General features: G+C 38.9%; 1 protein-coding gene and 2 long non-coding RNA genes across 4 annotated transcripts; 1 reads left to right on the top strand and 2 right to left on the bottom strand.

Moving 5' to 3' along the window:
• Positions 1-38994: 38994 nt before the first annotated feature.
• LOC127131682 (uncharacterized) lies at positions 38995-39648 on the top strand. Its single transcript, XM_051060597.1, has one exon. The coding sequence runs from the start codon at positions 38995-38997 to the stop codon at positions 39646-39648; it is 654 nt and encodes a 217-aa protein (XP_050916554.1).
• A 2991-nt stretch (positions 39649-42639) lies between these two features.
• LOC127129391 (uncharacterized) lies at positions 42640-44640 on the bottom strand. Of its 2 annotated transcripts, XR_007806331.1 has the most exons (4): positions 44198-44640; positions 43519-44101; positions 43173-43434; positions 42640-43069 (listed from the first exon to the last, which is right to left on the bottom strand). It is a non-coding gene; the product is annotated as an uncharacterized LOC127129391 (long non-coding RNA). The 2 variants fall into 2 exon arrangements; XR_007806330.1 differs by having other exon boundaries at positions 43173-44101.
• Positions 44641-49618: 4978 nt separating this feature from the next.
• Positions 49619-50667, bottom strand: LOC127128207 (uncharacterized). Its single transcript, XR_007805769.1, has 2 exons — positions 50257-50667; positions 49619-49805 (listed from the first exon to the last, which is right to left on the bottom strand). It is a non-coding gene; the product is annotated as an uncharacterized LOC127128207 (long non-coding RNA).
• Between the last annotated feature and the right edge of the window lie 21422 nt (positions 50668-72089).

Here is a 72089-nt window from a genome sequence, read left to right as displayed (position 1 = left end):
CCTTCTTCAAGCAATGGTTCATCACAGTCTTTCATTTTCAAGTACATGATCTCTTCATCGGGAAAGTCATAATGACTGGTAATCTTCAATCAGTTGGTGAGCCAAATGGTCAGCCAAGATACTACCTTTAATAGCTTTCTGAGCTCGATACTCAATATCATACTCAGACAACAGCATCTGCCAACGGGAAATCCTCCCAGTTAAAGCAGGCTTCTCAAATATAAACTTGATTGGATCCATTTTGGATATCAACCAAGTGGTATGCTTCAACATATACTGACGCAGACGCTTAGCAACCCAAGCCAATGCACAACAAGTTCTCTCTAGCATAGAATACCGAGTCTCACAGTCGGTGAACTTCTTACTGAGGTAGTAAATTGCAAATTCTTTCTTTCCATTCTCATCTTGCTGACCCAAAACACAACCCATACTATCTTCCAGCACAGTCAAATACATGATCAACGGTCTTCCTTCAATAGGCGGAGACAAAATCGGAGGTTCAAGCAGATATTCTTTGATAATGTCAAAAGCTTTCTGGAAATCTTCGGTCCAATCGCTAGATTGATCTTTCCTAAGAAGCTTGAATATAGGAGCACATGTGGCAGTCATGTGTGAAATGAATCTTGAGATATAATTCAAGCGGCCGAGAAAACCTATGACTTGCTTCTCAGTTTTGGGCGCAAGCATCTCTTGTATTGCTTTGACCTTGGCAGGATCAACTTCAATACCTTTCTCGCTGACAATAAAGCCCAACAACTTACCGGAACGAACACCAAAAGTACACTTATTGGGATTCAAGCGGAGTTTATACTTCCTAAAACGCTGGAATAGCTTCAACAAATGTTCACCATGTTCCTCTTCATCAATTGATTTAGCAATCATGTCACCAACATAAATTTCGATCTCTTTATGCATCATATCATGAAAAAGAGTAGTCATTGCTCTTTGGTAAGTTGCACCAGCATTCTTCAAACCAAAAGGCATCACTCTATAACAAAATGTTCCCCAAGGTGTAATGAATATGGTTTTTTCCATATCTTCGGGTGCCATCTTCATCTGATTATATCCGGAAAATCCATCCACAAACGAAAAGACTTTGAATTTAGCAGTATTGTCTACCAACATATCAATGTGCGGAAGAGGGAAATCATCTTTCGGACTAGCTTTATTCAAATCTCTATAATCGACACACATGCGGACTTTTCATCTTTCTTTGGCACATGCACAATATTGGCCACCCATTGCGGATACTCAACGGTCACAAGGAACCCAACATCAATCTACTTCAGCACTTCTTCTTTGATCTTCATTGCCATATCAGGATGCGTTCTTCTCAACTTTTGCTTAACTGGTGGGCATTCTGGCTTCAATGGAAATCTATGCTCCACACTCTCAGAATCCAAACCAGGCATGTCTTGATAGGACCAAGCAAACACATCTGAATACTCTCGAAGAAGATCAACCAACCTCTTCTTCGCATCTGGACACAGTAGAGACCCAATCTTGACTTCCTTCACATCATCTTCGGAACCCAAGTTGACTAACTCAATCTGGTCTTCAAATGGCTGAATGGTTTTTCCTTCATGCTCAAGAAGACGAGACAATTCATCACTCACTTCTTCATCACTTTCCTCCTCGGCCTCAAACACGGGGAATTCAAAATTTGGAGAAGGAGAAGGATCATTGTATTCAATGGGGTTAGAAACCAACCTGCATAATGATTTGATATTTTGATTTTAGAGAAGTGAATTTGTGACCAAATATTATGCAGATGGATAGTTATATTATTTATTTATGTTTTTTGTGATTACCATTTTCAGAATAAAGCAAAAAGTAAAAACAAAACATCATAGATGTGGATGAATAGAATTAATTTTATTGATGATCAAATTTGAAAATGCCCAACAATGTTCACTTATCCCTTAGGCATAGGAGAAGGATTTTTAAAACAAATAAAAGCAATTACTTAGATTGATGCAAAATAACAGGAATGTCAATAACAGTCCAATTGTTGCAAGCCTTTCCATGCGTCACAAAATTGGTGCAGTCTTCCTCTTCGTCATCCTCTAGCACAACAGCTAAGTGTTGTTCATTGCCATGAATGAACCCTCCGCTACGGAATCTAAGTTGCATATCCTTTGATCTAGCAGTTGATAAACCTTGTTGAAAACCCAGACCGGTTCTACCTTTGTTGTCGGAGACCTCTACCATGCGCCCCCACTGATCAACAATTCGTTCTTCAATAGTCTTCCTTGCATCTTTCAATGAGGACATAGGTGCCCCAACTCTCTTTTTAGCAGCAATAGATAAGGCTTAGAATGGAGTTCCAACCTCATCCTCAACTTCAACATAAGATAAAGATGACAAGTGGCTAACTAACAATGCCTTTTCCATAAAAACAATGACTAATTTTCCATTCTTCACAAATTTGAGTCTCTGATGTAATGTGGAGGTAACAACTCCTGCCTCATGGATCCATGGACTTCCCAATAGATAACTATAGGCCGGATGGATATCCATTACTTGGAAAGTAATCTGAAAATCCCTCGGACCTATCTTCACTGGAAGGTCCACTTCTCCTATCATTGTTTTGCATGAACCGTCAAAATCTTTGACGATTACACCACTATACCTCATAGGCTCTCCTTGATATGATAATTTTGAAAGAGTTGACTTCGGAAACACATTCAATGATGATCCGGTGTCAACAAGCACATTGGACAAAGCATCATCTTTGCAATTCATGGAGATATGCAGAGCCAAACTATGATTCCTACCCTCCTTAGGGAGTTCTTCATCACAAAAGCTGAGATTGTTGCAGGAAGTGATGTTAGCTACTATATGATCAAACTGATCCACCGTAACATCATGTTCCATAAATGCTTGTTCTAGAACTCTTTGCAGTGCTTCTCTGTGCGCTTCTGAATTTATAAGCAGAGACAATACTAAAATCTTTGAGGGGGTTTGGAGAAACTTCTCCACCATATTAAATTCGCTTTTCTTGATTAAACGGAGTACCTCATCATCATCATTAGCCTTCAAATTATTGGATTCACCAAACTGACACTTTGAAGCACTAGTCGGATCTACAACAGGCACTTCCACCTTCTTACTGACAGTTGATTCTTCCTTATCTTTTGGGAACACTGGCCCAACGGGTCACCTTAGTAACATCAGTAATGCTCATGACAGAACTGGTCGTAGGTAATGGAACCTCTTGACCATCCTTCACCATAGTTGCATTATACTGATACGGAACAACCGTATCGGATGAATACGGGACTGGACCCGTTAACCGTTATCCAACGGCGATACCGATCTTTGACTGATGCTGTTACTATTAATGCTATCGTACTGAATGACTACTCTTTCTAGATTCTTGAAAAAAGGCACTATGACATTCACATCGTCATCTACGTGACGGGATTAAACAATTTGAATCATACCTTCATCCATCAACCGTTGGATGTCTCTTTTCACTACCATACAAACCCTTGGGTTAACACTGCAGATAGCACAACACACATGGTCATGCTCACAATCGCTCACCAAGCAAATGTCCTTATGCATCGTCACCAAAGACCTTCTGATGAAACGGACATCAAACACTTTGAACTCCCCAAGACAGACGTTTACCATGTTGACTGATGAATTCCCATGAACGGGTAGTGGGTTTGCTTTCACATTAGGTGCGCGGTCTTCGAAAGACACCATTCCACTTTTCACTAGCTTCTGAACTTCGTATTTGAGTGGATATCAGTTCTCAATATCATGTTCGGGTGCTCCTTAATGAAAAACATAACGGAGGTCAGGCTTGTACCACCATGGAAGTGGTTCAGGAATTTGTGGTGGGTTTCTCGGTTGGAGTAGGTTCTTGAGAACCAAAGACGGATACAGTTCTGCATATGTCATAGGAATTGGGTCAAAAGAGACCTTCTTCCTCTCGAAAGTTTGTTGTTGATGATTGTTGGTATTGTTGTTGTTGTAGGTGTTTGCTCGTTGCGGTGGTTGTTGTTGTTGACATTGTTGTTGTTGAATTGGTGTTGATTGACTTGCGGAAAACACAGGAATTACTGAAGATACTTGATGATGGTGTTGATGGGGTGGTTGATTCCTTTTGATCCGGTGCCTCCTCTGCCTCCCATTGGAAATTGCGTTGGCTTCGCTGTCTTTCTTCTTCCCAAAGCTGCTGCCATATCTCTTACTTGATGATGCCTCCTCTATTAACAATCGTCCTTCTCTGACACCTTCTTCAAGCCTCATCCCCATATTTACCATTTCGGTAAAGTCGTTGGGGGCACTGGCGATCATACGTTCATAGTAAAATGAACCCAGGGTCTTCAAAAAGATCTTTGTCATCTCCTTCTCTTTCAAAGGAGGAGTGATCTGAGCGGCTAACTCTCTCCATCTCTATGCATATTCTTTGAATGTCTCCTTATCTTTTTGAGACATGGACCTTAACTAGTCTCTATCAGGCGCCATATCCATATTATATTTATACTGTTTGATAAAAGCTTCTCCCAAATCGTTGAACATGCGGATGCTTGCACTGTCCAACCCCATATACCATCTGAGCGCAGCACCGGTCAGACTGTCTTGGAAGTAGTGGATTAACAACTGATCATTGTTAGTTTGGGTAGACATTTTGAGGGCATACATCACCAAATGATTGAGAGGACATGTGTTCCCTCTGTATTTTTCAAAGTCAGGCACTTTGAACTTCACCGGAATCTTCACATTTGGCACCAGACATAATTCAGCAGTACTCTTCCCAAAAAGATTCTTTCCTCTTAATGTCTTCAATTCCTTGCGCAACTCAAGAAATTGATCCTTCATCTCATCCATTTTCTCATAAACATTCGGGCCCTCAGATGGCTCGGAATGATAAATGGTGTCTTCTACACGAGGTAAGGTGTGCACAAAGGGAGGTGGCACAGACATGCGGGCTAGATGCCGGCAAAGAAGCAAAGGTAGGAGCAAAGCCTTCAGGCATGAAGTTCGGCGGCATCCACCACGGGAATCCGACAGGCATGGCAGGCGCAAAATAAGCGGTAACAACAGGCATGGTAGAGGTATCCACCTCTGAAATAACAGTCCTTTGAGGAGGGGGATTTGCGGGTGTTGGAGAAGACTGGCTCTGAGCAGCTAGCACTGACTCCATCATGGCAGTTAGTCGAGCGATCTCGTCCTTCAACTCTCTATTCTCTTGCTCAAGATGTTCCATGATTCTAGAGTGATTGGCGTGAGTGTTGTACCGATGAGTCAGCTTGGCTGAAGCACAGAAGAAACACCAATGAGACATTTGGCGAAAGAGAAACCTGCTTATGCAAATGATGTATGAAATACAATGCTTATTTATTTATTTTTATTCTTTCAAGGAACTTACTATATTATTTGTGAATATATATATCTAACAACAATTGCAACAATTTGATATGACCAAAAATCTCTTTTTATTTATATAATTGGGAGGATTACACTGAGTACAATTTCAGAAACCAAATGAAGAAATACAAGAGAGAAGGAGACTAGTCATCCTAAGGATCCCTAACAACAATGTCAAAAGATCTGGCTGTAGGCGTGTACTTCCTTCGAATGTGTCGAATCTCTGTCTCAAAAGAAGCCTTCATCTGAGTCTTCTCGAGGACAAGCTAATCAACAATCTTCTTCCAAGCAACGGAAGGCTGAGGCGTACTAGAGGAAAATGAAACCTCTGGCTCTCTCTGTCTCTTCGTCACTCAGTCTTCAAGTAGCTCAATGAGTGCATCCTTGTCCTTAGACTCCAACTGCAACTCCTCATGCTTTTTTTCTCAAAGCACGGAAACACTCTTCGCACATATCCTTCTCTTGCTTCATCTTAACAAGCACGTCTTTCAAATCCTCTACATCTTTGTTAGGGAGAGTTAATGGCTCAACCACAACCATAGATATAGGTCTTTCACAAGGATAAGGCATCTTCAACTCCAAAGATCTTTTCTTCACCCAAAGAGTGTAAGCTTCCAAAGCTACACAATCGCACGGACCAAACTCAGATCTTCCCTTCCTATGCATATTATGCCAAGCATGCACAATCTTCTGCTTCAAATGTTGGGGATCTTTATCCTCTTGATATAAAAGACCTTCTAACAAAGTTTTATTAGGTTTGTCTCTCAAGGGGAACCCAAGTTGACGACGAGCCAAAGCATGGTTGTAGTTAATTCCTCCTTGTGTACCAATGAGAGGCACATTAGAGAATTCTCCACAACAATCAATAATCTCCAAACTGCTCAAAGAAGGATCATACCAAACTATATCATCATTAGTGAGAGACACAAGTCTCTAAGACCACCGTAGACATTGTTTTTTTCCCACAAAAGCATGTGAATGAGGCAAGTGCAAAATAAACCACTTGTACAAAAGAGAAATGCAACAGACAATAGTTCCATCACCCTTAGAGTTCCTTAGATGCAAAGAGAAATACATATCACCCAACAAAGTAGGCACAGGATTCCCAATCAAGAAAAGTCTAATGGCGTTAACATCAACAAAATCGTCAATGTTAGGGAATAAAGCTAATCCATAAATGAGCAACACAAAGATAGCTTCAAAAGCATCCACACTACCTGCTTGAGCAAAAGCAGTAGCTTCCTTGATGAGGAAATCAGATGGCAACCCAAACAATCCTCCTTTCTTCACCCAATGAGCCTTTATCTCAGATTTCTTCAAATGAAGAGCTTCGATAATAAGATGAGATCTGGGAATCTCTTCCAATCCACTAAAAGGCACTCTACTAGAAATGGGTATCCCCAAGAGATGAGAATACTCCTCCAATGTAGGCACAAGCTGATAATTCGGAAAAGTGAAGCAACGGTAAAGAGGATGATAGAATTTCACTAACACACTCAAAAGTCCTTAAACCACATCAGCAGATAAGATAGATATAAGCTTCCCATGACGTTGTTTGAATTCTAAGGGATCTAATACAAAAGATGTTAGCTTCCTTAACTCTTTCAAGTCAGGACTTCTGAAACTGTACTTCTTAGTGTTCCTTCGTCCACAATCCATGGTATGAAAATATTTGCAAATAATACCTCAGTTCCTTGAAATTTTCGTGTAACGAATGTTATGATGCGTATGAATGCATGAATACAACAATCACAAATAAAGGATCACACACAAGGCAAGCAAATAAACGTCAAGGGATGAATCAAGTCATTGTCAAGATCAATCATCCATTTTGGTGGATTATGGTTTACACCTTATCAACACCCAAGTTCCATTGATATTGACAAGACTTGATTGGATCAACTAAGAATCAAGGGTTTGTTGTGAGTCACGAGTATGGAGTCTAGGTAAGAACCATCCCAAAGGAGTGAACTAAGGATAAAAACCTATAGATCATGTTCTAAAAAGTTCCCAGAGTCTTAATTCCATCTATCAGACATTACAGGTTACGATGACTGACTCATCGATCCATAATATTCTCAAGAGAAACTCGTCTGAGTGTAGTATCGTGTAACAACTGTTATCCAGTCTACACTTAAACAGTCTTCGCACTACGTCCTAAATAGGCCAAGAGGGGGGTAAATGTTCTACGACCCTCAGCTTCTCGGACCCAAATTGGAGATACTAATGCCTAACCACAAATACTTGTGTCACATTTCCAAATCCAAAAGAGTCTCCACTGAGCAGATGGATCTCAAGCCAACTTGTTAAGGACTACTCCACATAAGTCAAACATGACTATACCATCCTCCTATCTTAATTGCACTCAAGTTCGAGTTAGAACTTATCTCACCACTCAGAGATCACCAAGAACAACAAGCAGATTAAATCACACAAATATCCATACATCACATATATACAATTATATACACAACACAAAGTAGGCTAAACCCATTGGAGACTACTCCCCAGCAGAGTCGCCGCTTAATTTTTGTAGCGGTAAATTCATGATCATCAAGCTATGGATAAGCAAGACATCAAATAACAAGAGTCGCCACCACACTTTTATTGTTTCCAAGGGAAAAAGAAAAAGTACAAACAAAACCCAAAAATAAGAAGTTTTCAAATCAAAACTAATAAAATGCCAGAGATTACAGGTAAGGGGGTTGGTTACACAGAGGGAAGGTGTTAGCACCCAAAGTGTCCTAGGTACTCCTAGGGAGCCCTTTCTTGTGTGCATATGTATTTTGTACAAAATTATGTTTACAAACAAATAGAATGGGGGGATGAGAAAAGAATTCATTAATTATATTTTTGTGTTTGACAAGACCTTCGGACTTGTGCCTACGTACCAACATAAAAATGAGGGATCAAAACCTCGTAGTTTGTGATACAAATTTCAAAGTGGATGCATTGCTTTTAATAAAAAATTAAGTTTGAAATGCACAAGGGCCTAAAAAATGGTTTGAATAAGTTAGTTCTTTTTGGCTTTTGAAAATTTTAAGTCAAGTATAGTTAAGTTTATTTACAAGTTTGGTTTTAAAAAATAAGTTTGAAAATGCAATGGTATAAGGCCAAAGTTTCTAATTTGCAAAGGGTCTAAGTTTAGAAAATAACAAGTTCAAACAAAGAAGTTTTTTTAAAGGATGGAGAGATTTTAAAATTAAAGAAATGAGGAGGAGATGAAGAGACTAATCCTAAGCATAAATTTAAAAGTTAAGAGTTAAAAAGATCTGACCAATGGACTGCAATCCAATAGGCAAGAATGCCATATAGAAACCCAAATTCTCTTGGACATTTGAATCAAGCAACAAAAAATGCATACAATATTAACTGGAAGAGCAAGGCATCAAATAAAGATAGCCACATCCAAGCTTTAACCACTCCATAATCTTCTTTAAATTGGCCTATGTAACATATGAATTCCACAGGTCACAGGTTCAAAGTAGCAGCTTCACAGAGATCATGTTGCAGATGAACTCAAAGGGATCTTCAATGATGTATCAGATGAAGTTTCAAATTGTAAGCACTTGATTACATGAAAGTTGGCATTGGCCAAGTCCTTTTGCATAGGGATGTTTCCTAAATTCTAAGTCCAATTGCCCAAGGTCAAACCAACAGTCCACACAATAGTTTTTAGGGTTTTTGTTTCTTATTATGTACATTAATGGTCAAAGACCACACAAATAAACAAAATATACACAAACAAGATATATCACACAATATGGTCCAAGTGGACAAAGTAAAAAGGCATTAATATAAACAATTAGATGGTATGAATAATGGCAAATGAATAGAGCTTAAAAATTAAAGTGCATTAAAAGTAAAAGGCTTGAAATTAAATGTTAGTGGTTAATGAATTAGAAGTTAGTATTGTTTTTTATTTTGCTTTTCATTTTAAGTCATTCTTTGGAAAACACTCAACCCACTTATCACAATCATGGATCCTTGAACCAAGACATCTTTCAAAGCAAGGAAAAAAGGCCAAGTTTCCATACAATACCATGAAAGAGGGGAGACTTATGTAGAAGTCACAACTATTTGAGGTCGGGCAATAGAATTTTGGTGTTAATGCATGTTAGAGACTTAGTATAATGGACTATACTCATGAAACATACCACACACAAAAAGAATATGCAAAAGAGGTGGCCTAATCTCATTCATACTTATGTTGATTTTTCAATCAACTAGCCTTAGGACTTTGAGATATCATAGGCCAAATGAAATGGATGCATAAAGAAGGGGAATTAGATGAAGAGGGAAGGTTATAGATCAAAACTCAAATTGGTCAAAGGAGGACTTTTATCAAATTAAGATCATTCATTCATTTTGGGAGATGGAATGCACATTCCATCAATCCCCTAAATCCAATGATCTTAACCTAGCAAAGTCAAATCAATCTTGACCAAGACCCAACAACACAAGTCAAACTTATACAAATCATGAAGATAGCTCAGCACAATTATTTGGCGTTTATTCAAGTTAAAAATACTAAAAATAATGCATTAAATTAAATATGGTTTGTCAAATTCCTAAAATCTCATCAAAACACCAAAGAAATGGCCATGAGATTTATCATAGGTCAAACAAGGTCAAAGGACATTGGAGAAAAAATTTCAGAATTTTTGGAGACTTAAAAGTATTTTTAAACAATTAAAAATATTCACAAAATCAATAAAAACATGAAAAATATTAATAATGATCCAAAAAATAATTTTAATTCAAAATATGAAAGAAGAATTTATTTAAATTTTTTTGGTGAAACTCTCATATTTTTTGGATCAATATTAATATTAATATGAATTAAAGAAAATCAAATGAGATAAAATGAAAATCAAAAAATAAAAAAAAAACGTGGATCACTTGATCTCCCTCATTAATTTAGGTGGCAGATCAAGTGGACATGAGTGTGCGTTCCATTATACACCTGGTCAACTGTTCCACACGCGTGGTAATTACTTTGGGGGCTCGGGATTAAAACATATTAAATGAGATCAACAACTCAGAACCTGTCCAACACACCACCGGCGCTGGAAAAAGAAGACATGATCTGAAAGAAAAAATGGCGTAGAGCACGAATCTGACCTCAATTTCAACTAAATCCAAATATATAGAAAGATATGAGAAGTTGAATTTTGAGGTATGTCAATTGAGTTGCTTTGATTTGACCTCAAAGCAACTCAATCTTCTTGCCTACATTGGTAGGACTTCCGACACCCAAAGATCTAAGAGAATTGAGTGAGAATCCAAGAGAAGAAGATTTCTGAAAATTACCTTCAATGCTGTGCAGAAATGGATCTTGCTTGCTTCAAACTTGATTTGATCACACTCGAGGAGCTTGTAGAAGTGGTTTGGAAATGGTACAAAGCTTTGGATCCTGGAGTTTTTTAAATCTCCAAATAGTGAGATTCAAACTCAATTTTTAAGTTGAAAATTCTCAGGTTTTCCTTTGAATGGTGAGGGTTTAAATTGGGGGGCAAAGTTGGCGTGCAAGGTGTGTTTGAAATGAGCTCAGAGGCCTTGTATTTATAGCATTTGGGATTGATAATTGCACACTTGAAAAATTGCTAAAAATCGCAATGTGATGCACAAGCTTGCATGGGCGTGTACAAGTCCATGGAGAAATCCATTATGATCCAATTGCAAATGTACTAAAGTTCAAATCATGCTTGAATGGCAAGGCAAAGTGAAATGGAGTTTTGGACATTTGATTTTCTCTAATGATGCAGGTTTGTTAAGACTATGCGCAGCCCTAGCAAACCTCATCCAAAATACATGAAATAGGGTTCTTTGGAAAGCTTAGATCAAGGGGAACACCTTTTGTGTTAGACACTTTTCCAATTGGGACTTGGATCATGGTGAATTTTGAGGTGGAAGTTTGGAAATTTCATCTTGTTGAAATTTTTTCTAAGTGTTAAGTCATATATCTCAACATTCCACCTTGCTTAACTTTTTATGTGAGATCCAAATGAGGAAAGTGTATTTATAAATGTTGTATCTATTTCAAAGACCTTCAAAATGGTCACCAATTTCATGTCATTTAGATTTATAATGATAGAGTTATGCATTTTTGAAGTTGAGGAAAATCACTTGTTCAATGGTATAGGTAAAAAATGACCTATAATATATCCTCATATCATATGCTCATAAAAGTTGATTTAGCTATCACTCCAAACATCAAAGTTTAATTAGACACCTTGAATTTGATTTTTCAACTTGTAAATATTTCATCTCATAAAAATTGAGCAAGCTATGGCCTTGGGAAGTTGACTTTCAAATTAGGGTTTAGACAAAATGACCTATAATGTTTCATCATAGAAAATGATATTCCAAGCAAAACTAGATCTAGACTTTAACATGAAAGTTTTTTGGAATGTCATTTATAGTAACGTTGCTCTTGGAATAATTTTCATATGGTGAAAATTGTAGGAGATAGGGTCTAGGGAGACCCAGTTTTGATCAGATGAATTCATCTGGCCAACCATCATCAACTAACTTGCTAACCTTAAATTCTCTTGACTTTCTAGACTCATGGTAGATCATATATGCATAAGATGATGAATTTTGAAGTGTCCCTTGAGAAATTTGATCAATTGGTGAGATAGCTTGTTGGAGAAGTTACTCAAGATACCCGGTCAAACTAGGGTTTCCAAGGCAAATCACTTCCAAACTCTTGAAGAATACTTGATCAATATGACATGTAGAGATCAATGGGACTCAAATATGATGCTTTGAAACATTGTGGATCAATCCTTGACTGTACTTTTAGCCATGAGTGTCTTAAACCCTAGACATGAACTTGATAGATCAATGATGATCATGCCCTACCTACAAAAGAGTTAGGCAAATGCAAAGACATATTTTTGGTATTTTGATTAGTAAAATGATAATATACAAGTATGATATAATCACATAGTGCTTGGTAATATCTCCTAATACAAACCCGATGAAAGAGGGGTAAGGAGAATGCCAATGTGTGATCCCAATGCTAATGCATATGATGAAATTGCATGAGGGATCTTAGGGTCAAAATTGGGGTCTTACACCTGTCCCCGAATTCTCAGACTTATTACGAGGAGTTGTTGTCAAGATGTTTCTGATTACTACTCTTTAATCTTGATTTGTAATTCACTCTTGTTGATAGGGTTGATGTCGAGACTCTTGTAGCCAAGCGGGCAGCTCATTGATATGTACTTGTATTCCGTTTGCTTGATATATGAATAAAAGAGTTTCTTGGTTATTGGCTTCATAAATTGTCTCTCTTTATGCTTTGTATTTGCTTATGTTGATAAACAAACTCAAGGATTCCTTGGAAATGTCTTCCTTTACAAAAAAATGAATATAAATAAATATGCATATCAATCTTTTTTGCATACATGCATGCGTTCACACATTTATTTGTCATAAGCCTCCAGAAAACAAAATGCTTACTCTCTCCATCTTTCCATAGCAAAAACGACAACTCGTCATCACTATTTCACCCGCGCAAACAAAACCAAGATCATGGCTGACTTCGAAGCTAACAATGTTGTTGTCCGTGAATCACTCGCCCAAATCCAAGGACAAATGGACCTGTTCCAAGGCAACATGGAGGCCATCTTGCAGCTCCTCCAGACTCAGAGGGGCCCTGCCTCTGCCAACACTGCTGATGACAATGCCACCCGTGCTGCTGGGGTGGCCAATCTTGTTGCTACTGTTGGTACTGTTGTTGAAACCCTGGTGGAGACTGTATTGCCAATTGCTAAAAACCGCCAACTGGTTCCTATGCATATGAATAGGCTTGCTGCTGCTTATCCTTGGGGAATGCCCCAGAATTTCGCTGCTCACTTCATCAATGGGGGAGACTTCTTCCCTCATCCAACTCTCATTGCCACTACTACTGCTGCTGGAAACCTTACCTTCTCGTGGGGCATCCCAACTGTTCAGACTCCTCTGATTGATGCTGCCAACCCTAGGGACATTCAAGGTCAGGTTCCTCATGAAACTCCTGATGCTGAAGGTGAATACCGAGGCCCGCGCCTCCACTTTCATATTCCTGTCCAAGTCGCTCAACTTGTGAGCGCCCATCATGTTGCTCCCTTCAGTTATCCTAGGGAAACCTATGTGCCCATGATGACCTATGCACCTACCAATCCTTCACTCCAATATGTGCAGACATGGGCACCTCATGTCCCCAATGCTCAGGCTGGAGGACAGTATCCTCACTTGGTGCACGCCGCTCAAACAGTGCCTTCGGGTTTCTTATACCCGCCTCAGATGTTGTTTGCTCCGAACATGCCTACTCAGATAGCTCCCGAAACCTCTCAACCATCTAGTCAGGTCGCTTCTCCCGCTGTTGATCCGGCCAGACCTACAAATTATCAGCTCTTGGACGATAGAATAAGGGTCATCGAGGGTTTCTCAGCCTTTAGTATCGACACTTGAGACCTCTGCTTGGTTCCGAACGTGGTGCTCCCGCAAAAATTCAAGGTGCCCGATCTCTCGAAATACAAAGGCCTTAGTTGTCCTCGTAGTCACATCACCATGTACTGCAGGAAGATGGCGTCGTATATCGACAATGACAACCTGCTGATCTATTGCTTCCAAGATAGCCTATCTGGGGCTTCCCTGGATTGGTACATGGGTTTGGAGCATACAAAGATTCGATCATGGAGGGACCTATTTGAGGCATTTTTGAAACAATACAAGTACAACCTTGACATGGCTTCGACAAGGCTTCAATTACAGAATCAAGCGCAGAGATCTAATGAAACCTTCAAAGAGTATGCTCAATGTTGGCGCGAAATGGCATTTAGAGTCCGACCAGCACTATCTGATAACGAACTGGTAGATATCTTCATGGGTACACTCCAAGGGCTGTATTATGAGAAGATGATTGGCAGTTTGTTGACAAACTTTGCTGATATGGTAACTATTGGGGAGCGTGTAGAAAATGGGCTAAAATCAGGGAAGATCACAGAAACAACCGCTCCACAGACAACGAACAAGAGGTCACATGGGGGCTTCGCAAATAAGAAAGAGGGGGAAGCAAATTTTGTGACGGCGAGTGCCCGCCCCCAATATCAATTTCCGATGGCCCCTATGTCTTACTATCCGTATCCATATGTCGTTGTTGCTCAGTATCAACAACAGCCATTTCAGTATCAATCGTAGAAAGGCAATCAACAATCAACACCCGCTCAGAAAAGTCCGAACCGGCAATACAATCGTGACAACAAAGGACAAAGTCGAGGTCAGAACAACATAAACAGTTTTGGTAATCGTCCCCATATTGACAAGATTTCGGTACCATATGCAGAATTGGTGCCCTATCTGATTCATGTGGGGGTTATCGTACCAAAAGAAATACCTGCGGCCACTCCTCCATTCTGCCCTAAGCATGATCCTAACACTTCATGCGCTTATCACGTCGGATTCATAGGGCATTCTACAGAAGATTGTTGGGCACTCAAATACAAAATCCAATATTTGATCAATCAAGATATCCTGACCTTCTCTGAAGAAAAACCCAATGTGAAGACGAATCCTTTGCTGAATCACATTGGCGCAGCAGTCAATGTTGTGGTCGAAGAGGAGACTACTGAATCCATACTAAGGGCCGAAGAGGTGAAGACTCCGATGTCAGTTGTGTTACAGAGACTTGAGCAGTTTGGGTTTCTAGAGGGTATACATGATGATTGCGTAGTGTGTGAGTTTGATACAGACAATTGTAACAAGCTGAGGGGTTATGTACAAGAACTGATGGACCAGGGTTTGATACAATTCTCCAAGTCTAAGACAGCAGAAGAGGTGGCATTAATTGAACCAATAACAATTGTGTACAGAAAAAAGAAGGTCAAAGCTCCTCCCAAGAGGATTCAACCAATTCATTTCTGGGTTCCCAGTCCGTTTTCGTATTAGAACACCAAGGCAGTGCCTTTGAATTATGAGACAACAACGTATTTGGGAGGAAAAGAAATTCGTATTTCTGACACTGAAATCGTCAACATTGCTGAAGCGGGAGGCATGACTCGTAGTGGCCGTGTATTCGCTCCAAAATACACTCCTAGGGTGTCTCCATCACCCACAGTTATCCCGCCTAAAGAGAAGGTCATTCTTACTCCGACTACGCAGGCAGGGGCAACTGTACCTGCCACTCCGAACATGAAAACTACTCCAATGCCGACGAAGGTTATTGACAATAAAGCTGCAGAGTCTGAAATGTCTAAAGGTAAAGGGCCGATGGTTGAGAGCGGGCAAGTTGAAGATCACAAGAAGAGCATCACTTTTGAGGAAAGCCAAGAATTCCTCAAATTGATCAAGAAGAGTGATTTATATATTGTCGACCAGTTGAACCAGACTCCCTCCAAAATATCCATTTTGTCTTTGTTGTTGAATTCTGAGGCTCACCGTAAAGCGTTACTGAAAGTTCTGAATGTCGCTCATGTGATGCAAGATATCACAGTCGATCAGTTTGATGACATGGTTTCCAATATCACTGCTAGTAGGTATTTAGGATTTAATGAAGCAGAGCTACCTCCTGAGGGAAATGCCCATACTAAAGCATTACACATTTTGGTCACGTGCACATACTCTCTTCTATCTCGAGTCCTCGTTGACACTGGTTCTTCGCTTAATGTATTTCCAAAATCTACATTAAGCCAATTGCAATTTAAAGGGCCCGAGATGAGGACCGACGCACTGATTGTCCAAGATTTTGATGGTTCCCGAAGGCAAGTTATTGGGGAAGTCGATCTTCCTATCTGTGTTGGACCCCACTAGTTCAGCATTACCTTCCAAGTCATGGATATCAACCCAGCTTACAGTTGTTTGTTGGGTAGGCCGTGGATCCATGTCGTTGGGGCAGTCACCTCTACACTGCACCAAAGGCTAAAGTTCTTGATTGATGATAAACTGGTAATTGTGTGTGGTGAAGAGGATCTATTGGTTAGAGAACTCTCTTCATCCAGATACGTTGAAATAGATTAAGGGATTGTTGAGGTTCCGCTCCACTGTTTAGAATTTGAAGAAGTCATTTCCGCTACCTCCAATCATAACCAACCATCCGCTACCGCCTTATCCTCAATGAAAAGTGCCAAACAGACGTTGGAGAAAGGTACGCTTCCCGATTGGGGTAAAGTCGTCAACGTGGCAGAGAAACGCGACAGGTTTGGCATCGGTTCTCATCCAGCAACACGCAAGGCAAGTCCAAAGAAAACGCAGTTCAACCCGATCAAATTCAGCAATTCCGGCTTTCAAAATAAGCATACTGTGGCAGTTATTGGAGAGTCCAGTGGCAGCAAACCAGGGGCACCCAACCTCATGCACATATGTCCTCTAGGGTTCAAGCTTCCCAATTGGACGGCTACCGCGATTCCCATAGTGTACTTGGAAAAAACGTAATGCATTTTGCCTTCTCAATCCCACGTTCTTGTCTGAGACGAGAGGATAACTTGTAAGGGCCTCCATGTTTAAAAGTATTATGTGAATAAATAAAAATTACTTTTTTGTATGCAAAACTTGTGTTCCCTTTTCTTTCAGTTGGTTTTCTTTTCACTAAAAACAACGAAATGGCAAATGATTTCTTTCTTTTTTCACTTTTCTAAAAAAGAGCATACTAAAATAAGCTCATCATATGCAGAGCAAACAAAACTATTGATTACAGTGAGGAAGATTGTAAAGTACCAGCTGAACTGGCACGACTCCTTGAGCACGAAGAAAAAGAGATTCAGTCATACAAAGAACCAGTGGATGTCATTAACTTGGGTTCAGAAACTGGCATAAAAGAAGTAAAAGTTGGGTCATCTCTTGCCAAGCATGTGCACTCTGATTTGGTAGAATTATTACGCGAATATGTTGACGTCTTCGCTTGGTTGTATCAAGATATGTCAGGGTTAGACACCAGCATCGTTGAACATCACTTGCCACTCAAGCCTGAATGTCCTTTCGTCAAGCAAAAGCTCAGAAGGACTAGACCTGACATGGCACTCAAGATCAAATAAGAGGTTAAGAAGCAACTTGACAATGGCTTCTTAGCGATTTCTGAGTATCGCAGTGGGTTGGTAATTGTCGCACCTCAAAAAATGATAATGCGATCCCTCGCGATGGAACGCGGAAAAAATGTTGTTCGGAACAGAGTCGCCACCAAACTTTATTTATTCCAATGAAGGAATAGGAAAATATCGAGAAAACCTTTAAGAAAATGGAATAATGGTCGTCGCAACCATATTCGGGTTCGGGAGTCGATTACGCAAGGGGAAGGTATTAGCACCCCTCACGTCCGTTGTACTCAAAGGGAACCTTTTAGTCTGATTTTTCTATTTGACTGTTAGTTGACTGTTATTTGCTTGCTTTGAGTGATTAGAATTGATGATAGATATGGATGAAGACCTCAGGAAGGGGAAATGGGAGGTTTTTTATTAGTGTGCTCGCGAAGATACAACAATCTCCTGCCTACGTATCCTTATAGTGCAATAAGGAAATCAGAGCATTCGTAGTTCGGGCTACTACGAATATTTGGTGTGTTTTGTTTGATGAACGACTGTGTAGGTCGGCGTTCTAACGGCTAAATGATGGCTTGTCTACTCTCGGTGGAGGCTCTAGCACTAGTTTGTTGTACACATTAGAAAGGATTGACAGTGTTCTTTTGAAGAGGTTTTGGTCACGCGGGGGTGACGAGTTGAATTGATGTGTTGGATGTTTGATTGGTTTCGATCTCTCGGGGGCGAGAAGTTAGTTTGATTTGTTTTGAGATGTTTTGAAGAACGACGAAAGGTTGAGCAATGTGGTGTACACCAATCGTCCAATTCTTTCGAGGAATAATAAGGCGACCGCCTTCTATTCCTTTTTCGTTCGAATTATTTTGAAAGTTTGTTTGTGGATGTTGAATACGCACGGTAGTGAGGCGTGCGCCTCCTACTTGCTTATTCAAGGAATAATAAGGTGTATGCCACTTATTCCTTTATCCAAGTTTATTTAGCGTGTTTTAGTCGGAAGTCGATAATTTGTGCAATATGGCGAACGCCAATTATTCAAATAATCGAGAGAGGGTGAGGCGTACGTCTCCCCTCCTTTATCATCCGAAGTTTAAATTATAAAAAGAAATGCCCTTAGATGTCGTACTTGATTTGCGAAAATAGTTTGAGTTTTGGATCGGTAGGTTTTGATCGAAAGATGATTTGAGCAATGTGGCGTACGCCAATTATTCAAATAATCAAGGAATGGTGAGGCGTACGCCTCCCATTCTCTATTGAAGTTTAAGTTGTTTAATTTGCGAATTTGTGTTTGATATAAAAGATGATTTGAATTTATTCGATTGTGGTTTAATATTTGATGACGAAGATTCGAGCAATGTGGCGTACGCCAATTATTCGAATAATCGAAAGATAATGAGGCGTACGCCTCCTATCCTTTTATTATTGGAAATTTAGAATCAAATGGTTGTAGAATTTGTAGTTGATTTAGAAAATATGATTTGAATGTGTATGATTAAGGTTTAATCGGGTGACAAGAACTCGAGCAATATGGCGTACGCCAATTATTCAAGTGCTTGAGAAATAGTGAAGCGTACGCTCCTTATATCTTTTTCATCCCAAAATTTATGTTAAAAGAGAAAAATCTTTAGAAGTTAAATGGTTTGAATTCATGTTTATGAATGAAATGAATTTTGTTTTGTGTATTATTCATCTACTCGATTAATCAATAACCAAATAGGTCTCATTGTAAGAAAGCCCAAGAGTAAGCTATGTGAGGTTGATGGCGATGCTAAAAGCGATCGACTTACAAGGGTGTTTTTGAAAACGGGCTCGATGTTTGAATCGAGAATTCTGTGATGTGCTTTTTGAAATTGGTTTGGATTGATGGTGAATTGAAATGAAATAAAATTGGATATTTAATTAACCAAGTTAATTACTTAAGATTTGATTGAATCGATTAATTAACTTAATTAAAATCAATTATCAAAATTATTTATTTAAACTCAAATAATCATGTTAATTAAAATTAATTAATAGTAATTAATTAATTAAACAAAATTCGAATTAATTGACTAATTTAATTAAAGGAAATGAAATATGTGATAATGTGCTCATAGAACCAGTTAGGGCGAAATGACAATAAAATTGGTGTCATACGCGAAGTCATAACGCGGTGAAAAAATGTTCGATTAATGTATTGGAACGTTGGCGGAAGATCGGCATGAAATTGCTGAATCCGTGAATAAACCTTAAAAATGAAATGAGATATTGGTAACACAATTATTACTTACATTTTTTCAAATAATGCTCACACGTTATACCAACATCTCCGGCATCAAAATCCAGCATGAGTAATATATATCAATACTATGAAAGGAACCGAGTTTATTCTAACAACCATAATATGAACATATAATGACTCCATCCTAATAGTTAATAATGGAACAAACTGAAGATTACTTATTAAAAACAAACCAAATTATATTGTGATGTTTTACTATCAGTAATAATCAAAACTTAACCAAGATAATCCACAGCATACCCAATTGATAGCCTATGTACAGAGTTCAATATTTCAAGAACCATACCCAACAGAAATAAAACAACAACGACTCAAATCCACAAGTTCAACAAAATTACACTTTAAACATACACTCAAGCAGACATTCGATCCAGACCCGCAACTCAGCATATGCACAACCAAAATTGAAATAATCATAAACACACAACCATAATCAACGCACTAGTTTCAACCTACGATTTCATCAAAATTGTACATGAAATGAGAATGTGATTGTCACAACAGCACAAAAACAACAATAGGTTGGAAGAAACTTGAAGTTGTTACCAAAGCGTGAACCTTTGTTGCTACAAGTTGTTGGTGTGTTCGCCGGTATTGCCTTATCGATAGTGCTGTTTGAGTTTGTGTTGTTGTTTGGACGTGTTGGTGACGTCGATGCACCCTCGTTGTGGTTGTGTTGTGGGACTGCGTCACGGATACGAATCGCCGACGGCACGGTGCGGTGATGGCGATTTGTTGAGAGGATCGTGAGCAGTTTTCGCGAGGATGAAAGATACGACGGAATGAGTTGAAGTTACGTGTTTTCGGTGGATGCGGAAGATGTGGAGAATAGGATCGAAGTGAAGTGACGAGGTCGCCGGTTACTAGGGTGTTGGCTCACGATGAAAGGGGTTGATTTTTATCGGCGGATGTGGAACGGAGATTTAGCGGAGGCTCTCACGGTGACCACGGAGTAAGTGTGGAAGAGTAGATTTGGGGGTTGCATGTGGTTAACGGCTGAGGGTTTGAAGATGAGTTGTGGGGCGGAGGGTTTGTTGATGGTCGATGACGAAAAGGGTGTGAGGGTTTGTGAAGGTTGTGCGAGTTTGAAGAGGGTGGGTTTTCGGATAAGAAAACGGTGATTGAAGATGGAGGCGGAGGCGAAGGTGGTTGAGTTTGTGATGAAGCCGTTTTGGGTGTTGACGGCGGATTTAGGGGAAGAAGATGAAGGTGACGGTGGAGTGAGAGGATGAAGAGATTTTTGTGAGTGAGAATAGTGTGAGGTGAGTTTTGTGAGAGAATGGTCAGGAATTGTGTGTGTGGAGTGTGTGTTTGTACATAATGGAGAGAGGAGGATGATGAATTGAGTGGAGTGAGGAATCCGTTGGGAGAGAACGTGAGTGGATTTAATGATGGACGCGTGGTAGAGAGAGAATAGAAAGGGACGTGCAAGCTGGCCAATCCAAGGAGAATCAAATGCTAAAATATATTATTTATTTATTTTAATACACTTATTATTCTCTTAAGGACATAAAAACATTAATAAAAAAAACTAATTAACATTTGATTTAAATAAATTTTAACTACTTTAATTAACTAATTAAACCAACAAAATAGTGATCGATTAGAAACAAAGACCGAGTATAAATTTGCTTGGGAAATTAAATCGACCATACTAAAATTGTCCGGACAAAATATACTTATTAAAAAAAATACAGTCTTTCCTCAAATTCTGAAATAATTTTGCACCGGCTAAAATCTTGAGAAGCAATTTAACCGATTTGTCTGTATTTTCAATAAATTCATTCTGACTGACATTTTAGGTATTATTCATGATATAATGTATGTCATGCTATGCATATGATGCAAAAAATAAAAATGAAATCAGTGCTATGAAATTTAAATATGCCTGGACAAAATTGGGGTTTGACAGCTGCCCCTATTTAATTATCTTGAACTAGAAAGTAAGAATGACACCGGTCTTCATACATTCGTGGTAGAAGGTAATTAAATATAAAAGATCCAAATTTTTTCCTTTGAAATGCAATGGAATGGATGCAGAAAGAAAATGCAATGGATTCTAACAGCACCAAGGTATTAGGGGTAGAATGTCCGATCAATGCCAACCCTCGAGTCAACATTCAAATCTTGTAAAGGTCGTTTCTGATGTAAAGACAAAACTATACATGTTTTCTGGCACCAAAAGGATGACAGTAGGACTTGCTATCACCAAAAGGATGATAGTAATTCATCATGATTGTCAGGATTGTCATCACCAAAAGGATGATGGATAAGTCGAGCTTCAAAAGCAGTCATCACCAAAAGGATGATGGTTATAGTGGCTACAACAAAGATCGCCATCACCAAAAGGATGATGGTAAGATCAACAACAAATCTCGCTATCACCTAGAGGATGAAAGTTAGACACAATTCAAAGATTTCCATCACCAAAAGGATGATGTCCGTCATCAAAAGGATGATGGTTATTCTAATAAAGTTTCCTATTACCGGGAGTATAATATCAAGGCTATCACCAAAAGGATGATAGTTAAACTCATCAACTTCACAAATCAGCGTCATCAAAAGGATGAAGGTAAGATCCAACAACAAAACTTGTTATCACCAAAAGGATGATAATAAGTCAAATAACTTCAATGATCACCATCACCAAAAGGATGAAGGTATAGTCACACAACAAACTTGTTATCACCAAAAGGATGATAATAAGTCGAAACCCAATGATCACCATCACCAAAAGGATGAAGGTAAGATCAAAACAAAACCTTGTTATCACCAAAAGGATGATAATAAGGCGGAAGTCATCATCACCAAAAGGATGAAGATACTATAAACAACATAACTCGTTACCACCAAAAGGATGAATTTAAGTTACAACAATTTAAATGATCACCGTCACCAAAAGGATGAAGGTAAGGTTTAAACAGTAAAACTTGTTATCACCAAAAGGATGATAATAAGTCAACAATCACCATCACCAAAAGGATGAAGGTATAATTAAAAGACAAAACTTGTTATCGCCAAAAGGACGATAATAAGTCGACAATCACCATCACCAAAAGGATGAAGGTAAGGTCAAACGACAAAACTTGTTACCACCAAAAGGATGATAATAAGCACACAACGCAATTGATCACCATCACTAAAAGGATGAAGGTAAGATCAAGACAAAAACTTGTTATCACCAAAAGGATGATAATAAGTCAACAATCACCATCACCAAAAGGATGAAGGTACAATTAAAAGACAAAACTTGTTATCGCCAAAAGGACGATAATAAGTCAAAATAGACTCAAATGATCACCATCACCAAAAGGATGAAGGTAAGGTTAAACAACAAAACTTGTTATCACCAAAAGGATGATAATAAGTCGACAATCACCATCACCAAAAGGATGAAGGTATTATCAAACACCAAAACTTATTACCACCAAAAGGATGATAATAAGAACACAACGCAATTGATGACCATCACCAAAAGGATGAAGGTAAGATCAAGACAAAAACTTGTTATCACCAAAAGGATGATAATAAGTCAATAATCACCATCACCAAAAGGATGAAGGTATACTTAAAAGACAAAACTTGTTATCGCCAAAAGGACGATAATAAGTAGACAATCACCATCACCAAAAGGATGAAGGTAAGGTCAAACGACAAAACTTGTTACCACCAAAAGGATGATAACTTAAACCAAACTCCATAATCTCTATCACCGAAAGGATGATATTTAGATTGAACTGGACGTCATCACCAAAAGGATGATGATTGAACCAAAATGACAAGGATCCTTACCACCACAAGGATCGCCGACACCAAAAGGATGACGGTAAACTGTAATAATTGCAGAGGTCATCATTCACCAAAAGGATGAAGGTTGAACCAAAACTTCAAGGATCTTTGACACCAAAAGGATGACGGTAAGATCACAAATGTCAAGGATTTATCATTACCAAAAGGATAACGGTTATCGTAAACAGGACAATGATTAATATTATTCCTCAATGGACTTTCACCAAAAGGATGATAGTGAGAAAAATATTGGAAAAATAAGGCTACTGTCAAAGTTCAGTAAACCTGATTTGCTAGGTAGTGTTGGAGCATTACTGGGTAAGACTTGCTTGGGGTATCAACAACAAAAGGTTGCAGAACAAATATTCTCTGGGGAGATGCAGTTTATATCCACAAAAGGTTACAAAAAATGACTCATTGAGGGACGCTCAATACAAAACAAGGTAGGTGTTTGGAGAAACATTGTTTGACTAAGCTGAGGATAACATCTTGTCAACAAAAGGTTGAAGGATGTAGCTCTATAGGGAACGCCCAATGGCAGGGTAGGAACTCACTTAGAGAAAGTGACACTGACTCAACTGAGGGTTGACCTGAATGCCTATGACTAAACCTTGGATTTTGAATCGTGCTATATGCATAAATGTCATGTATGCGTTTATGTAATGAGGTGATGCATATGATGCATCATGCATGTTTGAATGCAAAGGTTGATTGGTTTGTTTGGGATTGGCCCCCCTTTTCAAAGGCAATGTGTTTTCTGGAAACCAATGTTGGTTGTATTTGTTTTTGTGAAGGTGCCAGCAAGGTGGGCTTTGGTTTTTTGGTAATTGTCACTGTGACTTGGACTGTTGGTGGGTGAAAGAATCTGACTTCCCGACACTCGGTAGTTGATGATGTGATGAACTCGCAATAGATGCGGATACTCTTGGTGCCCCAAGCTTGATCTCTTGCTGATACGTTGTGTATTTGTCTTTGAAAAGATCTCAACTTCTTCTTCTGAGATGTATGGCCAGCCTGTAACTGAGCATAGCGACGTGATCAACGCATGATGGTTATGCTTTTGACGTGCCCTAAGGATTCTTGTTGAGGTATGATGTTGCATTGGTATGAACTTTCGACATTTTGGTGGTGAATTCAAGCAGTCACTAGTGTCTGACGCAATCTGCTTGATTTTCTTGAAGATATGAAGGGAACTTGCCCCTTGCAACTTGTCTTGCCCCAGACTGTAGGGTACCAAATCGCATTCTCCCTGAAAGGCAACCTTGGGAGTGATTATCCGATGACATGGTATGAGTCTGTTTCCTTCAATGTCTGACTCTTGCAATGGTTTGCCCTCTGATTAGCCTTTGAGGGACTTGCCCCCGACGGACTGAGTATTGAAGTGTTTTTCCTCCTTGATCAACCGATGCTTGGAGATTTGTCTTATAATGACTACTTTTTATGTCAATATAATCAAAAGATGCCATGCCCCTGATTCCTAGGATGGTCTTGATTCGTGTCAGCACCAACGATCAAGTGCCCCTTGAATTGCCCCTTGTTGGAATTTTCTCGATGTCAAGTACTGATTGACAATTAAGAATTGTTATCCAAGAAATGGTGATTTTAATGCAACAGTTATACAAGTTTTGAAAAACAATCATTCATTTGGAGTGTTGTGGTAGTGTGTGGCGAGTGGATCATGAGTCCAATCGCGGTACTTGATTTAGCTAGCGTGTGAGTGATATAGTGAGAAGAGAATATTAGCAAATCTCTAGGAGTCAGTTTACTCAACCCTTGCTATATTATGCTTTCAGAATAAACCTTACTTCAATTAGGTCTTTTGAAGGTTGTAACATGGCTTGGTTCATGGTTATTGAAACAAAAGGATATAAGGCTCAAAGTTTATTTTCACCCACCCCTTCTTCATGATGATCTCCAATCCTACGTTCAGTTAATTCACACACATTCGTCTTCTGAAGGTGTAAGGATAAAAATGGTGATTCAAGGTCTCTTGGAATGGCAGCCACCTTATTTCATTTTTTGGATGTCGATGACCCTTTGATTTTGGTATGGTGGTCACTGAATCTTGTTTTGTTTTGTTGGAGACTTTCACTGTCTCTTTTGATTTTTGTTTTGATCCCTAACTTTTGCATGGACCGCTTTGTTTGAAGCTTTAATCCATCGGGATTGCCCCTGTTTTTTTGCCTAAGTCTCCTTTTAGGGTGTTGGACTTAGCGGGCTGTTTCTTTGACTTTTTTTTTGAAAATTGTGACTTCCAAGTCATTGGTCATTGAAAAACAATCGACATAAAATTTGGATTTGTATGGTTCCTTCGACACTTCAGGATGTGTGCGAAGACTGGTATGTAGTTGATCCACGTATGGGATATCTCATCTCGTAATTTGAATGCGTAGTTAGATTAACTGAACACTACCCTGCCCCAGGTTAAGCGTAAGGGTTTTTTAGATCTAAAAGAAACTCCTACTTCTAGGCTCGAAGTGGTCGACTAGGGATTAACTCCTTATCTCTCCAGTGTTTGGGGATTTGAGACAATACCTGTACATCATTAGCAGGATTTTATCCGAAAGCATACAGTCAGCAATTATGGGTATTATGTTTTCGTCATCCTCCTTCCAACATTTACTAACAAAAGTGCGATAAAGGAGGTGAAGTGGAAGAGTGTGTGTTTGTGCTTGTGATAATATGAGTGAATATGAAAGATTGATTCAAAGCATGCATAATCATCCCATTAATAAGACCAAATAAAAAACAACAATGTTTAAAGCATACAGTACTTAAACAAACAAGATCAAATTATAAGAATGTGAAATGGTAAAGAAGGGCATAGTGATCGCCTTCATTCAAATGAACAGGCCTTCATCTCTTGATTCTTTGTTGGGATTTTTCATGCTTGCTCAGGTCGATGGGGAGCTTACCTTCGAGCTTCACTCGACTCTGCATGCGCTGGCATGGGGTTTGTTGCAACGTTTGGCCTAACTGGCGTGAACGTAAGTGCTTTACTGTCAATCAAATCTTGAACCTTGTGCTTGAAAGCCTTACAGTTCTCTATTGTGTGCCCTGGTGCACCCATGTGATACTCGCAGTGAGCATTGGCGTCGTAGCCTGGAGGATATGGTGGAGTTGCAGGTGTTATCTCCTTCAAAACAATTGATCCATCCTTTAGTAGGTAGGGAAGGATCTTGTTGTATGATACTGGAAAAGGATCGAAATGTCTTTCTGGCCTCCTTGCCCTTTGATGGTTAGGCTGATGTTGTTGTGGAGCACGTTGCTGTTGATTCTGATGTTGTTGTTGGTAAGCCGGCTGTTGATAAGGCTGTTGAAATTGTTGTTGATCAGGTGGCTGATATGGTGTCGGGATGACCGCGGAAACCTGATGATAAGGCGTATGAGCATATGGAGGTTCCCTATATCCTCCTCCTCTCATTATGGCGTTAGTCTGACCTTCTGGCTTCTTTGGGAGATTAGGATAAGGATTCTTCATCCCACTTGAAGCATTAGCAGCACAAGGTAGTTTTCCCTTCTTGATTTGGCTCTCGATTCGTTCTCCCACGGAGACGACCTCAGCAAAAGTTGGGAAACTGGATCCTACCATTTTCCCCATGTATTGGGTATGCATAGTTCCCATAAACATGTCAATTAGTTCTTTGTCCAGGAGAGGAGGTTGGACACGAGCGGCAAGCTCTCTCCACCGTTGGGCATATTCTTTGAATGACTCATTGTTGCGTTGAGTCATGTCTTGCATCTGTGTGCGATTGGGCGCTAGATAAGTGTTGTACTTGATAATGCCTAAGGAATGCTTCAGCAAGGTCTCTCCATGACTGGACCTGACCTCTCTCTAGTTGCATGTGGCGAATCCACGAACGCGAAAAACAACCGGCAGGAAAAGACAAAACAAACAGAGCCGCCACCGTGCGTTATTTATCCCAAAGGAGGGAAAGGAAACGCTCGAAGTAAACCTGGAAAGGAAATGGTCTTACGACCGAAGATTGCAAGGATCGGGAGTCGGTTACGCAAGGGGAAGGTATTAGCACCCCTCACGTCCGTCGTACTCGACGGGATCCACGCTCAGAAAGATAGAATAAGGTTGCTAAAACCGCTCAAAGAATGCACACACACTGGATTAATAAACAGGATGAAAGAAGACGGAGGAAGGTGACTCGGCAGGATGTCGCGTCCTGGGCCTACGTAGTTTGTCAGAAACAAACATCAGAGTCGACGTAGTTCGGGGAAATGGGGAACAGGCTCGCTAGGATATCACATCATATGCCTACGTATCTCATCTGGAATAAGAATCAGAGCTGTCGTAGTTCGGCTAACGCACGCCAAACAAAACGCTAAACGGAGACGCTGAGACGTCAAACGAAACACACAACCGCAAACTAGAAACGGAATGCCAATCGCTGGGCTTACATCCGACTCCACAAAAGAAACGCAAACAGGAAACCGACTGCCAATCGCTGGACTTACGTCAGACTCCAAACAAGCAAACACACACAGGAAACCGACTGCCAATCGCTGGACTTACGTCAGACTCCAAACAAGCAAACACACACAGGAAACCGACTGCCAATCGCTGGACTTACGTCAGACTCCAAACAAGCAAACAGACACAGGAAACCGACTGCCAATCGCTGGACTTATGTCAGACTCCAAACACACAAGAGGGTTGAAAAAGAAAAAGGGCGCCCGGAGAGATCTGCTCATCTCCTGCCTACGTACCTCATCTGGTATGAGGATCAGGGCGACATAGTTCCCCTGAACAGGGAAGAAACTTCTATCTTAACCAGAGACTAGGGAGATAGCAACTAAAAGGGAGACTACGACTCGAGCCTAGAAGTTGTCATGCAAATGATCCCTATATTGAAGTCTCTAACAAGAGTTTGACTCACACAGGCAGTGAGTCAACTCAAGTCTATCTCTACGTACGTTCAACTTCCTCGAAAGTTGATCATACGATTCCTACAGAAAGGAGATGAGAAGCAAAGCAAATAAACATAAAAAGCAATTAGCACACACTATACACAACCAAGGGGGCTCAAGCAAGGTTGGGCTTTAGTCAAGGGGTCATATCGACCTTGACAAACAAGCCAACTGAAAAGGGTAGTCAGGCTCTTAACCTCTAACATTGAGAGTTAGGGTGAGCAGATGAAATGGAGATGAGGGTTATGCCTCATAGCTCTTAACCCAGGCCTGGGTGAGCTTGACTCAATGAAAGTGTGGGAGTCCAGAATGTGGGACTCTATTCCACATGACCGGCACAACAAGATTTTGGGCTTTTGTTCAAAGTGCATCAACACAGGGTGTGAGCAAGATGAATGACACAACTGAATAGCAAGGGATGGATTTCACATCTCTTTTATCTGCCAATGCCTCTTCACTTAGGAGGTCTTTATATGTACAAGGCACAAAGATAAACAAGCACAAACATTGCCTCTTAAGGAGGGCTTCAGACAGGTGCCTGCCAACATAACATGACAGGTCTTCCAGACTACATGAAGTTAAGGAAGTTACCTAAGTGGTATGCCAACCACAAGCAAAGCAAAGTTCAAAGTTCAAATGAACTTAAAGCAACTTAGGTACCTGTGTAAACAACTAAACAAATCAGTACAGTATTCAGACAAACTATTCACAGACAAACAACAAACAGACAATCCCAATGTACAACATATAAGCCATAAAGCAAACTCAAGTGAATTATCATCAACCTACAAAACAAACAAATGTTAGCAATCAATAGCAAATATCAACATTCAAATGATGAAGCAACATCAACCATGGAGATTAGGTGCTTGGTCCTGAAATTCAAAGCTCACATGTAAGTACAAACCATTAGGTCAAGGCCTAGGGTCAAAGGTGAAGAAAAAATTCAAAACAGGGGCTAATATTCAACACAATGCAACTTCAAACACATATTAACATGTCCTAAAAAGGACCAAAACAAAATCATCAAGCAAAGGCATTTCATGTGCAAGGGAAGTCAAAGACAATTTCAAAACATGCATTTGGACATTGAGAATGAAAAATCCAAATCAAAACAGAAATGATTTAAATAATTCTGGAAAAAATTATGAGCACTCAACACATCCGACATGATCATCATACCAAAAATCAGAATCAACAAAGGTCATTTGATATGGAAATGAAATTGTACAAGTTGATCATCCAATGGTGTGACACAAATTGTCACACCATGCTAACATGTACGTAAAACAGAAATGACACATGGAAAAAATGTCAAACCAAAAGCAAAACATCCATCAACATGTTAATAACAATCATGCAAAATTTTAATGCATTTGGTTCAATATCAAGCATTTCATGATAAGATGAATGGAGCAAGGTCACAAATGTACACATGTTCACATATTCTAACACCATTCAAAATCCAGCCATGCACAACTTCAGAATTTAACATCATCAAATAGAGGACATCTCAAGGATCAAGTAGCAAAAAACCAGGGATTATTTGGAGCATTTTTCAATTTATTATGATTTTCTAAAGTTAGCAAAAAAAATTGAAATAAAAATGGCATAGCATGTAATTATTGGAGGGAAATAGGAAAATTGGAATTGATTTGAAATTATGCTGCCAGCCAGAATCGAACTGAGAAATGCGCTAGCCAATCAGGTACAGCGCTTTGCATGAAACGACAACGTTCTGCAGGAAAACCCTAGCTTCATGCTAGCGACGGTCCAGACGGACACAAAACGGACGCTACATCGTCTTCCTCGTGAAGACGATGATGAACAGTATGAAGTTCATACGAATTTTCCAGAATTTTTCCAGATTTTCCAGAATTTCAAAAATCATACATCACTTGAAAGCTCATGTTATGGAGGTTACGAATCAAGCATCATTTCATCTTAAAACATCAAGACCAAAGAGAATCGAAGGAAAACTTTCTAGATCTACAAAATTTCAATCAACCATAACTTCATGAATATTGCATCATTTTACATGAAATTTTCACCAGAATCATCAGCATTCAATGTTCTATAAGATTATGCATACAAAATAGAGAATTAAAAGGATCGAAAATGTGACCTCTTGAAGAACAGTTCTTGAAAACGCACGATCCAAGGCCTTGTAATGATCCAAATCAACTCTAGAACACTTGTAATGATGATTGATGAAGAATTTGAAGCTTGGAAACGTGTAGATCTAGCTCAATTCTCACTTGCCATGGTTATGTTCTTGAACTTCAATTGCACAATTTCCACACGAATTCCACAATCCAAGGCTTGATCTGCACTTAATCAACACCAGAGAACAAGAATGTGGAAGAATATTACAATGTTCTTTGAAGATTTTTCAAGTTTTGGTTGAGAGAAAAAATGGAGGGAAAAACTTCTAGATCTAAAAAATGGTGAAAAATGATTAACCTCTTGAAATTCTGTTATGATTTAGTATATATACCATGTGCTAATCCTATATTAATTAAAATTAATCAAGGTTTAGTTGAAATTAATCAAGATAAGGTGTGGTGACAAAAATTGAAATTTTGCATGGTGCATGTAGTAAGTGGACGTGAACAGTGCCATGTGCTTGATCAAAGTCACTCAAAATCAATTTTTAAACACATTGGCAATGGCAAAAAGTTCTCATGATGCACCAATTTTAAATTTATGATTTTCCCTCCAAAATCTTCATGAATAAGCAAATGATCATATGTTCAAATTTCATGCAATGTGATGGATGTTTTGGAAACTACATGTCATGAGAAGCAAAGTGCAAAAAGAACCACCAAATTTGGAGTTATGAATCAAAAGTTATGGCCTTTTGAAGTTCCATGCATCCTTGGCAATGATTTGATCATATCTCCTCAACCATGCATCATAAATTCATGATCTTGGACTTTTTGGAAATGGGAGAGAGAGATCTTCAACTTTAATGTTGGACAAAAATTCATTTGAAGCTTCTTTTATGATGCAAGATCAAGTTGAATTTGAACCAAAAACTTTCCATTTTTGGAAACTTTCAATTATAGGTCACTTTCCATTTTTGGCAATTTTTGTTCTGACCTCAAATTCTTCAAGATATGCATTTGTAATGATGAATGAGCCTCTTTTGAACATGAATGAGATGTTGAAACTCATTTCTCCACTTCCAAGCCCTCAGTTCTTGCACAGTTGACTTTTATAGTTGACAGATGACTTGGAAATGCTCTGACCAGCTTGAGCCTCAACCACTTGAGGAATTGGCTCCAAAATGAAACCCTAGCTTGTACAAGCTCAAAAAAATGACCATATGATGGTCTCCTTCTCAATAAAGACCTCATCTCCTTGAGAAACCCTGACTGGTAGAATAGCACTGATTAGGGTTGACCAGAGGTCAAAACCCTAATCCCAAAGAATCTGAGCATGAATTCTGAAACCTTTGAGGATGACGTAGCCATAATGATGATAATGTACCCTTGGAATCAAGATAATGCTCAACCTCCTTGAAGAACCAAGAAAACCCTAATTGAAGTACAAACCCTCAGATGGCTGGTGATCGATTTATGAGACCCTCAAGCTTGAATCTCTTAACCTCTCTATCTTCTGAGAAAGACTTAGGAGGATGACTTGTTTATTCTCACATGATATGCAATATGCAAATGCCTAATGCCCTAAAAAATGAAATGCAATATGCTAAGCTAGTCCCAAGAGAGGAGGGCAAATTTTGAGGTGTTACAGCTGCCCCTATTCAATCCACTGTGAACCTGTCGATATGAATAGCCTCGGCTTTCAGATGATCAGGGTGAAGAGTGATTGAATACCAAGAACAGACGAACAATTTGCGCTCCGCTGAGGATTATTATATTTTTTGCTTTTCTTGAACCCCGAAACTTTCTGATGATTTCCTCTTTTTTCCGTTTTTCTTGAACCCCGGACAAACAGGCACATATCAACAGCGTCCAAACAGGGAGTAGTGTGAACCTCCAAGGACTTGAATTTTTCCTCCAAAGCATGGAGTCTATCAACAGCTGGGTCTGGGATACCTCCAACAGCAAGTTTGGCGGGTTGTGGCATGAAGAAGGCGTCATATGGATCCTCATCACCCATCATGGATCCATGTCGAGCAGATGTAGCAGAGTGCTTATGGGGATTCATGTTGACCATGGGAACAGGAATAGGGATGGGTCCTCCTCCAGGATGGGAAGGATTATCATCAAGGTTAGTTACTCCAGGGATACTGAGCGATGGTGATCCAAACTGGGCAGCAACTTTCCTGGCTTCGGTGTTAGTCTCATCATCCTTCTCCTTCTGGGCCAAGAGTAACATGGTTTCCAACAAGCGATCCATCTTTGCCTGCATGGAGTCAATGTCGGTCCTCATTGAAACTTGATTTGCTTCAAGCTGTTCGAGTGTCATCTTGTAATTGCGGCGTGTCTCGTACCGGTGTCGAGTAGTCAGTGTTACTGGACAAAGGGTAGAATATGGTGTAAGCTTTTGTTTCTGGAAGATGAAATGCAATGCATGTTTATGATATGCAAATGTATGAAATTCTGCCATGTTTTTCGTAGAGGAATACAACCTCAAAATTATCCACATGTCGAGTACATCAGTATAACAGGAAGAAGTACGGGTTTCTCTAATTACTAGAAATTCCCAAAGGTAGGTTCTAAAGTTATGTTTTCAAGGAAGGAACTTAGACTCACGGATCAAGTTCAAAACTTCCTCGCAATGGTGGGCTAGCCACATCGTGATGGGAGTTCTGAAATGATCTAATCTAAGTGGGATTCTCGTATTGTTCGAATAGGGTGTAGACCCTTCGGTTCAATACTACATAATCGCCAATCATGAAAATAAAACCTGGGTTTAAGGCGAGGTTTCCAGAGTCACGGATCGTATTTAGAGCCTCCCCACAATAATGGGCTAGCCATATTATGATGGAAACTCCAAACAGGTCTACTCTAGGTGGAGTCTTCGTATTGTCCCAATGAGGTGTACACCTCCCGGTTCAATACTACACAACTTCGGGTTCTAAGTTTTTTCTCGAAGCCCGGGTATGGAGCTTGTCTCACAGCAAACATTAAGCCCCATATCAAAGTATCAACATATTACATACAACACAATTAATCAGAATGAAATACAGAGAGATAAAATGGAAAGAAAGAATATCTTCCAACAGTCATAGCAAAATCAGACTAGGTTAGGCTAGACTCTCTCTTGCTTGGAGCAGGCTCCCCAGCAGAGTCGTCAGTCTGTCGCACCTCAAAAAATGATAATGCGATCCCTCGCGATGGAACGCGGAAAAAATGTTGTTCGGAACAGAGTCGCCACCGAACTTTGTTTATTCCAATGAAGGAATAGGAAAATATCGAGAAAACCTTTAAGAAAATGGAATAATGGTCGTCGCAACCATATTCGGGTTCGGGAGTCGATTACGCAAGGGGAAGGTATTAGCACCCCTCACGTCCGTTGTACTCAACGGGGACCTTTTAGTCTGATTTTGCTATTTGACTATTAGTTTACTGTTATTTGCTTGCTTTGAGTGATTAGAATTGATGATAGATATGGATGAAGACCTCAGGAAGGGGAAATGGGAGGTTTTTTATTAGTGTGCTCGCGAAGATACAACAATCTCCTGCCTCCGTATCCTTATAGTGCAATAAGGAAATCAGAGCATTCGTAGTTCGGGCTACTACGAATATTTGGTGTGTTTTGTTCGATGAACGACTGCGTAGGTCGGCGTTCTAACGGCTAAACGATGGCTTGTCTACTCTTGGTGGAGGCTCTAGCACTGGTTTGTTGTGCACATTAGAAAGAATTGACAGTGTTCTTTTGAAGAGGTTTTGGTCACGCGGGGGTGACGAGTTGAATTGATGTGTTGGATGTTTGATTGGTTTCGATCGCTCGGGGGCGAGAAGTTAGTTTGATTTCTTTTGAGATGTTTTGAAGAACGACGAAAGGTTGAGCAATGTGGTGTACACCAATCGTCCAATTCTTTCGAGGAATAATAAGGTGACCGCCTTCTATTCCTTTTTCGTTCGAATTATTTTGAAAGTTTGTTTGTGGATGTTGAATACCCACGGTAGTGAGGCGTGCGCCCCCTACTTGCTTATTCAAGGAATAATAAGGCGTACGCCACTTATTCCTTTATTCAAGTTTATTTAGCGTATTTTAGTCGGAAGTCGATAATTTGTGCAATATGGCGAACGCCAATTATTCAAATAATCGAGAGAGGGTGAGGCGTACGTCTCCCCTCCTTTATCATCCGAAGTTTAAATTGTAAAAAGAAATGCCCTTAGATGTCGTACTTGATTTGCGAAAATAGTTTGAGTTTTGGATCGGTAGGTTTTGATCGAAAGATGATTTGAGCAATGTGGCGTACGCCAATTATTCAAATAATCAAGGAATGGTGAGGCGTACGCCTCCCATTCTCTATTGAAGTTTAAGTTGTTTAATTTGCGAATTTGTGTTTGATTTAAAAGATGATTTGAATTTATTCGATTGTGGTTTAATATTTGATGACGAAGATTCGAGCAATGTGGCGTACGCCAATTATTCGAATAATCAAAAGATAATGAGGCGTACGCCTCCTATCCTTTTATTATCGGAAATTTAGAATCAAATGGTTGTAGAATTTGTAGTTGATTTAGAAAATGTGATTTGAATGTGTATGATTAAGGTTTAATCGGGTGACAAGAACTCGAGCAATATGGTGTACGCCAATTATTCAAGTGCTTGAGAAATAGTGAAGCGTACGCTCCCTATATCTTTTTCATCCCAAAATTTATGTTAAAAGAGAAAAATCTTTAGAAGTTAAATGGTTTGAATTCATGTTTATGAATGAAATGAATTTTGTTTTGTGTATTATTCATCTACTCGATTAATCAATAACCAAATAGGTCTCATTGTAAGAAAGCCCAAGAGTAAGCTATGTGAGGTTGATGGCGATGCTAAAAGCGATCGACTTACAAGGGTGTTTTTAAAAACGGGCTCGATGTTTGAATCGAGAATTCTGTGATGTGCTTTTTGAAATTGGTTTGGATTGATGGTGAATTGAAATGAAATAAAATTGAATATTTAATTAACCAAGTTAATTACTTAAGATTTGATTGAATCGATTAATTAACTTAATTAAAATTAATTATCAAAATTATTTATTTAAACTCAAATAATCATGTTAATTAAAATTAATTAATAGTAATTAATTAATTAAACAAAATTCGAATTAATTGACTAATTTAATTAAAGGAAATGAAATATGTGATAATGTGCTCATAGAATCGGTTAGGGCGAAATGACAATATAATTGGTGTCATATGCGAAGTCATAACGCGGTGAAAAAATGTTCGATTAATGTATTGGAACGTTGGCGGAAGATCGGCATGAAATTGCTGAATCCGTGAATAAAACTTAAAAATGAAATGAGATATTGGTAACACAATTATTACTTACATTTTTTCAAATAATGCTCACACGTTATACCAGCATCTCCGACATCAAAATCCAGCATGAGTAATATATATCAATACTATGAAAGGAACCGAGTTTATTCTAACAACTATAATATGAACATATAATGACTCCATCCTAATAATTAATAATGGAACAAACTGAAGATTACTTATTAAAAACAAACCAAATTATATTGTGATGTTTTACTATCAGTAATAATCAAAACTTAACCAAGATAATCCACAGCATACCCAATTGATAGCCTATGTACAGAGTTCAATATTTCAAGAACCATACCCAACAGCAATAAAACAACAACGACTCAAAACCACAAGTTCAACAAAATTACACTTTAAACATACACTCAAGCAGACATTCGATCCAGACCCGCAACTCAGCATATGCACAACCAAAATTGAAATAATCATAAACACACAACCATAATCAACACACTAGTTTTAACCTACGATTTCATCAAAATTGTACATGAAATGAGAATGTGATTGTCACAACAGCACAAAAACAACAATAGGTTGGAAGAAACTTGAAGTTGTTACCAAAGCGTGAACCTTTGTTGCTACAAGTTTTTGGTGCGTTCGCCGGTATTGCCTTATCGATAGTGCTGTTTGAGTTTGTTGTTGTTGTTTGGACGTGTTAGTGACGTCGCTGCACCCTCGTTGTGGTTGTGTTGTGGGACTGCGTCACGGATACGAATCGCCGACGGCACGGTGCGGCGATGGCGATTTGTTGAGAAGATCGTGAGCAGTTTTCGCGAGGATGAAAGATACGGCGGAATGAGTTGAAGTTACGTGTTTTCGGTGGATGCGGAAGATGTGGAGAATAGGATCGAAGTGAAGTGACGAGGTCGCCGGTTACTAGGGTGTTGGCTCACGATGAAAGGGGTTGATTTTTGTCGGCGGATGTGGATCGGAGATTTAGCGGCGGCTCTCACGGTGACCACGGAGTAAGTGTGGAAGAGTAGATTTGGGGGTTGCATGTGGTTAACGGCTGAGGGTTTGAAGATGAGTTGTGGGGCGGAGGGTTTGTTGATGGTCGATGAGGAAAAGCGTGTGAGGGTTTGTGAAGGTTGTACGAGTTTGAAGAGGGTGGGTTTTCGGATAAGAAAACGGTGATTGAAGATGGAAGCGGAGGCGAAGGTGGTTGAGTTTGTGATGAAGCCGCTTTGGGTGTTGACGGCGGATTTAGGGGAAGAAGATGAAGGTGACGGTGGAGTGAGAGGATGAAGAGATTTTTGTTAGTGAGAATAGTGTGAGGTGAGTTTTGTGAGAGAATGGTCAGGAATTGTGTGTGTGGAGTGTGTGTTTGTACAGAATGGAGAGAGGAGGATGATGAATTGAGTGGAGTGAGGAATCCGTTGGGAGAGAACGTGAGTGGATTTAATGATGGACACGTGGTAGAGAGATAATAGAAAGGGACGTGCAAGCTGGCCAATCCAAGGAGAATCAAATGCTAAAATATATTATTTATTTATTTTAATACACTTATTATTCTCTTAAGGACATAAAAACATTAATAAAAAAAACTAATTAACATTTGATTTAAATAAATTTTAACTACTTTAATTAACTAATTAAACCAACAAAATAGTGATCGATTAGAAACAAAGACCGAGTATAAATTTGCTTGGGAAATTAAATCGACCATACTAAAATTGTCAGGACAAAATATACTTATTAAAAAAAATACAGTCTTTCCTCAAATTCTGAAATAATTTTGCACCGGTTAAAATCTTGAGAAGCAATTTAACCGATTTGTCTGTATTTTCAATAAATTCATTCTGACTGACATTTTAGGTATTATTCATGATAGAATGTATGTCATGCTATGCATATGATGCAAAAAATAAAAATGAGATCAATGCTATGAAATTTAAATATGCCCGGACAAAATTGGGGTATGACAGTAATATCGTTCCAATTCCGAAGAAATATGGTAAAGTCAGAATGTGTGTAGATTATCGAGACCTCAATAGATAGAGTCCAAAGGATGACTTCCCTTTGCCTCATATTGACGTTTTGGTTGACAATACAGCTCAACTTTCCGTCTTTTTCCTTCATAAATGGGTTCTCCGGGTATAATCAGATAAAGATGTTGCCATAAGATATGGAGAAGACCGTTTTCATCACACCCTGGGGAACTTGCTGCTACAAAGTAATGTCGTTCGGCCTGAAAAATACAGGGGCAACATATCAGCACGCCATGGTAACCCTCTTTCACAACATGATTCATGAAGAGATTGAGGTTTATGTGGACGACATGATTGCCAAATCCAGAACTGAAGAAGATCACTTGGTGAACCTGAGGAAATTGTTTGTCAGACTCCGAATGTTTAAACTACGCCTGAATCCAGCTAAGTGTACTTTTGGGGTCCGATCCGGTAAACTCTTGGGTTTCATAGTCAGTCAGAAAGGTATTGAGGTTGATCCCGACAAAGTTCGAGCCATCCAAGAAATGCCAGCTTCCCGAACAGAAAAAGAAGTCTGAGGTTTCCTTGGGCGACTCAATTACATCTCCAGATTCATATCACACTTAATGGCTACCTGCGAACCAATATTCAAACTGCTAAGGAAAAATTAATCGATTATGTGGAACGACGATTGCCAAGCGGCATTCGATAAAATAAAAAAGTACTTGCAAGAATCACCAATCCTGATACCACTGGTTCCTGGTAGGTCTCTTATTATGTACCTCACAATGCTTGATGAATCTATGGGTTGCATTTTGGGTCAACATGACGAAACAGGCAAGAAAGAACATGTTATTTACTATCTCAACAAGAAATTCACTGAATGTGAGACCAGATACTCACTTTTAGAGAAAACTTGTTGTGCTTTGACTTGGGTTGCTCGACGCCTGAGACAATATATAATTTGCCATACCACTTTATTGATATCCAAAATGGATCTGATAAAGTATATCTTTGAAAAGCCTGTTGTTACTGGTAGAATTTCCCGTTGGCAAATGTTGTTAAACGAGTATGATATTCAGTATGTGACCCATAAAGCAATAAAAGGGAGTGTTCTGTCTGACTACCTTGCTCACCTACCTGTCGAAGGTTATCAACCGTTGAGGTTTGACTTTCCAGACGGAGACATTATGTTTATCAGATACATCACTATGCCAGGCTTTGAAGCAGGCCCCGAGGAAGGCCCCGAACCAGGATCACAATGGACGCTCGTGTTCGACGGTGCTTCCAATGCTCGAGGCCATGGCATATGTGTTGTTATCACTTCTCCAACCGGTTTCCACCTTCCATTTACCACTAGATTGTGTTTTGACTGCACCAACAATATGGCAAAATATGAAGCATGTATCTACGGTTTAGAGGCGGAAATCGACTTAAGGATCAAGATTCTTGAGGCATACGGTGATTCAGCTCTGGTAATCAGTCAAGTAAAAGGTGATTGGGAGACTCGGGATAACAAGTTGATACCTTACAAGGAGCATATCAGAAAACGGGTACCCTACTTTGATGAAATCTCTTTTCACCATATTTCTAGGGAAGAAAATCAGTTAGCAGTTGCTCTAGCCACATTGGCATCTATGTTCAAAGTCAAATGGAAGAATGAACCATCATCCATCCATATTGACCACTTAGATGAACCAGCACATTGTCTAGCAATTGAGGCCGATCCTGATGATAAGCCTTGGTTCTATGACATAAATACATTTATGGAGAAACGGCAATATCTCGATGGTATATCCATTACCGACAAGAAGGCTCTGAGAAGACTCTCTTCTAAGTTCTTCCTAAACGGTGATGTGTTATAAAAGCGAAATTATGATTTTGTACTGCTCAGATATATGGATAGACACAAAGCTAGTACGATCATAAAATCCATACATGAAGGCTGCGAGGGTGTACATGCGAAAGGTCCTGCTATGGCCAAGAAGATCCTCCGAGCTGGGTATTATTGGACAACGATGGAGGTTGACTATTACAACTTTGTTAAAAGATGTCACAAATGTCAGATATATGGTGACAAGATCTTTGTGCCACCAACTCCATTGAATGTTTTGACTTCTCCATGGCCTTTTTATACGTGGGGCATTAATATGATTGGGATGATAGAGCATAAAGCTTCCAATGGACATTGATTTATCCTAGTCGACATCGACTAGTTCTCGAAATGGGTTGAAGATGCTTCATATGCTAATGTCACACGACAAGTGGTTACCCGGTTTATCAAGAAAGAGATAATTTGTCGCTATGGGATGCCTATCAAGATCATCACTAACAACGCCAGTAACCTCAACAACAATATGATGAAGAAGTTGTGCAAAGAATTTAAGATCGAGCACCACAAATCTTCACCATACCGACCCAAGATGAACGACACCGTAGAAGCAGCTAATAAGAATATCAAGAGAATCGTCCAAAAAATGGTCAAGACATACAAGGACTGGCATGAGATGTTACCTTTTGCTCTGCACGGTTACAGAACCTCGGTCCACATATCCATTGGGGAAACCCCATACTTGTTGGTATATGGGATGTAGGTTGTCTTACTGATTGAAGTCGAGATCCCTTCACTCAGAGTCATCATGGAGGATGACCTCAATGAAGCTGAATGGGTTCAATCACGGTATGACCAACGGAATCTAATAGAAGAAAAGCATTTGACGACCGTCTGTCATGGTCAGCTGTACCAAAGATGTCTCAAACGAGCTTTTGATAAGAAAGCTCTTCCTCGTGAGTACCGCGCAGGGGAACTCGTGCTCAAAAGGTATTCTGCTATTCACTCAGACCCGCGAGGCAAATGGACTCCCAACTATGAGGGACCTTTCGTCATCAAGAAGGCCTTCTCAGGTGGGTCTCTAATCCTCACAACAATGGATGGGGAAGACTTTCCATCGCCAGTGAATGCAGACATAGTCAAAAAATATTATGCCTAAAAAGAAATGATAAAAGCCCGCTAGATTAATATCCACAAGGTTGATCTAGGCAAAAATGGCTATCCCGATGGACCAAAAAATGAATTGTCCGTGCAAAAGTTAGGGAACAAATATAAGGTTCGCTAAGTCAAAAATCCGAAAAGGCGGCTTAGGCAAAAAGGAGCATCCCGGTGGACGAAAAGAATAAGAAATGTCCAGGCAAAAGTTAGGGATAAAGGCATTGACTATGATCCTCGAGCCCATTATGCTACAAGCTAGATATCAGATGGTCAAGGACCAATCCAATCATCATCAGCCAAAACAGAGTCTCGGAATTCATATTCTACAGTAGACTAAGGTCAATGTTGTAATCAATGGAAGAAAATATATACGAAATATTTCCCATTGCCATTTCATTTATAACTTTCAATTTTTGCAACATCCTCATCAAGGGTGTCTACATCCTTGTACACGCCATATGTACAGTTTCACATCAATAAAATTCAGTTCATTCCATCAAATATCTTTCTTCTTATGTGTTTTGTGTACAAAATAACTGATTTATCTTATTCACATAATGCTTTGAAATTTCGGGGAACAATAAAAGCTACACTAAAGAGAAACATTATGCATTACTGTTAAATCCTGATAAACTTGAAAGATGACTGGTGGCTCAAAAATGATTTTCTTGAACACCTGTGGCAAACAAACAAGCATGCATACATCGTAAAAGAAAAGCATACATCATGCACTACATATATCATATTCCCCACCGTGATACCCCACATAAACATCAAAAGTCGATGACAACTCCAACTACCTCTTCAAGCAAAAATTTAGATACGTCGGTATTTAATCCTCTTCCACCTCGAATACCTGAAAAGCTTCCGCAATTCCTGTATTTAGGTTCAAGAAGATTAAATAGGGGCAGCTGTTGTCCCCAAAATTTTCGCTCCTTTTTTCCCAATTTTTTATCCAATCATCTGACTTAGGGATCACTTGCATACATTCATAATTAATTCATATGTATCATTCATTCCATTAGGGGTCATTATATATTCAAATTCTTGGCTTGTGCAGCTAGGGCTTGCAAAGTGTGATTTGGATTTTATTAAAGCATAGGGGAAGTAAGACCCTGATTTCTTGATGGTGGAGGTATGGATTCAATAAGGGGTTGCCCAAGCAATCCTCAAGGGTCTTCAAAACCCTAATTCTTGATGATATGACAAGGGGATCCTTTGAAGCTTCAATAGGCCTTGTCTTGGCCATCAAAACCCTAATGAAGGCTCATACATTGGAAGACTTGTTGTTGAAGCATATGGTTTTGTTCAAAGGACTTGCTTGAGGGGTAGGCCTCATGGAAACCCTAATCAATGAGAGAATGGTCTTGATGGACTATATGGCTTGACTTTCAATTTGGTGACATCCAAAACCCTAATTCCATCCACCTTTCACCCACTGACTGGTTGGTACCACCTTGATATTTGTCTTGGCTCAAGTCCCATGGATTCCATACCTTGCCCATTCCTTTGTCATCCCATTTGATCACCTCTAACACAAGGTCTACTCCTGGTTCATTCTCACCTGGTCACTAGTCTTAAACCCAATCCATCTTAGCCAATTCTTGGTTGTCTATTCCATGGATGGTTTTGTCTCCCCCAACTACCAAAGCCCATTTGTGTCATAATCCAAGAGATATTTGTCCTTTGATTCATAGTTAAGCCTTAACCTTGTTTCATTAGGTAGTAGCCTTGTTCATTTTACAAGTCATGACCAAGTTCATTATAATTCAAGCACATACAAATACAAAATCCATTGTACAATGAAAGCAACTTGAGAACCATTTAACATCCAAATGTCCATATATGAACCATCACATTGACCATTACATGAAAAATTACAAGCCTTGGCAACTTTTGACCAAATGTTGACTTTGGTCAACAATTGACTTTTTGGTCAACTTTGATCAAAGTCAACCCAAATCCCTAATGTCCTAAATTCACCCATAATCATCCATTAAATGTCCATTTACAAGAAGAAGAAAAAATAATTATAACCAATTGTTGACTTGGATGGATAGTTGACTTTTTGGTCAACTTTGACCGAAGTCAACTCACCCATTTTTTGACCATATAAAACCTACTCTAGCCTTTTGCCTTGATTCTTCATCCAATTTCCATGTTGGTTGTGTTTCCCTTTTGTTTCTTCATTTCCAAGTAAGATGTCTCATTTTCAACTTCATGTGTACCATGCCTTGCCTTGGTCTTTTGGCTTGTCAAACCTTGTTTTTGGCTTGCCAAACCAAGTCCTCATTTCCCTAATATAATGTAATTTGGAACCAATGAATCCATAATCCAAACATTTATCATTGCTTAATCGAAATGCAACATGCCAAGATACAAAGAAAAGCATAGACTCACCACATGGTAACCTGTTGTGCATCAGTTATTGCCCTGCCTTACTGCAGTAGACATGTTTAACAATCCTGCAGCATACCATGACTAGCTGCAAGCATATGCCTACATCATCTTAAACCTTGGACTAGCATGCATTGATCAACAATAACAAGTCCACTTTAGTCCATCAACAAACAGCAACAACACTTCAAATTCAACCACAATCCATAACAGCAAATGTTTCATCCACTTCTATTTGGCTATGATATGTCAACACGATCCATACCTACAATAGGCCATATCATCTATAAGCAACCCTTCACCATAGCCATTACAAACATTAAGAAGAAGCAGTACCCCAGCCCCTCACCTCAAGCTGCAACATCTACAACCATTCAACAATCCTGCAAGAAACCATAACAAGCAAGTATCAGTCCACTCAATGCAGTGCAAAACCAGAGTAGCAAACACAACAAACTACAGCAGAATCAATAGCAGACATGCATCACATTACATCATTAAACCAGCTAATGTGCAAGCTTCATATAGCAGGCCTGTTATGATCCTGCAGTAAACCATATTGCCATGCCAAACGGACCACATCCTGACCAAGCCACCACATGGGACTTCAACCTAGCAGCATTTCACAAGCCAATGTTGCACATAACAACATCCTGCAGCTCATATTCATTTTAACCAACTCAACAACCTTATCACAACCAGGAAGGAACCTTCAGAATCAGTTACAATATTGGCCTCATGTTCCAAATGAGTGCATAACTTAATCTAAAAAGATCTTATAACACCCAACAAAACTGAAAATTACAAATGAAGTAAAACTTACCCCAGGTTCAGTAGGTCATCAACCTAAGTCCACATGGTTTCAATTCAAACACCATCTGCAATGACCAGTCATGAGCATTCACTTGGCACTACCTGCTCCCATATTTTCCCTACAACAATGATACCATAACAACATAACAGATGAGCAAAACACACAACACACAAACATTCACATGCCAACCAATACAATGCTAACATACACCTACCTCACAAACCAATAAATGGCTAAAAGAACATGACTCACTTCAGTGCACATCAACTATTCCAAGCATTCATCAAATATCAGCTAGGGTGTCCAACCAAATTGGGGCAAGAATTGCAACAGAGGAATAAGACCAAGCAAGCATCAACTCGAAGCAAACTCAAACCTGCTGTAAGCTTCAGGCCAGACTTGCAGGATTCTTGTGCCTCACAAGCCAAACCATGACCAGACTGCACCATTAGAAGGTTGACCTCATATCTAACTTACCATGATGCACCTGAAACCTAGAAGTTGGCTCCATCACTTGGGCTCAGTGAATTTCCTGCTATGCTAATGCAGTAGGAGAGAAATTATAGTCAATACTTGGAACCTCCACTTCATAAGGTAGCAAGCCATTGCAACTAATACCAACGCATGGTTAGGACTATCCTGCAAAACCATGAACTGTCACCTGTAGCAGTAGGAATGCATCAACATAACATGTTACTAACTGGACAAACTAAGCTTGAGCTAACAATTGCATCTAAAAGAAGGGATCAAACTATTAATCAAACCTTTGCAAGTTGGTTCCCTTTAGCTAACTGCTATGGCTTTTCAGAATGAGAACATTGAGAATCCCAAACTCATTGCAATAGGGTCATGGTAGGGAATATCATAACAGAGACTATGCAAGACATCCACCATATGCCTACCTCATTTTGCAGCCTATGGATATGACCCTGATGCATAACACAAACCCATCACCATGCAGAGTTGATAACATACATGACAGGAAAGGCAAAATAACATCAAAGCATAACATGAGGACATCCACATAGTAATTAAATAATCCATGCACATGACATTGGCAACAGCTCTGTTTAGATCCCATGGCAAGTAAGAGCAATGATGAAATAATGCAAGGTTTCATAACATACTTTCATGAAGTGTTAAACTGAGTAGATCATTTCCATTGACAATAAAAAACCCTAATAGAATAAAATAACATCAAGTAATGTTAACCATTGGCAAAACGTAATACTTCCCAAACTAAGTCACAAAGTTCCAATTCACTAACCAAGCTAACAAAGAGAAAAATCTACACAGAAAGTCATCATTCATGATGGAGTTCTTTTCCATTTAAGTGATAACCTGCATTAGCCAATCAACATGAACAAAACTTGTTCACTCACTCATTCACCAACTAACATAACCAACTAACTGAGTCAAACATAACTAACTGATTTAATTGCTAACTCAGTGAGCCAATACTAACTAACTTCAAGCCTCCTCTAATAGAACCCAAACCTGATTCCAAGCCTAAAAAAAATCCAAACCTCATCCCTATTTAAACAGGTTCATCACCATTATATTATCACTTTGGCATCACCTTCAAACTCACTCTCACTCTGCGAAATTTCTCCCTCACCGATCAATCACTCAAAGATCTTTTCCTTCTAATCCATTGAAGTTTCACATTGAAGCTTCAAATTACTTGAGCTAGACCTCATCATTCACTGTTCATCATTCCCAATTTCCAGAAGAAAGAAGAAGAAGAAGAAAGGAAGAAGAGAATAGGATGAATCGTGAAGAAGAAATCAGAAACTCACCTGACAATTTTTTGGTCTCCTTCTCCGGTAACTCAATCTATAATCTTTTCTTTTTCATGCTTTCAAGTCACCAGAGTGTAGAATTTAGGGAAAGGATTTCAAGCCTCATGGTGGTAGATGCCAATTCACCTTAGGTTCCATTTAATTTGTGCACAATGATTTAGGGTTCTTCCACGAAATCCTTCAATTCGGCTTAGACAGAAACGATCTCACAAAATCACCCCCAAATCCATCTCCAGTGCAACCTTGCGCATCTGATGGTGATCTAAAATTCAGTTTAGGGCACCAGCGTCGCCGGCAGCAGCCGCCGGCACGGTGGTCTGTGGCGGACATTTGGTGGATTGAACGTAAGAGGGAAGAAGTAGCGCGCGCGTTTGGATTTAGTTCAAACTTTTTGACTTAGACAAGTCAAAATGGAACTGTGGGTTCACCCATTATTGGGCTTGGTGTTCTCCAGGCCCACTAAAATTTGTTTTACACACCACATTTCTTATACACCCCCCTGGGAACCATGAGTCATATGGTAATGGGCTTAACAAAAGCCCATACTGTGTTTTAGCTATTCCACTATGTTTTTAGGCGCACCCCCCTGTAACCAATAATCCTGCACTTGGGCTTGGCTTAAAGCCCACATAACAAATTCAGCTTCTCACCCCTTTCCTTGATTCACACCTCCTGGCCCAAATTCAATTTTATTTTATTTTTTAATTGATTTTTAATTTTGTAATTAGCTTAATTAGACTAGATTAGGTTAATTAGAATAAAATTGGTAATAGGAAATTAAATTCTTGATTTTAGAACATTAGGTTTTAATTAGGTTTAATTAGAAATAATTGAATTTTTTATTAAATTTAGGATAGAGTGCAATTTCCACACATTAGGTTAAAATCAATCTTTAGGATTTAATAAATTTTTAGGCCATAGTTAGAATGTGATTTGTGCTAATAGTTGGACATATTTTATAAATGACAATTTTGCCCTTTAGAGGGAATTTTAGGCATTTTATCCTTTTAATAACATGATCCATTAGGGCTAGAACTTGACATTAAGATTTAATCATTTCCTAACAATTGTAGATTCCCTTAGGACTTGTACATATACTTTTGATCAAGATTTTGACTAATATGCACATGTTCCCTTAGGATTTTTAACATAGGTTTTTAATCAACTATAATCAACTAATGCATGATCCCTTAGGATAGTTTCTAACAATTACTAACCATCAGATTATGATTAACCTAATTCCCATTCAAATCAAACCCATGATTAAATCGGTCAAAATCAATTTTGATCGATTAAATCCTTTGAACTTGTATAATCCCACAGTCTAAATTGAGTGACCAAAAGACCCTTGGTCACTTAATAAGACTTTTCTTCTAAGCTGCGGAGCTCAAGGCCTCAAGTCAAGATCTTCAATCAAGGTGTCCTCAGTCATACCAAGCAGCGGATTATACAAATGCTTAAAAGGTGGAAACTACAAGAGTTTGTTAAATCAAAGTTAAAATTAGGTGGCACGAGCCTTAAGCAATAGAGAAGGAGTAGGACTGGAGTATTCCTACCCCCATTCTGAGTATATTTGGGTATGGGACGTATGACCCAACACTCATCATGTTCACCTCTACTCATAGACTTTAGCATAATTCTAATCATATGATTGACAAGTCTCTCTCTCTTCACAAAGCAATACAACAAGCAAGGACTACATCAATAACTTATCAATCATGAATTAAGTTGTACGATACGAGTCTTAAGTAATAGAGAAGGAGTGGTACTAGAGTATTCCTACCCCCATTCTGAGTATCTTTGGGTACGGAACGTATGACCCAACGCTCATCGTATTCGCCTCTATTTATAGACTTTAGTGCAATTCGAATCGAACGATTGATAAGGTCTTCATCAACACAGGAAACAACTACAAAGACTCTTCTCTCTCCACTTGAAAGTTAAGACGAGAGTTACATGCTATGAGCTTTAAGTAGTAAAGAAGGAATGAGACTGAAGCTTTCCTACACTCATTTAGGATATCTTTGGGTGTGAGACGTTTGGCTCGTTGCTTATTGTATCCACTTTTACTCATAGACTTTAGTGTGATTCTTATCAAGTAACTATCAAGTATATTCCACTCTTTCTATTCAATAATTCAAACACATTCTTTGGCCTCCAATAATTCTTGTTTTCATCCCTAGTGGGTTGAACTACGAAAGCTTTGATTTCCTCATTGCATAATGAGGGTACATAGGTAGGAGAATTCAGATTCTTCGTGAGCTATCTTATTTATCGATCTATCTTATTTATCAATCTACCTTATCTATTGTTACCCTATCTATCCAATCAATCATTCTCCATCATACCATCTTTTTGAGATCAATCATACTTCTCCTTGGACTCCTTGTTTATCCTTTTAGGACGTCCTAACGGAAGTCCACCTCATCAATCGAGAGTTGTTTGGGTTACAACCTCAAACACTTAATTCAGTCTTTCTTTTTGGTTTTACCCTATAGTGGCGGCCTGCTGGTCCACGTATTGGTAAATGCCTACCTTGCTCTTTGATTAAGAGTCTATCTCCTTCGTGGATCCAAGATATTATCCTTCGTTGATCTCAAACTGTTTCTTTCCCCAGCAAGTGATATCATTCCATTATACTGCAATCATTCCTTGAATTGGTGTTTGTCTTGTGAGCCCCCGTTGCTTAGACAAATGTCTCTCTCTTTCTATTCTTGTGGTTCTGAACTACGATTGCTCTGACTTTCTTATTGCACGATGGGAATACGTAGGCACGAGGATGTGAATCCTTGGTGAGCATACTCCTAAATATTCCTCCTTCGCCTTAGGGAACCATCCATATCCCTCACTATTCATCACTTACCTTCGATCATAAATCGTTCACCCGGTGACATATTATTCCTATGACATCGAAACACATTTTCTTTGGGATTCCATACATACCCTTTTTGGACGTATATCGAATAGTCCGCCTTTCTACCTAGAGTTGTTTGGGATACAACCTCAAACATTTAATTCCTTCTTTTTTGGCTAAACACCCTATAGTGGCGGCCTGCTGGTCCACATAGCGGTTAGAGCTATTTCCTTCCAAGGTATGAATCTCATTTCTCTTATGGATTCCAATACACTTTCACCTTTGGATTTCAAACAATACTTCTCTGGTCACTTATCACCAGATACTTTATTCTGGGACTTCGGTCACTTCATTCCATTCATTTCCATGAGATGTTTGGGCTACAACCACAAACACTTAATTTCTTCCTTTTCGATTTTACTCTATAGTGGCGGCCTGCTGGTCCACGTATTGGTAATAACCACCTTACTCTTGGGTTCATCATTTCACCCTTGTTGGAGTTCAAATCATACAATTCTTTGGTTCAGACCATACCTTGATCACACTTCTTTTCATCTCCCACCACAAGTTCCTTGAACTACGAAGCTCTGAATTCCTCATTGCACGAGGATACATAGGCATGAGGGCCCCGATCCTCACCAAGCACTTTATCTATTTCTTTTCCTTTTCCCATTCTTTTGCGAGTAATCTTTAGATAACACCTATTCAAGCAAGAACAATCAAAACGGTTCCCATGGAGTACCATGGATATTTGGGGTGCTAATATCTTCCCCTTGCAGAACAGACTTCCTTACCCAGTATATCTTTTCCCCCAAAGTTTTAATTTCAATTAATTTCAATTAATTTTGAAATTTGGATTAATATTGAAGTTAAACTCTTTTTTTTAATGGGTTTTGGCCCGTTAAATCCATAAGCCCGTTGGATTATCCAAAAAAAAAATGAATTGGTTTTCTTTTTTTTTTATTATAGTCAAGGCCCATTAAGGATGAAATTTGTTTTGTTATAGGAAAAGTGAAATGAAACAAAGAAAACTGCAGCTAAACGAAAACCAAAGAAAACCATGCGTTGTACGCACAACTAAATGACGGAACAAAATTGTCGTACGCGAGCTTAACGCATATCAAACGACAGCCGCAAACGCAAGTCCATTAGGCAGCCAAACTCACCTGCAAAACCAAAAACGACTCAATACATCATTAACGAAAAAACTTCACAACTGACTGTAACGATTTCCTAACTAAAATAACAAACTTCAATTCACAACGTTAGAAACGTATAACAACTTCTTCACAATGGGAGTTAGCGGAGGTAACAGATTTAACGGACTGGAAGTGTATATAAGCTGACTGCACCCTTCAATAGGGTCACTTTTTTAGATTTCCAGAATTTCACAACCGTAAATCTCCAGCTCCACGAACCTCAAGAAAACCTCATAACAATTCTTCACACGACACTCACATTCACTCTCGAAGCCTCTCATAATTCACAACAACCATACAATAACTCGTCTCGATTCGGTATACGCAAAAAAGAAAAAGAAGAAGATAGACCAACAAAGCAAGAAGAAGAAGAAGAAGAAGGAGAAGGGAAAACCCGAGATCAAGAGGAGATTCTTACCTGTTGATCATCAGACTAATCCGGTGAGTTCCTCGTTCTTTTTCTTTGATTTTGCACGCCCTCGTGTATACGGGTTTGAACGGAAGCTACGAATTGTGGTTCGATCCGTTGATTGGAACACCAAGGCATCTCGCGAGAGGAAGCGTGGATCGTGAAGAACTTTTACTTCTGAATCGCCGAACCAGAATCAGAGCTGAAGGAATCGTTAGTTCTTTCGTTGGATTTTCTTAGGATGATACCATCACGGCCGGTGCTATGTTCTGTGTTTCACGAATTCCAGGCGACGAGAGGTTGGAATGTCGGTGTTCCATCGGAATAGGATGCGGCGGCGGAGTCCATTTTCGTTTGTAGTATTGGATGTTTGGGTTTGCAGGATGCTGAAATCCTATTGTGCGCTTTTGGAAATGGCATTGATGGGCCTAGGTATGGCAAGGCCCATCCCCACTTTTTACCCAAACATGTTTCCTTCAATCCACACCGCTAAGCCTGCTTCCCACACCCCCGTAGCAATTGGATTTTTGTCCTGTTGCAAGAGTCCTGGGCTTAGGGCCCATTCGGGGTACCACACCGCTAAGTCTTCTTCCTGCACCCCTCTTTTTTTCTTTTTTCATGGGCCTGAGTTAGCTTTCTATTGGGTTTGGTTGCTTATAGGGCCTGAATCCAATTAGTACATAGGAACCAACTTAAGTTTGGTCATTTTTTACTAAGCTTTGTCAAGACTTAACTAGATTAACTAGGATTTAATTCTAGGTTAGGAAATCTAGTTCCATAGTTTAATTAGGATTTTTAAGTGTAATTAGGATTTAGAGTAATTAGTAGAATTGTTAATTAGATTAGAAATTAGAACTTAATTAGGATTTTTGGATTTACTAGATTTTGTGGGAATATTAAAATTGGTATTGTTTTGGAATTTGAGTTGAACCAAAGTTGTTTAAGATTTAGAGATAAACCTTAATTGGACTTTCATGCGTAGAAATTAAATACTTTGTAAAAAGACTATTTTAGCCTTTTAGGGTTTATTTTGGTTTTTGACCATGAGTGCATGCTCCTTTAGGGTTAGGATCTAACATAGAATTTGTTATCAACTTTGACTAATTATAACATGATCCCTTAAAATAGTTTGACTAATTCTTACCATTAGATTAGATTCTAACCTAGTTTTCAAACTAAATCTTAACCCACGATTCAAATTGATCAAAAGTAATTTTGATCAATTAAATCCTTTGAACTTGTATAATCCCACAGTCTAATTTGAGTGACCAAAAGACCCTTGGTCACTTAATAAGACTTTTCTTCTAAGTTGTGGAGCTCGAAGCCTCAAGTCAATATCTTCAAATCAAACCATCCTCAGTCACACCAAGCAGCGGATTATACAAGATAAATCAAAGGTCAACACTTAGTAAACACGATTCAAATTATATGAAACGAGTCTTAAGTAATAGGGAATTACGAGACGGAGTCTCTCATATCCTCGTCTAGAGCGACTCTGCATATGGGGCGTATGCCCCAAATATTCAAAGCGTTCGCCCTTATTCATAGACTTTAGTACGAATCGATTAAACTATCAAGTCTTCTTCATACAAGATCAACATCAACACAAGGATCAACAATGAAGATTCTTCACCAATAAATTGTCAGTTAAGAGAAGTATCATGCGCTACGAGCCTTAAGTAATAGGGAATGACGAGACGGGGTCTCTCATATCCTCGTCTAGAGCGACTTTGCATATGGGGCATATGCCCCAAATATTTAAAGCGTTCACCCTTATTCATAGACTTTAATGTGATTTTTACCAATTGACTATCAAGTCTCTTATCATTTCATTCTCTCAATTCATCCGTCATTCTAATCATTTCAATTCAATCATTCTATCACCTCTTCTTGCCTCCTTAATCACCTTGTTTTCAGCCCTAGTGGGCTGAACTACGATAGCTCACATTTCCTTATTGCACTATAAGGATATGTAGGCAGGAGAATTCAGATTCTTTACGAACTACTCTATTTATTAGTCAATCATTCTTCATTCGTCAATCAATACCATCTTTTTGAGATCAAATATCACTTTTCCTTGGTTTCCAGGTTCATCCTTTTAGGACGCCTAATGAATAGTCCGCCTTGCGAACCAAGAGTTGTTTAGCTTATACCCAAACATTTAATTCGCTTTATTTCTGGTTATGACCGGAGTGGGTATGCCTAGTTTCCTCCACATCCTAGTCAATACCTCTTTCGCTCTTAGGTTCAAAGTTTATTACTTCATGGATCCAAGATATTATTCTCTTTTTATCTCAAATTGTTTGTACCCCAGCAAGTGATACATTCTCCCTTGCACCCAACAATACTTTCTTGTGGGTCTCATACTTATCCTTTTAGGGCGCCTAATGAACAGTCCGCCTTGTGAACCAAGAGTTGTTTGTGCTATGCAATCAAACACTTAATTCAATCTTTTTTTCGGTCGTTCCAGCAGTGTTGTAAGCCCTCACTTGTTGGTTCATACCAGTTTGCTCTTGGATTCGAAGCCAGTTAATTTTGTGAGTTCCCTTGATACCATTATGTTGGCGCAAGTTATAATTTTCATCACTCTTAATCTCTTTCTTTGTTCTCATAGTTCCAAACTACGATTGCTCTGATTTTCTCATTGCACAATGAGAATACGTAGGCACGAGGATGTGAATCCTTGGCGAGCATATTTCTAATTATTCCTTCCTCCGCCTTAAGGAACCATTCATATCTTTCATAATCCATTACCTACCTTCTATCATAAACCATTCACCCTAGTGACATACTATCTCTTTGAAATCAAATACACTTTCTTTGGAATTCCATATAAATCCTTTTAGGACACCTAATGAATAGTCAGCGTTTGTACCTAGAGTTGTTTGGCTTATTGCCAGACATTTAATTCCTTCTTTTTTGACCAATATGTCTGTTTCCCTCTATGGTACGTGTCATACCCCAAAATTCACCCTACCCTTCACAAGTTCATCTAGGTCATTAACCCTAAGCATTTGCATCTCCTAATAAGCATTCATCTCGTCCACATATCCATTGTATCATAACATATTTCACTTGCATTTGAAAAACATGAAATCATGGGTTCAAGGGTTTTATCACACAATGCATGGAATGAAGGTTAAGTCTCCGGAATATGGTTCATGTGATGGACGTGGTTATGTTAGAACTTTTCATCTTGCAGGTATTCATCAGGGAGCATAGTGCAAACCCTAATTCAGGGAGGTTGCATCTGATTCGTTGGGTTCATTATAAATGATTCGGTTGTTTATTTAAGATTCGTGGTTCTGGTTCGTTGGTTAAAATTCATTCAAGGTGCTACAGTCGGTTGCTTGGTTGAGTATTCATTTGCTTGGTTGTGTTTGTTTGGATTCAAATCTTGGATTGACATGTTTCATTTGGTTTAAGAACATCGGACTTTTGAGTCACATCCACGTTCAGTCATGGTGCATTCATGTTCATAATTGGTCAAAACCTTGGTTTGTGTTTGGTTCATTAGATAATCGGTTCACAATAGTTCCAATTCATTAGTGCATTACTGTAAGACCCCAATTTTGACCCTAAGATCCCTCATGCAATTTCATCATAAGCATTAGCATTGGGATCATACCTTGGTATCCTCCTTACCCCTCCTTCATTGGGTTTGTTTTGGGAGATATCACCAAGCACTTTGTTATTGTATCATACTTGTATATTATCATTTTACTAATCAAAATACCAAAAATATGTCTTTCAATTTGCCTAACTCTTTTGTAGGTAGGGCATGATCTCCATTGATTCATCAAGTTCATATCTAGGGTTTGAGACCCTCATGACAAAGAGCACAACCATTAATTAATTCAAGAATGTTTATGAGCATCATATATGAGTCCCAATGACCTCTACATGTTATATTGATCAAGTTTTCTTCAAGAGTTTGAGGGTGATTTGCCTTGAAAACCCTAGTTTGACTGGGTATCTTGAGTAACTTCTCCAACAAGCTATCTTACCAATTGACCAAATTTCTCAAGGGACACTTCAAAATTCATCATCTTATGCATATGTGAGCTACCATGAGCCAATAAAGTCAATAGAATTGAAGGTTAGCAAGTTGGTTGATGGTGGTTGGCCAGATGAATTCATCTGATCAAAACTGGGTCTCCCTAGACCTTATCTCCTACAATTTTCACCATATGAAAATGATTCCAAGAGAAACGTTACTCTAAATTACATTCCAAACAACTTTCATGTTGAGACCTAGAGCTATTTTTTCTTGGAAAATCATTTTCTATGTTGAAACATTATAGGTCATTTTGTCTAAACCCTAATTTGAAAGTCAACTTCCCAAGGCCATAACTTGCTCAATTTGTATGAGATTAAATATTTCCAAGTTGAACAATCAAATTCAAGATGTCTAATTCAACTTTTATGTTTGGAGTGAGATCTAATTCAACTTTTATGAGCATGTGATATGAGGTTACATTATAGGTCACTTTTGACCTATACCATTGAACAAGTGATTTTTCCAAACTTCAAAGATGCATAACTCTATCATCCCAAATCCAAATGACATGAAATTGGTGACCATCTTGAAGGCCTTTGAAATAGCTACAACTTTTATGAAGACACTTTTCTCATCTGAAGCTCACATAAAAAGTTAAGAAGGTGGAATATTGAGATATATGGCTTGACACTTAGAATTTTTTTTGATATGTTGAAATTTCCAAACTTCCACCTCAAACTTCATCATGATACAAGCTTCAAATGGAAAAGTGTTGAACATGAAAGTTGTTCCTCTTGATCTAAAATTTCCAAAAAGTCCAATTTCATCCATTTTGGACAAGATTTGCTAGGGTTGCGCATGGCTTGAACATGATATCATCATTTGGCAAAGATCAAACTTCAAGCTTCCATATACATTTGCCTTGCATTCCAAGTTGATTTCAGACTTACTCACACTCAATTGTGGATCAAATGGAATGATCTCATAGGCCTGTACACGCCCATGCACACATGTATCACTCATTGCCAATTTTGTGATCTAGTTGGTGTTTCAAAGGGTAAGTCTGGTGAATCGAGTGATGCGAAGGCCAATGATGATGATGAGGTACTTCGGTTGATTAAAAGAAGTGAGTTTAATGTGGTGGAGCAGTTGCTCCAAACCCCCTCAAAAATCTCAGTGTTGTCTCTGCTCATGAATTCTGAAGCACACAGAGAAGCACTGCAGAGAGTTCTGGAACAAGCTTTTGTAGGACATGATGTTATAGTGGATCAATTCGATCATATCGTGGCTAACATCACTTCTTGCAATAATCTCAATTTCTGTGATGAAGAACTCCCTGAGGAGGGTAGAAATCATAACCTAGCTTTGCACATTTCTATGAATTACAAAGAGGATGCTTTTTCAAATGTGCTTGTTGACACCGGGCCATCACTGAATGTGCTTCCGAAGTCAACTCTGTCAAAGCTATCATACCAAGGAGCACCTATGAGGTATAGCGGTGTAATCGTCAAAGCCTTTGATGGTTCGCGCAAGACAGTTATTGGTGAAGTGGACCTCCCAGTTAAGATAGGTCCGAGTGATTTTCAAATTACTTTTCAAGTAATGGATATCCACCCGGCCTACAGTTTCTTGTTGGGAAGGCCCTAGACTCATGAGGCAGGAGCTGTTACCTCCATATTGCACCAGAAACTCAAATTTGTGAAGAATGGAAAGCTTGTGATTGTTGGTGGAGAGAAAGCGCTGTTGGTTAGCCATTTGTCATCTTTCTCTTACGTGGAAGCTGAGGATGAGGTTGGAACTCCGTTCCAGGCCTTATCTATTGTTGTTGAAAAGAGAGTTGGGGCACATATGTCCTTATTGAAAGATGCTAAGAAGATTGTGGAAGAAGGCAATGTTGATCAGTCGGGACGCATGGTAGAGGTCTCCGACAACAAAGGCAGAACCGGTTTGGGGTTCCAGAAAGGTTCATCAATTGCAAGGTCTGAAGATATGCAACTTAGCTTCCGTAGTGGAGGGTTCATTCATGGAAATGAACAACACTTAGCTGTCGTGCTAGAGGATGACGAAGAGGAAGATTGCACCAATTTTGTGACGCATGGAAAGGCTTGCAACAATTGGACTGCTGTTGATATTCCTGTTATTTTGCATTGATCTAAGTAATTGCTTTTATATGTGTTTAAAATCTTTCTCCTATGCCTAAGGGAGAAGTGAACATTGTTTGGCATTTTCAAATTGATCATTAATAAAATTAATTCTATTCATCCACATCTATGATGTTTATTTTTACTTTTTGCTTTATTCTGAAAATGGTAATCACAAAAAACATAAATAGACAATATAATTGTCCATCTGTATAATATTTGGTCACAAATTCACTTCTCTAAAATCAAAATATCAAATCATTATCCAGGTTGGTTCCTAACCCCATTGAATACATTGATCATTCTCCTTCTCCAAATTTTGAATTCCATGTGTTTGAGGCCGAGGAGGAAAGTGATGTAGAAGTGAGTGATGGATTATCTCATCTTCTTAAGCAAGATGAAAAGACTATTCAGTCGTTCGAAGAGCAAATTGAGTTAGTCAACTTGGGTTCCGAGGATGATATGAAGGAAGTCAAGATTGGGTCTCGACTGTGTCTAGATGTCAAGAAGGGGTTGATTGATCTTCTTCGAGAGTATTCAGATGTGTTTGCTTGGACCTATCAAGACATGCCTGGTTTGGATTCTGAGATTGTGGAGCATAGATTGTCGTTGAAGCCAGAGTGCCTGCCAATCAAGCAGAAGTTGAGAAGAACGTATCATGATATGACTGTAAAGATCAAAGAGGAAGTGCAGAAGCAGATTGATGTCGGTTTCCTTGTAACTGTTGAGTATCCGCAATAGGTGGCCAATATTGTGCATGTGCCGAAGAAAGATGGAAAAGTCCGCATGTGTGTTGATTATAGATATTTGAATAAAGCCAGTCCGAAAGACAATTTCCCTCTGCCACACATTGATATGTTGGTAGACAATACTGCTAAGTTCAAAGTCTTTTCGTTTATGGATGGATTTTCCGAATATAATCAGATCAAGATGGCACCCAAAGATATGGAGAAGACCACATTCATTACACCTTGGGGAACATTCTGTTATAGAGTGATGCCTTTCGGTCTAAAGAACGCTGGTGCGACTTACCAAAGAGCAATGACTACTCTTTTTCATGACATGATGCATAAAGAGATTGAAGTATATGTCAATGACATGATTGCTAAATCGATTGATGAAGAGGAACATGTTGAGCATTTGTTGAAGCTATTACAGCATTTGAGGAAATTTAAACTCCGCCTGAATCCCAATAAGTGTACTTTTGGTGTTTGTTCTGGTAAGTTGTTGGCCTTTATTGTCAGCGAGAAGGGTATTGAAGTTGATCCTGCCAAGGTCAAAGCAATACAAGAGATGCTTGCGCCCAAAACTGAGAAGCAAGTCAGGGGTTTTCTCGGCCACTTTAATTATATCTCCAGATTCATTTTCCACATGACTGCCACATGTGCGCCTATATTCAAGCTTCTTCGGAAAGATCAATCTTGTGATTGGATCGAAGACTGCCAGAAAGTTTTTGATAGTATCAAAGAATATATGCTTGAGCCTCCGATCTTGTCTCCACCTATTGAAGGAAGACCGTTGGTCATGTATTTGACTGTACTTGAAGATAGTATGGGTTGTGTCCTTGATTAGCAAGATGAGACTGGAAAGAAAGAATTTGCAATCTACTACCTCAGTAAGAAGTTCACCGACTGTGAGACTCGATATTCTATGCTTGAGAAGACTTGTTGCACATTGGCTTAGGCTGCTAAGCATTTGCGTCAGTATATGTTGAATCATACCACTTGGTTGATATCCAAAATGGATCCAATCAAGTATATATTTGAAAAACATGCTTTAACTAGGAGGATTTCCCGTTGGCAGATGTTGTTATCAGAGTATGATATTGAATATCGATCTCAAAAAGCGATCAAAGGTAGTATCTTGGCTGACCATTTGGCTCACCAACCAATTGAAGATTATCAGTCAGTACAGTATAACTTTCCTGATGAATAGATTTTGTACTTGAAAATGAAAGATTGTGATGAACCATTGCTTGAAGAAGGGCCAGAACCTAGTGTAACACCTCAAAATTTGCCCTCCTCTCTTGGGACTAGTTTAGCATATTGCATTTCATATTTAGGGCGTTAGGAATTTGCATGTCGCATATCATGTGAAAATAAGCAAGTCATCCTCTAAGGTCTTGTCAGAAGATAGAGAGATTAAGAGATTCAAGCCTGAGGGTCTCCATAAGTTGATCATCAACCATCTGAGGGTTTGCAGTGCATTAGGGTTTCTTGATCCCTCAAGGAGGTTGAGCATTATTTTGATTGCAAGGGTACATCATCATCATCATGGTTATGTCAGCTGCGAGGGCTTCATTGTGCATGCTCCAGTTCCTTTGGATTAGGGTTTTGACCTCTGGTCAACCCTAATCAAAGCATTCTTCCAGTCAGGGATTTTCAAGGAGAGGAGGTATTTGTTGATGGTGAAGATCACATGGTTATGTGGAAGAGCTTATTGGAGCTAGGGGTTCATTTCTGTGCAAATTCCTCAAGTGGTGGAGGTTCAAGCTGGTCAGAGCATGGCAGAGTCATCTGGGGCCCATAAAAGTCAACTGCAAGTCAACTGAGGGCTAGGAGGGGGAGAAATGGTTTGAAACACTTCATTTATGTCCCAAAGAGGCTCATTCATCATGACAAGTGTCTTCATTGAAGATTTTGAAGCCAGATCAAAAGTTTCCAAAAATGGAAAGTGACCTATAATTTCAAGTTTCCAAAAATGGCAAGTTTTTGGACCATCTTCAACTTAAATTTCCAACATCAAAGAAGCTTCATATGAAATTTTGTCCAACATGAAAGTTGAAGATCTTTCTCTCCCATTTCCAAAAAGTCCAAGATCATGAGCATCTGATGAATGGTTGAGGAGATATGGGCAAATGATTGCCAAGTGTGCATGAAACTTCAAAGTGGCATAACTTTTGAACCAAAACTCCAAATTGAGTGCCTCTTTTTGCATTATGCTCCTCATGACATATATTTTCCAAATCATTCATTACATGGTATGAAATTTCATCATATGATCATTTGGCAATGCATGTGATTTTTGGAGGGAAAATCATGAATTCAAAATTGGTGCATCATATGAACAAAATACCATTGCCAACATGTGAATGAGATGATTTTGAGTGAATTTGAGCCTCCATTTGGTACTGTTCACGTGTACATTTGCTTGGCACCTCCAATTTTCTAATTTTGGTCATACACCCCATTTTCACTAATCCTAATTAACTCATGACTAATTGTGATTTGGATGTGATTAAGACATCATATATAAGATAAATCATAACAGAATTGTTCATAATCACAAATTCTAGATCTAGATCTCATTTTCCCTCCAAAATTTCTCTCCACCATAATTCAAAATTTCTCCACATAGCACTTGATTTTTCTTGCATATTTGTGTTCTCTGATCATCATTTAGTGCAGAACAAGGTGTGGATCGAAGGTTTTGGTGAAGAATTAAGCATATGAAGCTCAAGAACATGACAATGGAGATTCAAATCTGAGCTAGATCCAAGCCATCTCAAGCTTCAATTTCAACTTCAGACTTCATAACAAGGTTGATAGAGTGAATATGGAGCTTGCAAGGCCTTGAACACGCTGCTGCCATTGATTGAGCTTCAAGAGGTTAGGTTTTCGAGTCTCTTAATTCTTCACCTTATGCATATAATCTTGTAGTTATTTGCTTGCTGATCACACTGATGTAAATTTCGTGGAATTTGGTTGAGAAATAACTAGGTTATGGTGAATTGAAAGTTTGAGTGCAAATATGTTTTCGATCCATTCTCATTATTCATTATTTGTTAGGATGAAATGATGCTTGATCTGTGCTCTACGTGTGATAACGGTTCCATTGATGTATAGTTTTCATATTTCTGCACACAAAAAATTCACGTGTCACTGTTCATCCACCGTCTTCATGAAGAAGACGGTGGTTTCCGCCATGCCTCGCCGCGCAGGCATAGTGCTCCACCCTCTGGTTTTATGCTAGGGCTTTTGCCCAGTCAGCTGCCATGCATGCGCGCTTGCTGTCCATTTGGTTGGACCTCGTTTCGTTGACCAATTCCACATGCGCATTGACCGCTGAGTTGGCACGCCACTTCATAAATGAAGTGCTGCGTTTTGGCCTAACACACTTCGATTCCCAGCGCTTGAACTTTTGTGATTTATTTTATTTCTTCAGCGCGTTTTGATGTGAACCTGCTTCGATCCTCCGCTCCAACACTTTTTTTTAAAATTAATCCACCAATTCCTTTTCCCTCCATTTTCATCATGTATTTTATTCATTAATTCATTTTTTTTATGTCAACTTTGAAAAATCGTATCAAATTGAAAATTAATCCAATTAATTCCCAATTTTATTCTACATGATCCTTGAGATGTCTAGTATTTTTGTGATGTGATTTCATGATTTTATCACTTCTGAATTTTTGATTGTGTGGAATCACTTGACCATGTATGCATATGTGACATGTTTCATTCAAATTAATGTGAAATGCTCATACATTGGCCAATTGATTTGAAATTTGGTGTGTTGCTTCCTAACCTCTTGCATGATTTTTGAGGCTTGGTTGTGTATTTTTCTCATTTTCCATCTCTGTTTTGGACACATGATTGTATGGTGTGACAATGTGTGTCACACAATTTGATGTTGATCTTATTCATTTTCATTGCCTTGCCAAATGAGCTCTGTTGATTCTGATTTTTGGCATGATGATTGTGTTTGACATTTTGTGTGCACATAAAAAATTTCATGACTGTTTGATTCATTTCTATTTTAATATGGAATTTTGATTCTTGATGACCAATTGTGTGCCTTGAAATTGCCTTTGCCATATTTTGCTCATGTGATGACTTTGCTTGATGCTTTTGACTTGGTCCTTTTTAGGACATGTTCATGATTGAATAAATGTGCTACATGTTGAGTATTGGTTGCTGTTTTGACTTTTTGCCTTACCTTTGACCCTAGCCTTGGTGCTAGTGGTTTGTACTCACTTTCTAAGCTTTGTATTTCAGGTTCAAGCTTCTAATCCTAATGATTGATGTAATCTCACTTCATGAGATGAAAATTACCTTGTGCACTAATCCTTTGTGTTGTAGGTTCATGGAGTGTGGTGGAATCACTGGAATTCTTGAGTCATAAAGCTTGACTTGTGTGCATATTGAGTTGTAACACTGTTGACTGTTGGTTGTTTGTCTGAACATAGTACTGATTGTTTTGACTTTCTTACAGGTACTTTAGTAGCTTTAACTCATTGCTTGAGCTACTTTGCTTTGCTTGTGGTTGGCATACCACTTAGGTAATCTCTCTAACTCCATGTAGTCTGGAAGCCCTGTCGTTTATGTTTGGCAGGCATTTGGCTGAAGTCCTCCTTAAGAGGCAATGACTGTGTTTGTTTACTTTTGTGCCATGCACTTCAAGTCCTCCTAAGTGAAGAGGCAATTGGCAGATAGAAGGGATGTGCAATCCATCCCCTGCTATTCAGTTGAGTCTTTCATCTTGCTCGCACTACGTGCTGATGCATCTGAATAAACACCCAAGATCCTTGTATATAGAGTCAGTCATTGTGGAATAGAGTTCCTCATTCTGGACTCCCACACCTTCTTTGATTCAAGCTCACCCAGGCCCGGGTTAAGAGCTATGAGGTCCAACCCTCATTACCTTTCATCTGCTCACCCTGACGGTCAATGTCAGTGGTTAAGAGCCTCAGACACCTTTTCCAGTGTTGGCTTGTTTGTCGAGGTTGATATGACCCCTTGACTAAAGCCCAGCCTTGTATGAGCCGCTTGTTTGCATATAGCGTGTGATGATTGCTTTTGATGTTTATCTGCTTTTGCTTCTCATCTCCTTTCTGTAGGAGTCGTATGATCAACTTTCGAGGAAGTTGAACGTACGTAGAGATAGACTTGAGTTGACTCACTGCCTGTGTGAGTCAAACTCTTGTTAGAGACCTCAACCTAGGGTTATGATTTGCATGACGACTATTAGGCTCGAGTCAGTCTCCCTTTTAGTCCGTTATTCCCTTGGTCTCTGGTTAGGAGAAAGTTTCTCCCCTGTTAAGGGGAACTACGTCGCCCTGATCCTCATACCAGATGAGGTACGTAGGCAGGAGATCGTGCGAGATCTCTCCGGGCAACCTTTTCTTTTTTGTGTGTGTCTGCTTGACAGCTATTAGGCTCGAGTTCCAGGCTCCCTATTAGCTTGTCTGTTTGATAACCTTTTTGTGTGTGTTAGGAGTTGGATGTAAGACCAGCGATTGGCATTCCGTTTCCTATTTGTTGTGTGCTTGGAGTCTGATGTAAGCCCAACGATTGGCATTCGGTTTCCCATCTGTTGTTGTTTGTTTGGAGTCTGATGTAAGCCCAGCGATTGGCATTCGGTTTCCTGTTTGTGTTTGTGTGTTCGGAGCCGGACGTAAGACCAGCCATTGGCAGTCTATTTCCATTTGCGAGTTTCTTTTGACGTCTCAGCGTCTTTGTGTTGTGTTTTGTTTCGGCGTGCGTTAGCCGAACTACGGTAGCTCTGATTCTCATTCCAGATGAGATACGTAGGCATAGGATGCGATATCCTAGCGAGCCCGTTTCCCATTTCCCCGAACTACGTCGACTCTGATGTTTATTCCTGACAAACTACGTAGGCCCAGGATGCGACATCCTGCCGAGTCCGCTTCCGTCTTCTTCCCTCTGTGTTTTATTCCAGTGTGTGTGCATTCTTTTTGAGCAGTTTTTCAGCAACCTTGTTCTTTTCTTTTGAGCGTGGATCCCGTCAAGTACGAAGGACGTGAGGGGTGCTAATACCTTCCCCTTGCGTAACCGACTCCCGATCCTTGCAATCTCCGGTCGTAGGACCATTTTCTTTCCAGGTTTACTTCGAGCGTTTCCTTTCCCTCCTTTGGGATAAATAACGCACGGTGGCGGCTCTGTTTGTGTGTTTTTTGCCGCCGGTTGTTTTTCGCGTTGCGACACCTAGTTCCCGCTGGGGCATGGTATTTTATGTAGCTGTTAATCAATATGGAAATGGCATTGGGGCAGTGATCATTACTCCTTAAGGCACGCACCTACCATTTACAGCTAGACTGACTTTTAAATGTACAAACAACATGGCTTAATATGAAGCTTGCATTATGGGGCTTGAAGAGGCCATAAATCTCAGAATCAAGTATTTGGATGTCTTTGTAGACTCAGCTTTGGTTGTGAATCAAATCAAAGGTGATTGGGAGACGAATCAACCCGGTTTAATACCATATAGAGATTATGCGAGGAGGATTTCAACTTTCTTTACAAAGGTTGAGTTTCATCATATCCCTCGAGATGAGAACCGGATGGTAGATGCTCTTGCAACTTTGGCGTCAATGATTGTAGTGAAATATTGGAATGAAGTTCCCAACTTGTTTGTGATACGTCTTAATAGGCCAGCTCATGTGTTTGCTATTGAAGAGATTAAAGACGAGAAGTCTTGGTATTACGACATCAAATGTTTCCTCCAAAGTCAGATTTACCCGCCTGGGGCATCTTTGAAAGATAAGAAGACTTTGAGAAGATTAGTAGGTAATTTCTACTTGAATGGTGACATACTGTACAAGAGAAACTTCGACATGGTTCTGCTCAGATGTGTGGATAGACACGAAGCAGGCTTGTTGATGATCGAAGTGCATGAAGGTTCCTTTGGTACTCATTCCAATGGACATGCAATGGCAAAGAAGATGTTGCGAGCAGGTTACTATTGGCTGACAATGGAATTTGACTATTGCAAATTTGTGAAGAAATGCCACAAGTGCCAAATTTATGCTTATAAGACTCATGTTCCTCCGACGTTATTAAATGTTATCTCTTCCCCATGGCCCTTCTCCATGTGGGGAATTGATATGATTGGGATGATTGAACCACAAGCTTCGAATGGACATCGTTTCATTTCGGTGGCAATTGACTACTTCATAAAATGGGTTTAAGTGGCATCGTATGCAAATGTAACCAAGCAAGTTGTTGTAAGGTTTATCAAGAATCAGATCATATGTCGTTATGGTGTGCCAAGTAAGATCATTACTGACAATGGATCGAACTTGAATAACAATATGGTGGAAGCTCTTTGTAAAGACTTCAAGATTGCACATCATAATTCTTCTCCCTACAGACCTAAGATGAATGGGGTTGTTGAAGTTGCAAACAAGAACATTAAAAAGATTATTCAGAAGATGGTTGTCACATACAAGGATTGGCATGAGATGCTCCTGTTTGCTTTGCATGGGTATCGTACATCCGTCCGCACTTCAACAGGGACAATCCCTTTTTCTCTTGTGTGTGGTATGGAAGCAGTGCTCCCCGTGGAGGTTGAGATTCCATCATTGTGTGTTCTCATGGAAGCCAAGTTGACTGAGGCTGAATGGTGTCAGACCAAGTTTGACTAGTTGAATTTGATTGAAGAGAAGAGATTAACTGCCATGTGCCATGGTCAGTTATATCAGCAAAGGATGAAGAAAACTTTTTATAAGAAGGTCAAACCTCGTGTGTTCAGAGAAGGTGACCTTGTGCTCAAGAAGATTTTGTCATTCAAACCAGATTCTAGGGGAAAATTGACTCCCAATTATGAAGGCCCATATGTTGTTAAGAGAGCCTTTTCAGGCGGTGCTTTGATTCTTACAACTATGGATGGTGAAGAGTTCACTCGTTTCGTGAACGCAGATGCAGTCAAGAAATACTTTGCCTAAAAAGAAAAAAACAGCTCACTAAGTTGAAAACCCGAAAGGGCGGCTTAGGCAAAAAAGAGCGTCTCGGTGGATTGAAAACCCGAAAGGACGATCCAGGCAAAAATTAGAGACATAAAAAACAGAAAAATTTCCCAATAAGTGAGTACCCCACCTTGGGGCAACTTATGCAAAAATTAGGGATTATGGCAAGTAACTGCAGTCTATTGATCGTCCAATTTTGGAGACTTTGTAGAGCACAAGGGTTGACGTCGATTCATCATCCCAGTAGCGGTCAAGAGCACAGTGGATATCAAAGGATTGGTAGAAGGATTAATGGTCATTTGTATTCAATGTAACCCTTTTCCATGTAAATTACCATTTTCAACTTTGTAAAAATCCATAGAGTCTTGTCATTTACAGATTACCATCCCATTAAATAAAGTTGAGCTTTTATCCAATTGCTTCTACTCTTATTTACTTCAGCCAATAGTTTAAATTTTATTATGATCATTTTGAAAATTTAAATTTTTTAATCATAATCATTTTTTTTCAAAAACATATAAGAGCAAGAAATTTTCAAAGCAATTAAAAGGAAGTATCAACAGCACTTCGAAGTGTAGCAAGTCCTTAAGTGCTAAGCATCAGAGGTTCCCCAAGCAGTTGACCCTTCGGGTATCCTTAGTTATTTGTGTTGATTCGGTTCCCCTGCGAAGTGTTTGTTCCTTAGCGGAGTTCCGATTCTTTTTCCCAGCTAAGTTGGTTGATTCAGTACCTTGCGGTGTGTTATTCCTCGGCAGTGTTTCTGTATTCCCTAACGGGGTGGATCTTCAGCAGAGTAAGATCATTTCCCCAATAGATCACATTGGTTTCCCCACCAGTTGTCATCCGCCTCGCTCCCAGTTAGAGTTCCCTCCTGGTTTCTGAGCAGCTATTTTGTGATTATCTTCTGCATGGTTGTCTCCCATTTAATATGGTGTTGACCTAAAATTCACTGCAAGCTCGATAACTCCGCCTCCCCTCAGCAGATCTCCTCCCTCGGCTAGATTTGGGCCTTTGGGTTGTTGATTTCTCTGTTCTCCCGCAATTGTCTCCCTCTTTATGTGGATTGACCGGGGATTGTACCGATGATTCAATTTCTTTGCGACACCTTCGTATCCTTTGTGATCGTTTTGTCAGCATAATCATATATATATATATATATATATATATATATATATATTCATATAATTTCATAATTGTATGTTTGCATATCTTGATTAACTTGTCGATTTTAGATTCTCATTCTCTGTATGGCGGTACTTTATCCCCATACAAATTTCGGTGTCCGTCCTCCCTCAATTATAGAGCGTCAGCCCCTTAGGCAGAAAGACTTTGACCTTTCTCCTCTTCCTCACTGAGTTTGTTTCCTCGTGGATGATTATTATTTTAGTTTCCTTTCCAGTTGTTTATCTGGATGGAATCATTCCCCTTGAGTTATATCCTCATTGGATTGAGTCTTGATTGATTGTTTCTTTCTAGCTCTTACCTAGATAGATGCTTCGAGTCTCCTAAGAGTTTATTGCCCTATAACTGGTAATATTCTTCTTAGTTTGCAGTTTTTTACTTCTTGCTCAATACCCGGCAAAAGTATCCTTGTTTTCTCCTCAATAGAGTCCCCAGTGGATCTATTCCTCCGAAGGTATATCCTTGATATGTTCACTCTAACCGGTGACATATATATTTCCCTCCCCTATTGAGTTTATCCTTGATATGTTCATCCTAACCGATGACGGATACTCTCACCTTTGGTATTCTGCCCAGTAAAAAGGTAGTTATTGTAGCGGGGTATTCGTTACCATTAGAGATATTGACTAAATCCAAGGTTAATCATACAAAGTCGAGTCGCCACCGCACTTCTATTTATCCAAAGGAATGGTTAGAAAGCGAACAAAAACCTAATAGTTTTAACAAAAACTAGTAAAAGAAACAGACATCTAGGTAAGGGGGTTGGTTATGCAATGGGAAGGTGTTAGGCACCCAAAACATCCTAGGTACTCCTAGGGAGCCTTTTTCATACTTGTTGTAAAGGTTGTTGTCTTGTGAAAATTTTGTTTGTGCAACAATGATTGAAGAGATGAGAAGAGAATGTACAAGTTTATTTACATTTTGTGTTTGGATGGATAAACCCATTGCCTACGTACCATGTTATAAAAAGATTAGGATCAAAATCTCGTAGTTCGGGGTAAAAATCTCAAAACAAGTTAGTGAATTGATTGGTCCAAAAGCCTTAAGGTCTTTTGTTATCAAAGGGAGAAAACTCAACCAAACCACAAATCCACCATGTGAGGATAGCTTCAACATGCTAGTGAGGGGTTAACCCTATAATAAGCATGGAAGACTCATTGTCCATCACTAAGGATATAGGTGAATATTACATCTACCACAAAGATAACTCAAACCTAATAACTAAAGGTTATGGAAAATTTGATTAAGAAAGTGGCCATTGGAACCACAAAAAGAAATTTGAATGGGTTATATTTACCAATTAGAAGTATATACAAAAATGGTCAAAGTTGACTTAAAGGTTCAATTCAAAATAAGTGTTATGAAAAGAAAGTTTGAAAATCAAAAGCATAAGGCTTAGGTTTCTAATGTTTGAAAACAATGGTTAAATGTTTGCACAAAAAGTTTTGGCTTGGGTTAGAGTGGAGAGAAGAAGAAGAAGGGCTAAGTCTTAAGGAAAGCAAAAGATGAGGGATAAAGAAATAAAACCACAATGGAGTTCCTCTCTTGAGATCATATTGATGATCCAAGTAGCTCCCATCCTTTGGAATAAGCAATCACAAAGCATAAGCAATCAAACAAGTCTCCTAAGAGATCCTCAATGTGTCTTGTATCTTTCACTTTGGATGAATATGGCAATGGTCCTCCAATTAAGCTCAAGTAGAATTCCCTAGCACAAAAACAAACATCAAAAGTTCCATGAAGTAAATCAAGAATGGACAAAAGTGAGTTTAGAGATTTGGTTCTTCTAACCCATCTTCATCATTAAGATCCATTTACTCCAATTTTGCATAAGGAAGGTCCTAGAATCTAAGTCCAATTCTCCATTCTTTGCATAGGGAAAGTCCTAGAAACTAAGTCCATTTCTTTGCATTTGGTTCACAATAATCAAAACAAAACACAAGCATAATAATATATACACAATTATGTGCTCAAGTGAGCAAAAGGCAAATGACATTAACATAAACATGTACTCAAGTGAGCAAAGAGAAAATAAAATGGATAATATGTACAAGAATAGTAAATTGCATAAAAGTAAAGAGCAAAAAGTAAATCTTAATTGTCAATAGTTAGTGTTAGTAGTTAGTGTGCCATAAGGCAAATTTAGCGCTATGTTAAGCAATCGTAATTGGACTTATGTAGAAGTCACAACTATCTGAGGCCGGTCAATAATAATATAGGCGACAACACAAGTTAGAAATCTTGATTAGTGAACCAAGTTCAAACAACTTGACATGCCAAAAAGAAAAAAGAGAATTGATCTTGTATTGGTTTAAGCCTTTTGCATGATTTAGAAGACAACCTATCCTCAATGCAAAGCCATTCACTTGATCAATTGATCAAGATGAATTAGATTTGAATCAAGGAAGATTAAGTCTCCCTAATCAATGCCAACTTATCAACCTTCAACTCATTGATAAAAAAGAAAGTAGAAGAAGAAGAAGAAGAAGGAGAAGAAGAAGAATGGATAGTGGAAATGGAAAGATCAAAATGCATAAGATGAATTAACATTTACCAATCCATATGTATTGACCAAATGACATTGAAAGTCAAAGTCAAACAATGATAAATCAGAAATGAGATGAAGATTGGAGATCAAACAATAAGCATAATATTTTTGGCATTTTCAATATTAAAATAAAGTTGAATTAAAAATAATGGAAAGGTCAAACTTCAAAATTACTTCAAATCAACCTTAAAAGGTCCAAGTAATTTATCCTAAGTTCAACAAGGTCAAACAAAGTTTGACAAAAAATTTCAGCATTTTTAAAAGTCATAAACTATTTTTAATCAATTAAAAATGAATAAAAATAACCTAATTGAACTAAAATCTCAAATAAATCTCAAATCAATTTAAAAATTGATGAGAATATTTTTCATAGATCCATCATCATTCAAATAGGTTAGGAAAATATTTTTGTATTTTTTGAATATCAAAAACTATTTAAAATGAATTAAAAACAACCAGAAAAGAGAAAATTCACAAAAAATATCAAATGACAAAATAAAAAAATATTAAAAATCAGAAATAGAAACTAGAATTTATTTGGAGACTAATGCAATTGGTCCCATAATTTTTGGATTAAAAATGAAAGAGATATGATTTTTTGAAATAAAAGGAATTAAAGAAAATAAAATCAGAAAATAGAAAATGCAAAAAAACAAGGAGCGTTAGATCTGAGCTCATTAATTGAGCTGGCAGATCACACGCTCCAGAGATGCGCTCCCACCATACGCCTTGGTCAACTGCACCACACGCAGCATTAAAACAAGTCATAAGAAACAATGGCCAGGATTAGATCTGGACAACTCAATCCAATGGCTCAGATTTAAACTAGAGAGAGGCGGCCACCAGAGCCACTTTCTTCTCCGGTGAGCATGCGTTTTCCGGCCAAATTTGCAGAGATCCAAACCTTAATGAAAATGCACGATCTATACATCAAATTAAAGCTGGGGTGATGTACATCACCCCTGTAACCTTGAATCACACTCAAGATTCTTATAGGTTGAGAAATCTGAGGTGGAAGATTCTGGTATGAAAAAAGCAGATCAAAGAAAAACGAAATTGAAGCTACCACTAGCTTGCCTCTCAAGTGAGAACTTTAGAAAACACAAGATCCAAGCAAATAGGTCAATGGATGATGAGATTCGAAGAAAATACCAGTTGAAGAGTAAGCTTGATTTCTGGAGACTTGAGCTTGATTCCTTGCTTTCTTTGCCAAAACAAAAGATCAGTGAGATGAATGATGAAGGTTTAGAAGCTTTTGATCCAAAGATTCAACCAGATGTAGTTGAATTTTGGATCTGAAAAATTTGAAGAAAATGAAATTGCTTCTTTGGTGAGAGGTTGGGTTTTGATTTCTGCAGCAATTCAGGTTGAATCAGGTGTCCATTTTGAATGGCATAGGGTCTCTATTTATAGAGGGAATGGCAAGGAAATGATCAATTGATCCGTGTGCATGAATTTGGATAACACTTGCATGGGCTTGCATGATCATGCACAAGGCCCAAAAACAATGCCAAATGCAAGTTGATTTCAGTCTGGAATGAAATGGTCGTGCAATTTTCTTTGATTTTGCTTGTGCATGAAGTTTCAACATGAATTCCACAATTGTGCCTAAAACTTCATCTCTTCGAAAATGCCCATTAGAAAATCCAAACATGATCATGTGAGTAATGGTTGGAAAGGTTTTTGTATAAGGAACAAATGTTATGTTGGGCAAAAATCCATTTGAAGTGTGGAAATTTATGAAATTTGAGTTTAAAGTGTGATGTGCAAAACATGTCAATGCAAAGTTTCTAAATTTGGCCGATGTTCAAGCCCTTCTGTTTTGATGATGCAAGACTCAAATGAAACAACCTCCAACATCAAAGTTGTAGATCTTTTCAAGACAATCAAGATGGACTTAAAGTTTGCATCATTTGGATTTTTGATGAAGAAGTTATGGGCACTTGAAGTTGTACTTTTTTGCCTTTCAATGTATTTGGCCCAAAAGGACCTATAATGTCTTGTATTATCACATGTATTTCCTTTGAGATTTTGAAATTTTTCTCAACATAAAATTTTAAGTAGACATCTTAATATTTCCAATGTATTTGATCCCACCTCAAAATCATAAAAAATGAATGAGTTATGTCCTTGGGAAGTTGACCCAAAATTAGGGTTTCAGTCAAAATGACCTATAATGTATTGGAATGACAGATGGCCTTCCAAGCTTCAAATCAATTTTTGATGAACATGAAATTTGTTCATATTGTCTTTAAGAACATGTTTTCTTTTGGAACCATCTCCATTTGACCAACACATAAAAAGTTAGGTCTCAGTGCATTTCAAAATAGTTAGATGAATTGACTGATCAACTTCTCAAATCCACAACCCATATCTTGATGAATTGATGATTGAGGAAACTCAAATAAGTTCAAATATGCATGAAATGATGAATTAAAGAACTTCCCTTGATTGTATTTGATCATGGGCTGAGGTTGCTTCAGGAGCAAGGCATTGTGGTGCACAGATGAATTAGGGTTTCCTTAAAGAACAAGACCTCAAACCTTTTGACTTGCTTTGATCAAAATGATGAATTGAGATACTTGGGAGTCATATTTGATGGATGAGAGCTTTGGGAACCATTACCATGCTTGCTATCATCTCCTCTTGACCTTGTCATTGTACAAAAGATCTTCTTGAAGCTCTTGACCTTGTGATTGCTCAAGCTCCAAACAAAAGATGTTAGTGACATATTTTTGTGCTTTTAGTTAGTAAACAAAATAAGAAAAGTAATGATATACAATTCAAACATGCTTGGTGATCTCAAACCACTCACAAGGAGTCCCAACCCCAAAGGCAAAGGGAACCAAGATGCTTATGATCCTTGAGGCTATGCAAAATGCAATGTAATGATGCGATGAGGGATCTTAGGGCCAAAATTGGGGTCTTACAGATGCCCCTATTTAAGGTCATTCTAACCAGAGAAGTGAAGGTTAAAATCTTCATCTCGACGGGGTAGAATGGGCTTAAATAATAACAAATGGACGAATTTTGGTCCCTAAAAGACCTCATGATGCAGATGTATGCATGCAAATGGTAAAACTCTGTGGGGATGTGTGTGTCCACAAAGGCAAAGATTAGGAGAAGAATTAATAATTCCCATGAATAATTCATTCTATGGGGAAGAGACTCTAACAGGGAGTAAAGGGATGAAAACGCGTGAGCAGGTCACGACTCAAAGCTTGGGGAACAGAATTCCAAAGGGAATAAATCCAATGGAAAGAC

Source organism: Lathyrus oleraceus, chromosome 3 (assembly GCF_024323335.1).
Source record: "Lathyrus oleraceus cultivar Zhongwan6 chromosome 3, CAAS_Psat_ZW6_1.0, whole genome shotgun sequence".
Taxonomy (NCBI): Eukaryota; Viridiplantae; Streptophyta; class Magnoliopsida; order Fabales; family Fabaceae; genus Lathyrus; species Lathyrus oleraceus.
This window is presented reverse-complemented; position numbering and strand designations above follow the sequence as displayed.

What these genes read in the sequence shown, in the direction of transcription:
- LOC127131682 (XM_051060597.1), top strand. Translation starts at nt 38,995, where the DNA reads ATGCCAGGCTTTGAAGCAGGCCCCGAGGAAGGCCCCGAACCAGGATCA.